This window comes from Chrysoperla carnea, chromosome 2 (assembly GCF_905475395.1).
Source record: "Chrysoperla carnea chromosome 2, inChrCarn1.1, whole genome shotgun sequence".
Classification (NCBI taxonomy): domain Eukaryota; kingdom Metazoa; phylum Arthropoda; class Insecta; order Neuroptera; family Chrysopidae; genus Chrysoperla; species Chrysoperla carnea.
In genome coordinates this window covers 13,637,319-13,709,407 of record NC_058338.1, presented here as the reverse complement: position 1 = coordinate 13,709,407, position 72,089 = coordinate 13,637,319, and the positions used below count along the sequence as shown (strand labels likewise).

General features: G+C 30.1%; 2 protein-coding genes across 6 annotated transcripts; one reads left to right on the top strand and one right to left on the bottom strand.

The window, feature by feature from the left end:
* Nucleotides 1-16,610: 16,610 nt before the first annotated feature.
* LOC123293611 (LIM/homeobox protein Lhx3-like) lies at nucleotides 16,611-22,854 on the top strand. Its single transcript, XM_044874488.1, has 5 exons — nucleotides 16,611-16,743; nucleotides 20,575-20,896; nucleotides 20,954-21,079; nucleotides 22,027-22,168; nucleotides 22,472-22,854. The coding sequence occupies exons 1-5, from the start codon at nucleotides 16,719-16,721 to the stop codon at nucleotides 22,712-22,714; spliced, it is 858 nt and encodes a 285-aa protein (XP_044730423.1). The 5' UTR covers nucleotides 16,611-16,718; the 3' UTR covers nucleotides 22,715-22,854.
* A 6,763-nt stretch (nucleotides 22,855-29,617) lies between these two features.
* On the bottom strand, nucleotides 29,618-70,010 carry LOC123293151 (proton channel OtopLc). 5 transcript variants are annotated; one of them, XM_044873867.1, is made up of 13 exons: nucleotides 69,960-70,010; nucleotides 53,281-53,457; nucleotides 52,108-52,232; nucleotides 38,206-38,632; nucleotides 35,136-35,487; nucleotides 34,193-34,353; nucleotides 33,965-34,127; nucleotides 33,557-33,904; nucleotides 33,103-33,288; nucleotides 32,771-33,023; nucleotides 32,418-32,699; nucleotides 30,713-30,926; nucleotides 29,618-29,980 (listed from the first exon to the last, which is right to left on the bottom strand). In XM_044873867.1, exons 2-13 carry the CDS (start codon nucleotides 53,437-53,439, stop codon nucleotides 29,672-29,674), a joined length of 2,979 nt encoding a protein of 992 aa, XP_044729802.1. In that variant the 5' UTR covers nucleotides 53,440-53,457; nucleotides 69,960-70,010; the 3' UTR covers nucleotides 29,618-29,671. The 5 variants fall into 5 exon arrangements, with proteins under 5 accessions (XP_044729802.1, XP_044729801.1, XP_044729803.1 ...); XM_044873866.1 differs by lacking the exon at nucleotides 69,960-70,010 and adding an exon at nucleotides 62,840-63,035; XM_044873868.1 differs by lacking the exon at nucleotides 69,960-70,010 and adding an exon at nucleotides 62,840-63,035 and having other exon boundaries at nucleotides 30,713-30,893.
* Between the last annotated feature and the right edge of the window lie 2,079 nt (nucleotides 70,011-72,089).

Sequence of the window (72,089 nt, the reverse complement as noted above, 5' to 3'; positions counted from 1 at the left end):
TAAATTCCAATTTTAAAGGTGACGACACCAGCCTAGCCTGTATACGACTACTAAATATTTTCAGAATACTTTGTTTAGGCGTTTGAATATTCTATGAAACAATTTTCTGAATTTATCCTTATGATAACTTTTGTTTAGAACCTAAAATTTAGGTTTGAATAAAAAATTTAAATGTATTTTCTATATCCCTATTGAATAGTAGCCAAAAAAACAAAATTCGTGTGGGAATTCAAAGTTTGATCAAGATTTTTATTACTTAGAAATAAAATATACCTTTTAGGATCATTACATTCTTAGAAGAAATGAGTTAATACATATTGAAAGTTTCTCAAATATTGAAAGAGGATTTATCATACTTATCAAGGACAATAATTTAATAAGTTTATTTAATTATCCTGATCAGGATTTTTAGGATTAATGATTTCCGTATCTAAAAATATATACATTTATTTGCGCTCCCACCATATTTCTACTGAATTTTTGATAAATAAATAATAGTCTGAAAAACTATCAACACAAAGTAAGTAATAGTTTAAAAAAACTAAAAAGACATAAGCTTTTATAACTAGCTGAACTAAAAGGTAGAAAATAATTTCTTTAAATAAAAAAAAATCATTTTATTGTAAAAAAGCGTGGGATACTTTTTAAGATATTTTATAATGACTTTACTTTTACCAATATCTGTCTATAAAATATTTACAATAATTGAAATTTAGTATCCCATGAATTTTTACAATAAAATGATTTTTTTTTAATTTAAAGAAATTATTTTCTACCTTTTTGTTCAGCAAGTTACAAAAGCATGATTTTTAAGTATGTTGTATACTCTTTTAGTGAAAAAAAAAGAATAAATTAAAATAAAAATTCCATTACCACGGGTGGGTTTTGAACTAATACCTTCCGCATGAGACGCAAGTGAGTGTGAAAGGTTGTTTTTAATTTGATATATATACAAAGTCGTTTCTGATTTCTAAGGTGACGCGAAACCTTAAGTTTTACCCCTATTAAAAAATCGATGAACATGACTAAAGAAGTTTTCACTTCAAAAATAAATGCTCATTAAAGCTCAAACTTTGCTCCAATTATTCATAAACTCCCTTTAGCTATGTACTAAAAACAATTTAGTAAATACTTTAATAATATAAAGTGCATTTGAGCTATGTTGTATATATACATATATACCAGACAATGTTTTTTAATGAAAAACAAGTCTGTCTGTTTTTCACAGTATATATATATATGTAGGTGTCGTATAGTTTCATCTCATTCTGACATAAGTTTTTCTTCTCACTATGAGTATGTATATATGGTATATATATTTTAATGGGAACAAACAATAATAATGTTTTCTTCATTCAACTTATATTTATTATATTCAATGATGATAAAGACAGATGGGCAGATGTAGAGTGAATAAGATATAGAATAATATATAGTGAAAAGATATATAGCAGTTTAACTGTCTACTTTTAAATTTTAATGCTACTTTACAATAATCTGAAATGTTACTTTTCAAAATTAAAACCAATAACTTATTACAATTATATATATGTAATATTTATACAGAGTGTTGTTTGAAACTTGAAAATCATCCAATCCAAAAAAACGTCGAATCTACTGTAGGGACAAAAAAAAAGATGATTATGTTTGCAATGTTTTGCAATAAATATACTCGCTTAAAAAAATTGTGACATTAAAACATTTCAAAATCGTGCGCCATGAATCATGACGTCATCTGTTATGACAAATTATAGTATACGAAAAAGTTTATACAACTACAGAACGTCAGGACCCAAACCTTGCGATATGATGAATGAGAGAGAAGACTGCCAGTGAGTTCCCCTGTGTCCTTACATTATTGCTATTAAGTAAATAGTTAAAAAACGATTTATGGAATATTATTTAATACATTAAAGACAAATTTCTTATCATTTAAGTGATAACATCTTAACTACCAGAGTTGTTATACCTTACAAGGTATACACCTTGTATTTATTGTAAAAATAAATATATGTAAGAATTAAAAAATTTCTGAGAATTTTTAACTTTGTAGTGGGCCTTTGGACTAATGGTCCGTTAGCTTAGTTGTAGATACGCTCCTTGAAATACAAGTAGGTAATCCAAGGTGTTATGTTCAAATTAATATTTGTTATTTTTATTGAAACATTCTGTATTCTGTAGCAATTACGAAAATTAAATTTTTTCCTAACAAATTTTTTTATATTTGCAAATGGATAGAACTCACTGACGACTACCACTGTTTTTAATATTTTTACATTTTATGGGTGGATTTGTTTGTGTTCCATATTTATTTAAATTATATTTGTCTGGCTACTAAATGTTAGACGCGCATTATATTCTAGTTTTAGTGAATATTATTCTAAAAAGAAATAATTAGCTGTATGCACCCACTACATCTTCTTAAATAGTTTTCATTGTAACGTTTGTTCAATAGGGAATAATCCTGATGTAGTTGGCCATATTATCCATAAAAATGAATGAGCAAATAAAAGATATTTTTTGTTTTAAATTTTAGGTTGCAATATCTCTGAAACATACAGACTGTTTGGGCAATACTATGAAGGATATTTTTTGCAACCCCCAAAAGACATGAGAAACCATTATATTTATCATGGGCAAAGCTTAGAGTAGATTATAAATTAAACTAAAATTTATCAAGCAGTTCCATAAGCATAAGGTATTTGATATTTGAATAGGGAATAATCCTGATATCGACCCGTATTACCTATATAAATGTAAAACTAGACTTGATACTATGACTAGTGATTGAATTAAAATTAATTAAAAAAAGAAGAAGTTATAAGCAATCAAAGATTGCATTCAAAGGTTGTCCTTCTTCGTTTAGCAAAACAAAGTTTTATATGTAATCTCTATGGCGATATCCACGTGTGACGTCATTAGCGGGTATCTTCCTCTGTGTTTAATTAGGAAGAAGAATTAAAGATTCTTAAAAACCAACTTCACTTTTCTATTCGTGAAGTGGGAATTCTTCATCTGAAGTGAATAAAAAAATTTAGTCCGATTTCCTATTATTTCATTGTCCTTAAAAGCAGAAAATAATGTTTTCCTTGTATCACTCGTCCAGAAATAGGGATTTCGACTAAAAAACTGAATTTTTCAGCTGTCTACTTGGTTTTTAATATTTTATATAGTCAAATTCGTATTCAGCGACCCCAAAAGCCCACAGAATGGTATTTTCATCTTCATTTTTTTTAAAAAACTTTTCGGGAACTCTGAGGCATATACAAGTCGAATTCCTGAAAAATGAAGTAGGGAAGGGTCATAAACTTAATTTAAGAAGCTTTTTCTAAATGAAATTATGAAAAAATGATCCGTTTAAATCAAAATTATTTATTATTCAAAAAAATTAGTAAATCGACACTGATTTTACATTCATTTCCTGCACTACCTCTACAACAAACTAATTTAACCTTAGGTGATAAGTTTATTAGAACATTCTTAAAACATCTGATGCTTTTAATAATTAACAACAATATGATTTTTGTGATATTAAAATATAGTTACTATGCACCCTTTTAAGTTTTACAAAACTTTTTACTCACTGTAAGTATATGTAAAATACTTGAGTAAGTGATTTTGTGTTGAAAATTATAAATAAAGCCCCCATAGATAAATGTCATTTCCTGATGTTAAAAGGTTAAAGTTTTTAATTTTCAAAAAAGTTCCTGTAGGTATGTCAGATAGGTACGTGCTACTACTTAATTTATTAAGATAGGTAGTAATTGTTTTCATACGGAAAATAGAAATAAAAATATTATGCGACGGTGGGAATCGAACCCACTACCCTTTGCTTACCGCGAACTGAATATGTCTTAACGAAACGCCTTAACCAACTAAGCTACTAGTACGACTATGATTTAATAATAATAATAACTCTAATAAACGGTCAGTTATTACAGGGTTAGTGTTTTTTTTTATAAAAACCTGAGAGTGAAATTGCTGTGTGTGGTCAATATTGTTATACGGGTGTGAAACATGGGTGCTAGGGAGCGATATAGTAAAAACGATTGAGGTGAATCATAGACCTATCAAAATTCCTCTTACTTGTGATGCCCAATTAAATTTACAAATACCTTCACACAGGTTTTTCAAATTCTAAGATATTTAGATAACTTTTCTTCGCAAGTCTGCCGTTTGGTAATGCTAGTAATTTTAACCACCAATCATATACCACTTTGAATTCCCGCGTACCTAAATGCTGTCTTCCGGTTTCTACACAAAAAAAAACTGTTTCAAATTGTCGCGGTGATTTAATTTTAATATGATTTTGTTTTATACTTAAAGAACGCAATTTTAATTTTCCAGTCAGAAATTCGGTTGCTTTATTAGCGCATATCCCGCGTTAGTTATAGCAACTATTCCCCTGTGCAAGGCGGTATTCATCTCTGTTTAATTTCCAAGAGGAAAGAAATATCCGAAATTCAGATATCTGAAAATTAACTCTCGAAAACTTGGAAATTATTTTATCAGTGAGTAATTGGTAAGGGGTTCTAAAAGTGATATCCACCATGACTTAAATGTTAAAATGTATGTTAGAGGTACATTAAAAGTTAATGTGAACTTTCTCTACTATAGCATCGTGTGCTTACTGCAGTCATATGCAAAGTATATCTGTAATTTTGACACTAAATTGAATTAAGATTTCATAATTTTCCGCAACATTTTAGAAAATTTTATAAATGAAATTTGATTTGTAAAATAATAATTGGATGAATTATTTATGTAATTCTTATAATACAAAAGACGGTATAAGATCGATCTTCACCCATCTCATAACCAGATGAGACATTTTTTATGAATTTTTAAACACTTCTATCATTGTTTTTCTATTGAAAAGTATTTATGGCTATTTTTAATTGCGAGCTTAGCTTTTCAAGTGCAAGCTTATGCTTCCGTTCTCGAAAAAACTAAAAAATTGCCGATGATCTTCAAAATCGATTCAGTTTGGAAAAGGCATGACATATAATTTTAATATATAAATAATTACTATGAAAATGAATGGTCAAATAAACCTGGCTCAATTCATTTTGAAAAGTGAAATGGTAAAATAATTAGATAATTCAAAATAATAATTCAAAAGAATAAACTCAATTCAAATATTTCAATTTCAATTAATATATTTCCAAAAATTTGTCCCAAAAAATGATAGCTCTCTAAATATCCTTTACATCTCATCTGATGTTCTTGACCATCACTTTGATAATGATTTAAGAAGGAGTGTTTAAAGTGTTTATCTGTGCGTCTGTGTGTTTCTCAGTGGCATCGTAGCCCCTAAACGGTCGAACCGCCTTGATTGAGAACATTTTATAGCTAAGTTTCCAAAAATTGGTTTACAAGGAATAAATCGCATTTGTCGGGGGTTTTTAAAATTTTTTAAATTTCACTTGTTTAATTATTTATTTTCTTTAAAACTGATTAGGACTGTTTTTACATATGTAAGTTATAACATCATATTCTTATGATGCATATTAATTACAATTTAATATTTAGCGAATTGAAGTTATCTCACGCGTATGAATAACACAACAAAATGGAAAAAAAAATCCAATTTTTATTTCATTAAGTGTATATAAAAGACAAAAATCTTATTCTATCACAAATAGAGACGACGTATCGGCACTAGGGGGTGATGAATTTGATAATATAAGAAAATTGTGGGTAGGAGACAGCATAGGTGGCGGTGTGGTGTAGGTATATGTATATATGCTATGTGTAAAGCTTTTCTTGATGAAAAAGAAATATATATAATAAACAGAATCAGAAAATGCACTCAACTGTGGGTCAAGCTCTAAGAGGCTGTTATATAACCTACTTACCAATCCCCTTACACGAAATAACAATTCACTTAATGTATTATACACGTGTGTTCATTAAAAATGATGCCACTCTTTTTAAAATGTTTAATTGTTTTTGTAAACTAAAGTTAATTCATTTACTGTATAAGAAACTTATACTAATGGAGTTTACTAATGGTTGGTTACTTTTTCATTCAAGTAGTAATAAAACTGAAAATTTTAATTATAGGGGGAAGCTTTTATTGTACTAAAAAGTAGAAAATAACTTTTCGTAGGAGCCCTTCATAAGACTGACAGGGTTATTCGTTCTGTATGGTAATTATTTTCTATTTTTTACTATAATAAAAGCTTGTCTCTGAAAAAGTTTTTTTAATATCAAGTATATATGAAATATATCAAGGTATACTAAGTTTAGTCCCAAGTTTGTAACACTTAAAAATATTGATGCTACCAAAAAAATTTTGGTATCCTTGTTTATAAAATCATCTAAAGAAACTATTTCCGGTTGTCCGTCTAACCGTCTGCCCGCCTGTCAACACGACAACTCAAAAATGAAAAGAGTTATCAATCAACAATTTTCATAAAGTGCTTAGGGCGTAAAAAGTGAGATTGAGTTCGTAAATGAGCAATATAGGTCAATTAGAATATGGGTCCTTGGGATGGTCTATCTTGTAAACCGTTAGTTATAGAACAAAAGTTTCACTGTAAAAATCTTATAAAAAAATAAACAACTTTTGTTTACCCGTGAGGGCGCAAATTAGGTTAGAACAAATAAAGTATGTATACATGTATTGTATTGTATCAAGTATACATGTTTTTTATGTATGTGTTTGTTTATTACTATGTACACTGAGGAAGTGAGAAAAATGATATTCTTATTAATTACTTTGCGTGGAAGGGTGACTAGCTTTCTTTAAGAGTGATTATCTTAACTCAGTCAATTATTTGTTTTCACTTGTTCATTATTAAAATTTTTAATAAAATACGTATATATGTCAAATATGGTGAAAGCGGTTAATCAAGCCAAAACGTTTACTGTATTGTTTTACATACGCATGCAAAATTTCAGCTCAATTGGAAACCGCGAAGTGAGGATAATTCTATTTCCTAGTGAACTATTTCCTATTGTCTATTTTTATTATAGAAATTATTTGCTACTTTTTAGTTCAGCTAGCTGCAAAAGCTTGATTTTTGGTTTTTTAAACTATTATTTATTACTATTATGTGGAATATTATCGTCGCTTTCTCTATCAAAGATTTTTTTAAATAAATCCGAAGATTAAAAAAAAAAATGATGAAGATATGTCCTTTATTTTCTCATTTGTAGAAAAATGTGAAAATCTATTTCTGTTGAATCAAATTTTTCAAGGTTATTCTAGTGTCTCTGTACAGATGGTAGAAATTGTATTGAACATTACAATACAAATATTGCTTGTGCTTCTCTAAAGTAACATCATCGCTAATGGACTTCCCCGTCTATATAAACTACTCTATAATACACCTTCTACATCGAACCAAAACATTCTCATTTTATCCATTGCTTCTTATTCGACTTGTTAAGGAAGAATAACTTAACAGCCATTTATGCCTGCTTTACAATGATTGTACTGCGTTTTTAAAAATGTAGGAGGAATAAGTTCTGTTCTTTACAAGTTGATTGTCATCAATATCTGCCTTTAATATTTATTTTCGAAATAACTTCTAAAACCATGAAGACAGAAATAAAAAAATTAACGTAAATGATTCCACAGCTTAATATCTTTTTTCGTTTTTGAGTTATCGTGATTACAGACGGACAGACAGACGTACAGACGGAAAACCGGAAATGATCCCTTTGGGTGATTTTATGAATACCTATAGCAAAATTTTATTTGTAGCACCAATATTTTTAAGCGTTACAAGCTTTGGAACTGAACTTAGTATACCTTGATATATTTCATATATACATGATCTCGCAAAATCAGTAATTTAGTGTCGCTCCCAGCTAGAGTCTTGTTCCTTCCCTCTTTCGCCAGATATCACGCGGGCTGCCGATTTCAGGTTGGCAGTTGTTTACAATATTGTATTGTCATCCGCAAATGCATTCATTTTCACCGATATTAAGCCCGTGCGATTATTATAAAAGTGGTTTCAGGGACGAAAAATCGGTCTAGCTATGTTTCATTTTTAGAAAACGTCGTTTTATCTCGGAAACTTTAATCTCGGAAACGGCTCCAACGATTTTCATGAAATTTAGTATGCAGGGGGTTTCAGGGGCGAAAAATCGGTTTAGCTTGATTTCATTTTTAGAAAAAGTTTGACAAAAAAAAAAAAATAATAACGAGCAAAGCCCAGCCATCCAGTCACCTAAAAATTAAAGGAAAAATTTCTGCGTGTAGTTAGCGAGGCCTGAAAAAGGATGATGTAGTTCCTGATCTTGGTACGTTTCACGTCATATGACTATCTTACGTTAACTCACATTGTAAACAATATTTAATTCAATTCCAGTTTTATTTCATTAAAATAAATATTTTTCAAAAGTTATCGTCAATTCAAGAATCCAAAATAGATTGTAACAGCTATCAATTATGTTATACATAACATAAATTGAAATATTTTATATATATTTTATTATTCAAATCGGGAATTATTTTTTATACCGGGAAGGAGTAGTAAGATGTAAAAATTAATTAAACGACCCGCGATGTGACGCGACACCATGATTTAAATATTTTAGAGACATATTAATTAAAATACGTTTTTCAAGTATAGCCTCATTAAAAATATATAGAAATTTATATTGTTTATTCCTATATATTCTCTGCGATGTAACTTTCCAAAGTTCTTTATCGTTACGAAAGTAAGAATAAAAAAAAAAAGAAAGCATATCCATTAACTTATCGGTAGATTTCTATTAACATGACTAAAATTCAAAAGATTTGAAAAAGAAAAGTTATTTTCTCCTCCTTCTAAGTAAAAAAATTTCTGTTGCACTTAATTTTATCCCAATGCTCTATATATGTTTAATATAAAGGCACTGCTATACTAGATGAATGTAATTTCTGATTTACGTTCAATGGTTAGTTTTTAAAACACTTTTATTAGCTTGATCTTGAAGTACTTAAAGTGCAGATTAGTAATTTATAATTTGGCGGAGGCATTGGTAAAGGTGGGAAGTGCTACTAATTTTTATATGAAGTTGGACTAAGTCTAAATCAATTCTGAAAATTTAAGGGAGAGTTGCCCGATTATTTAAATAAATAAATTAGTTCAAAAGTAGGCCTATTTAACATTGGTTTTAGGGTAAATCGGTAGAGATGGACGATATGTTTTCATTGATTTCTCCAAAATTAGTCGGTGGAAATAAAAAAAAATTAAAGTTAAAACCTTAATAAATTATTGAAAATGAAATTACAGCGTGCTCAAGGCGTAAAAATTGAGTTTAAGTTCGTAAATGAATAACATAGGTCAACTGGAACTTGTAAACCGTTCGAGATAGAACAAAATTTTAAACGGAAAAAAATGTTATATTTAAAAAAATCTACAAATTTTGGTTGAAACATTTTTTCGTAAACACCATTTATTCGTGAGGCGCAAATTAGGACAAAATATTGGTGTCCATTTGTCTCCAAAACTATATAAAAAATAAGGAGTTGAAAATTTGCAGGTAGCTTTAATTTGCAGGTCTTGTGAAAGATTCAAAAAAACGTTCTAAAAAAAAGAATTAACGTTCTAGAAAGCACTTTCTTGGAATTTTCGAAAACCAAAATAAATGGCGGTTTATAAAGTCCGCCAGAATTTTGTTGGCTTTCTAAACTTTTATAATTTATTAAAATTAATGCAAATACTGCAACACTTTTTATACATGGTATTTGAATAGTTAACTCAGTGAATTGTTTGTTTTCACGTGCTTAGAATGAAACAAATTGGAATTCAGCTAACATACGCAATGCTAGATTTTCTTCATCGTGTAACAGTACTTTAAGAATAAGAAAAAAAAAGAATATGTACTTATCTAATATAAATGTTACTAGTAACAAGTATTCCTTCTTCATCTACCCGAAGCCGATTATCCTTTTAACAGTTATATGTACTACTTAAAAGCCACTCAACAAGATGGCTTGTTTTGTTGTGCTTTTAAATGAAAGTAAAAGTCATATTATGTAATAAAAAAACATAAAATATACTTACCAAGTATATATATTATATGTATATATAAATGGTTTAAGACATTGCCCATACCCACCAATTTTTTAAAATATATTTCATTCGATTTATTCTGGAGAAAAAAATAAAAATAAAACGAAAGATATTTCATGTCAATCATGGATTAGAGTACATATTGCCAGGGATAAAGCCCTCTGGTCTTAATACATTGAGTCGACACACATGAAACAAAGAAAATGAAATACTATTGAAAATGAATTTTTGTCATATAGTTTTATTCGATTTCTACCATTCTTTCGATGTTCTCAAATTTTGAGCAAAAACACATTTTATCGTTGTTATCAAAACAGCTGAAAGCAACCGAACAGTTGGTTATGATAAAAAAAACTCAACCATTAAATAAAGTTAAGATGGTCAATGATGGATAACGTCATCGGGGTGAAAATTATAATATTTTATTTTAGAAACTTGGAGATAGGAGCAAAAGAAAAAACACGCCTTTGTAACTAGCAAAACTAGAAAGTAGAAAATTATTGCTATAACTGCAAAAAAAAAATTGAGAAAAAAATCATTTTACCTTAAAAAAATGTGGGGTGGTAGATTTCAATTATTGTAAATAGTTTATTGATGGATATTGGTAAAAGTAGCCATTTTTAGAAAAATATCTTTAAAAGCTAGGGGGGGGATCCCTATGCTTTTTTACTTTTAACGAAAAAATGATTTTTTTCTTAATCACTCTATCTTCGCGTTTTTTTAATATTTTTACTCATTTGTTAATATTATGGAATGTTATCTGCGCTTCCACCATCAAAATTTTTTTTAGTAAATCATGAATTCTAAAGATCCTGATCAGGATTATCGGACAAACTTAGTTAAATCAATGAATGAATGTAATCGATCCTTGATAAATATGTCAAGTTTAAATCCACTCCGATGTTTTGAAGTGGGTGAAAATCACGCTTAAAGATACCGTTACATAGATACATAGATACATGTCCAGCTAATAAAAGCATGTTAAATAGATAGTTAGTAATTTCCAAGGTATTTTATATCGATTTTCAATGATTTTTTCTTAAAAATTTGCATGGATATGCTGAAATTTTAACCAAATATTATTTGAGTAAAAGTGTACCTATTCGTACCGTGTGTGAGTTTTGTTGGAAGCATTTCCATGGTAACGATACACTACTTTAATTATAGAATCATATGGATTGCATTTATGACTTACATTGAAAATTCAATATTATTGTCTCACAAATTTAAATAAATAATTATGATAATTTACATTTGAAAAATAATATTTGTGTAATTTGATTTCTTTTTTTCACAATTTTTAATGCATTCAGTTTAATTAATTAGTGTTTTTCAATAATTTTAAATTGACAATTTCTATTACATTAACATGTTAAGAATTGCAAATTAGTCATAACAGCCTCCTTTAACGCCAAAATTTTTTACTGGAAGTGCTGGCATCGATTTTATTGTCCCTACCATGACCACGCACACAACGAATAAAAAAATTTTGAGTCCAGTTGCTTATCACTGTTAGAAGGAGAACAATATTGCATTCGAACAAGTTGACATATTATTATTTTTAACCAATCTATGTTTAATATGTCTATAATATTTTATCTATATATATGTACATATATCTACTATATATACGGTATATACATAAAAACATACATGATAAGTCGAATATTCGACACCAATTTCAAGAGTTATTGCTTTTCAGACAGTTATTTCATAAATTCAGAGAAATCTAATAATTCCCCAGTTGAGAAATGTCCGGAAAACTTATTACTGCTGCGTCATGAAAATGTTATTAAAAAATCAAGATATATCTTATATGTATGTATGTATTTATATATATCTCCATCTTTATTTATCATTATATTATTTGTCTTTGTTTATTTCATTTTCTTAAATATTTTTAATAATATCAAAAAATAATATATATATTTTATTAGAATTATTATTAAAATTGCAATTTAAACAAGTCGTGGTGGATTCGATCTACAGAAAGCGAATCATTCACTTTATGTGTATGTAAATTATTGTATTCGTTGATAAATTATAATAAAATTTATTTTCTACAACTTATGATAAATATTACGATTTCATTATAATAAACCGATAAAGTTCGTTTAGATAGGAAAGGTAACGTGAGAAAATAGTGGTGGGATTAAGCTAATCGAGTGATTGAATTTGAAATTATCCACAATCGATATTACTGGCTAGGTTAGGTTAGATTAGGTTAGGTTATATTAGCTGTCCACAAAGGACACACTTAAGCTATAGAGCCCATTGTGATATCATATTTTTTTTACCACCTTTCTGCTGATAATTTCATTTATTAGCTCCTCAATTTTAGAGGCTGAGTGCACTTCTTTCATGCATATACCGCGGACAGAATTGGTTACGCCTTAACCAACAGAGCAAATAGCGCGACGATATTACTGGTAAAAAACACAGATAATAATTCCAAAACGCATGCCTATGCTAGCGCAAACAGTAGAAGAATACCATAAAACTATTGGTTTTTGAATATTGGAAGGAAAACAAGAACTTTGTATCAGAAAGTTAAAATGAATTTACATTTTTGTACTTGTGTAATTTGAATTATTATTATTATTTATTGTGTGGTTCCATAAGGTTTTTATGTTTTATTAAAAATGTGTGACGTCATTTAATGTGTTTGCTTTACTGTATGACGTAAATTAAAATAATGGATTTTTATCTGTAGCATAACAGTTGATAGTATCTCTTATGAATACAGGATAATTTGGTTTTCAATTCATAAATATTATTAGGCTTAGGAAATTTTTGTTTGATGAGCTTCAACTATTCAAAAATTGAAGTGTGCGAATAATTCTTTTATTTCAAATGCAAAAATTTTTCAATCTTTGAGGGAATTCGCTTAGCTAACGCAGCTGCTGCGCTACGAATTTTTCATTATTATGGAATAGAACTATTGACATTGTTTAATTTCACTTTAATAAAAAGAGTAATCTTCTTCAGCTAAACTGGTATCCTTTTTTTGGAATAACGTTAAATCTTTTTATGCTTATCAGATTATTGATTCGAAGACAACCGATCCACAAAACTGACCTGTCTATTGACCCTTATAGCCAATTTATTATTCATTTACTCTATAATAATAATATTTTATGAGAGCCAAAAAATCCGTATAAGCCTGTCAACTCGACTCGTAGTAAGGCCGCCAACCCGTAGAACGCCTTGGTGACTTAATATCCATGACCTTACGCTAAGGCCAAATAACTCGCAGACTCTTGCTAGCTTGATCTCATCAGATTAATGAATAATCCATGTAATGCCTGAGGATTTCAATCATAGAGTTAATGCAAACTCAAAAAAGAACTCAGAAATCATGATAACTCGATTCCATAGAGACTTGACCACTTCATATCGTTTGTCTATGGATAAACTGTTGTTACGATTAATTGTAGTGTGGATTAGTTGTCGACACATCAATTATCAGCGGTTCAACTTTCGCGGATGAATTCCAGAGCTAATGTTAAGGACTTTGCCTGAGTTACATGGATATGTTGTCAAAATCAATAATTATTCGACTAATAATAATTATAATGGGGGTTTAACCTCCGTTTTTCTGACGCATGCCTAATCACAGAGGCCACCCACATCATTATTTGTTAATCTTTATTTATTCCATTACAAACATATTTACAATTACATTTTTTGATGTGGGTGGAGTCGGTTACTTAGTTCTTTTCCAAGCGACGACAATGTAATCAATTCTGCACTCCCATTAATTATAAATTGTTCACACTGCCGCTGCCTGGAGTCGAACCAACGCAACCTAAGTCTAAATAGTCCAACGTTCTAAAACTAGCGCCTTAGACCGTTATTCGACTAATAAATCCGTCATCCAAAAAAATATAGAATGTTTCATGATGTTACCGTCATGTCAGTGAGTTTCAATTGATTTGCAAGTACGTACCGAAGTTATTTGTAATTCCTCTAAGAACATATTATACAATAATGTTATATATAACTTATTATATATTGATGTACATATTTACAGATCGGTGTTGACCTCATGGGAGCAAACTGACTAGGAAGTTGATTCCAATAAAATATTACTTACATGGAGTCCATTCACACACAGACAACATGGCAATGGCATAAGACATACCATACATACTCATATCGCACCCATCTTCTCCATATCCATATCATCAGCAGAGAGTGTGTGTGTGTGTGGAGGAACAACAACTTTTCCTTCAAATGCATTACTATAATGGATTTTACGAGTGCCCCAAAACCACAAACACTATCATATATGTCGAATGTCACTCATTCTAACCAACTATTTTATCAATAACTGATGATGAGAGATGCCTTTAATGTCGTTAATGTACAAGATGTCTCATTGTCTCAAAACACAACTATGCTGAGATTTAGATTTGCCCACCAGTGTTTTGTTGTGTGAACAATTTATACTCTTTAAGTATCAAACAAGTTGTCATGTCGACCAATCAGCTTCGATCTGGTGATTAGTGTTTGGCCAAGGAGCGTGGATCTCGTAATCCTTTTAGGCTAATAATATTCGAGCATTTTTTCGCCATGAAAAACCACACCAGAGATAGAGCAATATATATTGGACAATCTTTGACCCTAACACTCACCTGAAATCTAGACTAACTAGTCTTGTGTTTTTATACCATGTATATATGAAATATACATAGTATATTAAGTTTAGTCCCAAGTTTGTAACGCTTAAAAATAATGATGCTAGGAAAAAAATTTTGTCATAGGTGTTCATAAAATCACCAAATTAGTCCATTTCCGATTGTCCGTCCGTCTGTGGACACGATAGCTCAAAAACGAAAAAAGATATCGAGCTGAACGCTTTTTACAGCGTACTCATGACGTAAAAAGGGAGGTCAAGTTCGTAAATGAGCATCATAGGTCAATTGGGTCTTGGGTTCGTAAGACCCATCTTGTAAACCGTTAGAGATAGAACAAAAGTTTAAATATAAAAAATGTTCCTTATCAAAAATTAAACAACTTTTGTTTGAAACATTTTTTCGTAAACATCACTGTTTACCCGTGAGGGCGACAATTAGGCTCAAATTTTATAATATGTAATATACTTGATTATCAGTTATGTATGTGTCACATGTTTGTATGTGTAATGTGATAAAGAAATCAACACTGACTATGCATGGTATTTCAACAATTAACTCAGTCAATTGTTTGTTTTCACTTGTATAGAATGTATTGTATGGGAATATCAGTTGAGTGTGTATGTATGTATGTTTGGCTATCTTTCTTTACTTGTATGACGTAAAAAAACAAACGATTGCGTGATCAACATGTCTTTACATGGTATTTCAAATATTAATCAGTCAATTGTTTGTTTTCACTTGTTGTCTTACATCTTTATCTGGGTATTATACACTTCCCAATGAACGATCAATTTTTATTAAACTTTTGAATATCAACCAAACATTCCTGCTATTAAATAGTTGGTAGCCATGACATTACAAAAACACTTCATTGCTATTGAAAAATCCAATAATATAATGATACAATCTTTTGTGACGCTCTGTACATCTATCGCATATCGTATATATTGGATATTTATACTTCAGTGTTCAATTTTTGAGAGTAATATCATTTTGTTGTTAGTGTAATTGATATTTGAAATATTTTGTACAGATTAAAGTTGGTTCAAGGGATATCATCGTAGATCAGAAGCGTATTTAAGATACATTTATCTACATTAACTTTTGGCTAAACTATTTGAGATGTAAAAAAACTTAGTAAGGGACAATTGAAGAAATTTTTTCAGGATTTCGGAACATGGCCTATCCATTTTTTTTCCTCTAATTAATCTCTACATAACTAATTATACCCTGTTGTGTATGAAATATATATTAAGGTATACTAATTTTAATAAGTTTGTAACGCTTAGAAATATTGATGATACGAACAAAATGTTGGTACAGATGGTCATAAAATCACTGAATTAGTTCATTTCCGTTTGTTCATTCGTCCGCCCATCCATCCACCAGCCAAGACGTAAAAATTGAGTTTGATTTCTTAAAAGAGCAACAAAGACCCAATAGGTTAATTGGGTCTTGAGTCTTTAGGATCCATTTTGTAAACCATAAGACATAGAACAAAAGTTTAGGCGAAATTTGGGTAAAATTTACTTCAAAACTATAAAAGATAGAGAGTTGAAAATTTGTTGATAAAACCCATAACATTTATCCCTACCAAAAAGTGCCCAACGTCGCTAAAGAAGTTTTTACTTCAAAAACCTCAAAAACCATCTTATTTCAAAATTTTTCTAAAAACCCGACAAAAAATATCGTTCCGTGGCCAATTTTTTGTGCAACTTATTGGATTTTTGTTTTTGATAACCTTACGAATCCATCCCCTTATGTTCACGAAGTGTGTACCTGAAAACAATTGGCCTCCAAATGGAGGGATAGAACTATATTAGTAAGCTACTACTTCTGAAAATAGCAAATTAGAGACGGATATAATTTTTACTATTTGAAACTTGACAAGTCAAAAATGATAGTTTTTAGTAAATTAACATCTCATATACTAATTTGTTACAGAAATATTACCATTTGCTTCAACAGTATAAAAGAGCTGTGGATATTATGTAAAAGTAGCATCATGGAGATAAATCCGGCATTTGATACGCCGGTGATATCAATAATTCTTTAAGAGGAAATGCACAGTACAGAAAATGTCCAGGGTGAGTATAATTTTAATTAATGTAAGCATTACTTCAATATTTTTTCATTCACGAAAGAAATGAAGATATTTTTATTAAAAAAAAAAAACTTTGTACAAAAACAACTCTTTTCATTTTAATCATTTTAAAAACTATTACAAAAATTTCTCTCACATAAAATAAGGGAAGAGTTTTGATGGAGGGAAATAAGTAAGTAAGCCTTTTTTAATACTTTGTACATGTAATTAATGTATATAATGGCTATAATAAGGTATTTATATAATATGATAAGATAGAAGCCAGCAGTAAAGTTGTTCATTCACCATAAGGTTGCGATATAATGAGGTGATTATATAAAAGTGTGTGTTGAGATATTGCACATCTCATATTTTCTATTGGTATTTTATAAATGGATAAAAAGATATTCATTCCATAACTAAAGTTGAGTTTACATAGAATCAATAAGAACGTACAAGTTTTTGTCAAAAATATCTAGATAATATTTAGATACAAAGTAGAAAAAATATCAGTGGCGGATCCATTCATATGGACATGATGGGTATGCCTGTCACATACAAAAGGAGCAAATATAAATGTAATAATTTGTGTAATACAGACAGATACACACAATCTGCATTTTTTGATTTCTATAAAGCAGTTCGCCTTATAATTTTATAGTGTCAGTGTCGAAGATACATTGCGTGTATATATAAATAAAGTCGCATCATTGTCCATTGATCGAATCGATTGCATTAATTTTTTAACGCCCGATAATAGTGATTGAAGTACAACTAGTGATTGACAACGTTAAAAAAAACTTTAAGATAGTAGGTACAGATCAATTTGGGAAACATGAACAAGTTTCATTTCATAAATTAGCATGAAAATTTCACTGCTAGAGGTGTAACACTCTGGCTTAGACTGCAGTAAGTAAGATTTCAACGCTACGCACACGTGCTATACTAATAGTTTTGGGACATTCTTTGGAAACTGGCGAATATGTTAGGTTAGGTTAGAGTGGTTGTCCTGGGGTGAGACACGCTTACACCATACAGTCCTTTGTGATACCAAAGAAAGGGTTGGCCGATCCCCAGCCACTACTGCGTGAACCATTTGGAGCTGTTTAGGAACAGCAGTAGCGCTTTGATGTCAACGGGCTTTAAGTTGGAGAGGTCGTCAATGGTTGATAAGCCTCAAGTAAGTCAATCTCCTCATGGCAAGAGCTGGGCAGTGACAGAGAAAATGAGACATCGTCTCTTCTGGCTCCCCATTGTGATAGCTCATGCAACAGTCATGATATACTGTCAGCCCCAGGCGTTCCTGCCTCTCAACCAGTGTCCTGAAATAGCTGCAACAACCTTGCTAATAGAGGCCCTTGGCAGCGATATAAAATCTTCAGACCGCCTACGATTTTACTCAGATTGGTTTTGTAATACCACAAGTACGTTCCTGCCTCCATCTAAAATTCGCCTTTTTTTAAGAAACCCTCTTTGAAGAGCAACTTGCAGTTCACAAACTCCCGGGTGTCTTTTGATGCTTGTAAACAGCAGCATTTAGCAAGATAGTCGGCTTCACAATTTCCTGGAATGCCCTTTTATCCCGGTATCCCATACCAGATTTACATTCATTTGTTCCGCTAATTCAATTAAAGACGTATGACAGTCCTCAGCTACCTTTGAAGTTAGATAGACTGAGCTGAAGGATTTAAGAGCTGCTTGGCTGTCTTGGACTAATGATACTTAAAATATATCAAATGACAAGGTACAAACGAAAATTAAAAAAAAGGATTTGTATAGATATCGTAAGTCTTCAAGCTACTGGCTTGCACTTTTAAACAAGCAGGTGAATAAGCGATAAGTATCCAATCTTTTCGCATTATGTTTACTCCTTGGTGATGAACAACTTAAAATATGTCATCGGTGAATTTACTTAAAATGTAAAGTGAATTATTACTATTTCTGCTTGCTACTGCTTCTTCAATTTATGTTTATGTGTGTTCATTTTCTACTAAAACTTTTTCACAATTCTATAGATATATAAGATTTTCATAAATTTTATGTCTCTAAAAAGGCATATTATATCTCTATATATAAGCATATAGTTATAGATATAATGAAACAATAGATATACATTTTTTTTTGCACAGCAATTAGCGTTTATAAAAAGACTCATATAATAATGATAATAATAATAATAATAATAACTAAAAGCATCGTTAATAATAACTCATTTTTAATTAAAAAAGACTGCAGTGAAAATACTATACTTTTTTTTTCTGTACCGTGTTGTTCGTCTTTGCTCTCTTCTGGAACAAAAAAGGATAAAGAAGATGTTCGTTCGTATTCGTTTTATATACAGAGCTATTCTTATTAAATCTCAGTTTCTATGTGTTATATATACGGTGTCGTCATTATTATTATTGAATATACAGGGTGAGACATAATGGGAATAGATTTTTAAATCAAAGGAATTGATCGTAATCCTTAATTTAAGTTTCTTCACGAAGTACTTTTTCATTTCATGAGATCAATTTTTATATAATCTGTAAATCTTTTTCTGAAGTCATAAGAAACCAAAAGAAGTGAGAAGAAAGAAGTAAAAAATATTAGGAAAGGATCGATCGATCGATCAAAAGGCCCTGTGTGGGCCTTGACCTCCTCAACAATAGACCTCCATTGCGTCCTATCTTTTGACTTGGAACCCCTATCCTACGACATTCATGATTTTGAGATCATTCGTGTCATAGTCCATCCATCTGATTTTGGGTCTCCCTACTCGCCTCGTGAAAATAACAATGTCTTGTTTTTGTAATATGTCGTCAATTTCTGAGTTGTATTGGACTCTCCATTCGTCCCCTACTTTGACGCCTCCATATATCTTTCTGATGACCTTTCTTTTGAAACTTCTCAATCTTTCTTTATCAGCTTCTGTCAGCGTCCATGTTTCACCGCCATACGTCATTACTGGTCGGATTAAAGTCTTGTAGGAAAGGATCAGTGTAGGAAATTTTTGTTCTGACTTTCAGAAATATGATCTCTTAAAGACCTCTTTGCGGAAGATCTTTCCTATCCAGTTCTTTTTAAAAGCCATCAAGATATCTTTAGTTATCAGGACTTTAAAGTAGAGGCTTTTTAATTCTTTTAGTTTTGTGAAAGTGATCAAAACTTTCGAAAATTCTGTAAAAATATTTATTGTTATTGATTGAACTTCAATTTAAAATTTAAAAGCTATTAAATATTGTAAAAACTATAAGTATTAAATTTAATTAGACGCTCTGTTGAGATTAATTTTCAGAAGAGGTCTAAATTTTTGTATACAATCCTCAAATTTTAAATTATTGGATCGTACCATCATGCAGTTTATCGTAAAGTCTACTTCAATCGCTAGATAAATGCTTTCTTAGCATTAAACTCCAACTTAGGGAAGTTAAAAATGAATGGCAAACATTTTTGGTACACACAGTGTAAATAAGAAGAGTTTCACTCAGTACTAGCGGGATATTTTTAATTAATAAAACGGTAAATGAGGAAGCGAGCGTACTTATCACACCCCTTCTCTCCTCTTCTTGAACCCCAACCACGTCATTTTGTCATATATACATATAGTATACTACACAGAACCACTTCTCTTTAGTTCGTTAAAAAAGTTTTTAATGTTGCATGTTATAATATACGTCCTATTTTCAACCCCCCAAACCCAACCCTTAATGTATGCACATCATACCACATATTTTTTAATACACACGATTCACTTTTTATAATAAGTTGCGTGAAAACAACAAGTAATATGAGAAAAAGCCGACGAATAATCAGAAGACAAAAGTAAAAAATTACATACTAAATTTGTTTTCAGAGACTGAGGGTGGGGAGAAAATTCTTAACAATATTAGTGGTATATGTAGCCGAACAACCGTAGGCGTAACGAATAATCATTCAACAACAACAACAACATCAGATATTACGGCGACAACAACATCCACAGTCGTATCAAATGGACGTAGAATATGCGCTGGTTGTGGTAAACACATACTGCAACGGTTTTTATTGAAAGCATTAGATTTATATTGGCATGAGGATTGTTTAAAATGTGGATGCTGTGATTGTCGACTTGGAGAAGTTGGCTCAACACTATATACAAAAGCAAATTTAATACTTTGTAAAAGGGATTATCTAAGGTGAGTTAATAACTGATTTCCTCAGAAACAAATATTTAACTTATTTATTTTTCGAAGGTTATTTGGTACGACTGGATATTGTGCCGCTTGTAATAAGGTAATACCAGCATTTGAAATGGTTATGCGAGCGAAAAATAATGTTTATCATTTGGAATGTTTTGCTTGTCATCAGTGTAATCATAGGTATTGTATTTATCAACATTTAGATTTAGATAATGCATCGTCAAACCTATGAGAAATAAGCTACGAAGAATTTAATTTAACTTGGTAAGGTAAACTTTTAAAGGCAAAGAAAACAAAGCAACTGTGATTCCCCGATTCATCACGATATAAACAGTATTAACGGGCTTGGGTACAGCGGAAAAATGGCCATTATAAAATAAAGTCTGCTCTAATTTGGCATCTGCAAACATGATCTATTTCTTATTAATTAACAGCAGAAAAGCTACTGCACAAACTTAATCACCCCAGAAATAATCGATGAAAATCGAGTACATATAAGATAGTTTTTATACCCTACGTATAAATATTAAACGTAGGAGAAAGGAAGATAAAACGGCTCCAGCAGGTTAAAACAGACCAATTTGTCTTCCTAACCTCTCGAAAGACAAAATGTAAGGGCAAAACGGGCTATGCGGTTTTCATTAAAGAAAAGAGATAATCTCATCTAACAAAAAAACTAAAATGTTGAATGATGACAAAATTTGCAATATTCAGAAGCAATAGTTCCAATTACCAAAAGTAAAAGGACAAGAAAACTAAAGATTTTCAAAAAAATGTTTTAAATAAAAATTGTTGGTTTTTTTATGAGGTTCTTCTTTACAATTTTAAGTGTTGATCTCTGATCAGAACATGATGCCCCCATCTAACTCTGCAACTTTTGTCTAATTTCTTTTGTGACTGGTTAACTACAAAACGAGCTTTAGCCATAGTTGATTGGGCACTCTGTATACCTTTCATTTTAGATATTTTTAAATTAGTTATCTACTTTCTCAATTTTTGGAAGACTCTTTAAGGATGTATTGTATCAATATTTGTGTTTTCTAAAAAATAGACAGAAAATTCAATTCTTCGTAGTTCTTTTCCGCCGTAGTGCTATAACCAGTAACCGACGTAAATATTTTTTCCAGGTTTTGTGTAGGTGATCGATTTTATTTATGTGAAAACAAAGTTCTTTGTGAGTACGATTATGGAGAACGACTTGTATTTGCGAATATGTCATATAATCCAACGAGTTTAGCACACATACGAAGGCAAGTCAGTAGTTTACAGGTATGACTTTATAGTTTTACCTTATTTTCCGGATATTATGCCATCTTATTACAAATCATAAACAGACATTCCCTTGTCAATTTAAAAGAAGTCGTTAAGACTACTCTTAACGCTCATTTGTTATACTTTTCACTAAATTTGGTGTTTCATTAACTAGCCAGAGACGGAAACTTGTCTATTGGCATAAATAGTCAAATGTCTTGTGTCTGGGTAGATAATCTGTTTTTAAAATGGTCTAAATAACATTCTTTTATTAAAGAGGTTACTATACGTTAATTAATTAATTTGATCAATATTTTACAGCCATCGACAATCGATGAAAACCTAAGCAATTACATACCAACAAATGATCAACTTCGATGTGATGAGAAAAATTTAACTATAATAAGTAATAAACCAACGAAGAATTGTTTTCCTGAAAAAAATTATCGCTTACCAAGTACCAAACAACGTGCTACACGTGATGATAATAATGGTAATGGATATGAAGGAAGTCCACCCGCTGATCCAGAGACATTTGAATTAATGGGTCCTCCAATTCGTTAACTAAAGGCATTTTACCCCTAAAGGGTTTTATGCTCTACTGTATATATTAACATAAACTTTTTTTTGTTTAAATGTAAGATATTTTGCCGCCAAAAATGTGATTCGTTAGATATTGTGCAATGGTCGAAAACAGTGAGGAAAGAAATTTATTCGTTTTATTAAATCAAATTTTTTAAAAAGACAATCAAAGAAATTAATTTGTTTGATTTAGGTATTTATATGTTAAGAATTATTGTATTTAATTAAAGATATTTGTTAATTGGGTTTTGTAAAATATTTATTTGAATAATAAACTCAAAATTCAAGCGAATATGTGCCACTATCTTTAAATTTTCTCACTTATATAGGATGTTTCATTTTAAATGAACCAGATATTTTTCTTCTCAGGGTATAATTTTTGCAAAAAATGTTTCAGCAATAGTTGATTCATTTGAAGTGCGAAATATATTACATGGATCTGTTAATACGTCAAGCCTAGTAGCCACTTTGTTAAAGCGATAAAAAATCCCTTATGCGATATGCCTAGGGTAGCGGGTTCGATTTCCGCCGTCACAATAAAAAATTAATTTAATTGGATGTGATGGACTGAATAGTGCATGGTATAATACTGTGGCCCAAAAAAAAGAAGACATTTGAATTTAAACTGCACGCGTTTGTTGTGCATTATGAATTCCTTCCGCCCGGGTAAACAGTCAACAAAGAATATTATTTGAACGTTATGCACCATTTACCATAACACTATCCGCCTAAAAAGGCCGGAATTGTGGAAAGACAATTGATGGTTTTTACACCACGATAATGCACCATCCCATACTGCACTCATAATTCACCTGGTCTGACGCCGTGCGACTTCTGGCTGTTCAGCAAACTCAAAAGACCGCTCCGGGGATACCGTTTTGATACGATATGGGGATACCATTTTGACACGAAAGTGACTACAATCAGTGTTTCGAAGATTGGAAAATCCGTTGGCATAAGTGCATTGCTTCGGGAGGAGATTACTTTGAAGGGGATGAAATTGATTTGGATGAATAAATAAACAATTTTCAAAATAAATACCATGTCACCTTATTTTTTGGGCACAGTAGTATATATATATATATACTAGCGGCCCCGACGGACGTTGTCCCGTAAAAACGTAACTCCAATTCATGAATACCTATACTACGTTTAGCCTGTCCGCTAAACCCATCCCGCTAAACCCCAATTTAACTCCTATTTATTGGAGTGGCCTGACCTTCGACCTTTGGCCTGACCTTTGATAGTAGAGCTCGCTGCGCTCGCATATGGCTCTAATAAATGCCTATTGACAATACCTGAATACTATTAAAAATACATAGTACACATAGTATACATAATGTGATATGATTTATATGCGCTCCCACCATTTAATGAAATTTCATTTTTTTGGTACGGAGCCCTCAAAAACAGTTGTACTGGACCAAATTGTAAATCTAAACCATTCTCGAATCTCCACGAACACACACAAAAAATTTCATCAAAATCGGTCCAGCCGTCTAGGAGGAGTTCAATTACATACACACGCACACAAGAAATATATATATTAAGATATACGAGAATTGCTCGCTTAAATAAATAAGATTTAACTCGACACACCTCGCTCGTTAGGACAGGACCACTGTAAACAAGAAGAAATGCAAGTAAAAAATAATTCTTCAATAAAACACGTCTTCAATAAAACATTTATTACAATCTCTTTTTCATTTTTTTTTTTTGGTGTATAATATTTATGTCAGTTATTACGATTTTTTTTCAATATTAATTAATTTTAATTTATTATTATTGTAAATAATGAAAGAACAGTATATTTTTTTATTTTATTTTTAATTTTTTTTTTCGAGCTTAATATATTTATAACATTAACTCACTATTTTATTCACACGACAGATAATATTTAATAAATTTTTTTTATATGTTTTTTTAGAATGGATGTAAAATTTTTATTTATTTTGATTTCCATAAAATGAGTTCTTATTGTTTTCCACAAATTATTAATTAAAAAAAAATGATGGTCAGTTAATTATTAATAATTTGGAATAACAAGAAGAGACAAACTTTAGAGAAATTAGAGTATATCGTAAATATATGTTTAAAAAATAAATTTAAAATTCTAATTAAATATATCCTACTATTGTATATGAATGTATAAGGAGCATTTTAAAGATATCGAAATAATTAGAAAAGTAATAATAATATGAATGCTTCGAGTAGCTGAATCACCTGACACTGAACACCACAAACAAACTGGGTACCGGGTCACTCTGGCGTTAAATGGATTGAAGCAGCAGACTCGTTGGCACGAGAGGGGGTCGTCTCAATCGCCGCTTTCACCTTAGTATGTCATTCCCAAAACAAGATGCTCCGTAATTTACCGAATCAAACAATGGCAGCAAGCCCGTCTTGATTATTGGGACTTAGCGCAGAGCATGCGAATGGCCAAACTGTGTAATAACCACAGCTAAGTCATCCGACTTTGCTCGTCTGAAATTTACTAGAGCACAGTTGAGAAGGATGGTAGGACTCTTGACAGGACACTGTCGATGTCGATTGAATTATCACCTTCGTATCATGGAGATCTCTAATGATCCCACTTGTAGAGCCTGTATGAAGGATGACGAAACCTCCCAATATATTATTTACACCTTCAGAAATCTGCAATCAGATTTAGAGTGTTCGGGTTCGAAACCTTGGATCCATAAATCCTGGGAGAGATCCCGACGGAGAAGCTGTGGGTTTTCAGCATGGCACCTGGCTTCGGCTGAATCCTATACCTTCATTCGATTTTAATAGCGCCTCTAACCCGAAGACGTCTAGTTTGGGTGACAGGTCCTTCTCAAGAAGGGCACAGAAAACTCTTGGTCTAGGTGCTTGTTACCCACTTGTGGTGCCTCTCTTTTTGTTATTATTATTATTATTATTATTATTATTATTATTATTATTATTATTATTATTATTATTAGGTACTTTATCGAAAGTAGTTTTTGCTGAAAACATGAGATTGTAAAGTTGCTTTAAAACAAGCGAATGTCAACATTATTTTAACAAAAGACATTTACTTCGTAACGAAGAATTCTCCTGATCTTTTAGGGACAAAACCTCTAGATTTACGCACCTCCAGGTAGGTTTAATGGAAAATTTCTATTAAAATATGAATGACACGGAACACAGATCGCCATTACCATCGACTACTAAACTTCTTTCCGAGTTATTGCAAGACTTTTCAAAATGATCCAAGTAAGCACTCTTCGAATTATTTCCATATCTTTAAATTATACTCAGTGTAAAAAATCCATTCTAAATTATAAATATTTTTGTTTGTTTCTGTTTAAATTATGAAATCACATTTTTATAAATATAAGTACGAATTCAATCTTGTATGTTTAAACTTTGTTTTCATTAAAATTTAATAATTATTTAAGTATATATAAACTCAGAAACATACACTAATTTTTAATTATTTTTTTTGTATAATTTTTTTTGTTTAATTTTTTTCGGTATTGAAGTTTATTCATTTTGGAATTTTTATAAAAAAATCCAATATTTTTCACCTTTAAAAAAGGGGGATTAAATGATGATGTTTTTTTTTCGGGTCTTTATTTATATATGTAGTGGCATCGAGTTTTTGATGAAAATGGGAGGAAAATTCGAGTTGGCAGTGGTGTATGCTAATTTATACAATATCTGACTTAGCATAAATAAGTAAAGGGTAAGCAAAATTTTTGTTTTGCAGCTCTTCAATAATGAGCAAAATTGTTTGAGCGTATTTTATATTTTTGACACCTTTCGTTTATAAAAAATAAATTCGAAATAATTTTTTTTGTATTATTTCCTCTGAATGAGATGAGATGATGGGATGCCTCGTTCAATTGAATAATTTTTGTCTTTGTGTTAGTACGTAAATTTTGTTTTAGTTTCAATTTTGTTTCAAGGATTAATTAATAGCAAAACATCGAGTTTTTTTTTTTGTATAGAGGTAGTTACGTTTTTAAAATGTTTCTTGATTTTAAATTTTCATAAAAATGATTCTTTTAAAATTACGTACCAACATTTTAATATTATACCAGTTTTTCTCTTTAAAAGTACATTAATATTTAAAAAATGCTGTTCAGACAAGAAACCTTTACTTAACTCTGAGATTCGCAGTGCTATATTTTTATTATATTTTTAATTTTGAATAATTATGTCTCCAATGATTGTCTTTAAATTTTAATTATGCAATTTTTTAGAGTTCTTGTTTAAATTTTAACTTATGTTATTTGATTGAAAAGCATTTTTTAAAAGCAGTTTTATGCAAGGTAAAATTTTTTTACAATACTCGTATGGTGTAGTGAACTATTTCTTTCGATCTTTTGAAAAATTCATTTTTATTTTAATATTATTTCATATTACTTCGAAAACAATGAAGTGTGTCATGGCGTCTAGAATGACATCACGACTTGACATACAAGTGTTTTTGTGTGTTGCAAGTTTAAGCAATTGTAATCAAATAAATTGCTTCGGTCTATTAAAATGTAATGTTGTTTTTCTAGCGTTTGTCATGGTGTGACGTAATACTTTCACTACTTACTGATTGGTGTTTGCTGTCACGTGACTGAATAATTTGAGTCGATTCAAGTTTCTTATTTCATTCATCAAGTTTTCAAGAAATAATTCATTAACACCATTATTTCAAAAAGTTAAAGGTTGTAAAACATGTATATTTTGGATGCAAAAAACTGTTTAAGAAAAATATCTAAAAATATTTGTTAAAAATTTTTTGTTTGCTTGAAGTATGCTGGTCCACTTACAGTAAAATAAATAAGTATAATTAATACAGTCCATATGTTTTGCATTAAAGTTAAATTTTTTTTTTACAAATTTTGATTTTTGGAATTTTTTAATTAACATTTTCTCATTAAAATTTTTTTTTATATTCATTTTGTGAAAACGTATAAAAGTAGATAAGTACAAAAATTGGAATGAAATGTTTTTTCTCTTTTTTTTTTAAATGTGTTATCTATGTGTTAATCTCTCTCTATTGAAATGATTTTTTTTTAAATGGTGTGAGTTGATACTTTTAAAATGAGCTATTAATTAATACTTAACAAGGAAAATTTTTTGCGATATATTATGGCAAATAAAAAACTTGCCAATTCTCAAATGCTTACGATCCAAATTTCATGTTTTTGTTTAAAGCATTATAAAATTGTTATTGAATGTTCGAAAGAAAATCATTCAAGATATTCGGTAATGTTCGCATCGAACAACAGAAACAAGGTTGGTATTTTTTATTTATTTCTTAATTCAAATAAGCAGCCTTTATAAATGAACAGGGCCGAATCAAAATGTTTCTGAGCTTTAGGTGAGATTCAAATAGTTTACCTTGAATTCGGTAATATTCGCATCGAGAAGCGATCCATCACCTTCACAAATTTTGGAACACCTGAAACAAGGTTGGTATTTTTATTTATTTCTCAATTCAAATAATCAGCCTTTACAAATGAACAGGACCGAATCAAGATGTTTCTGAGCTTTAGATGAGATTCAAATAGTTTACCTTGATTGCATTCTCCTGTGATGGTTCGAAGTTTCTACCAACTTCAAATCCCTGATAACATATAAATAATCTTACGAAATATAAATAACAATTTTCCAATGCTAATTTCATTTCTAAATTCATTCTCCTCAACTATTTTTGAGTATTTTGTTTAAATCAGCCACAAGATAAATCGATTTTATAGAGAATTGAACCGTTCATGACTAGATGCTGTAATATTTTCGACCCTGAAACCTTTATTATTATTTTCGACTTACCTTGCAACGTTTTATGTTTATTATATGTAATTGATAAATTTTTTAAATCTAACATGTACGCGAGTTAATTCGAATAGCATGCTTTATATAAATATTTTTTTTTAACATACGGCTATTAATTTTTTAGAGCTTTTTGGTTTTTTTTTTCTAACGACAAACTTCAAAAACCTTAGCAAGACATCATATAGCATTAGTACATAATTTTTTTTTCATACGCAAAATAAATATGCCTTCTTTTTCTTTTAAAATATAATTTTCAAAATGTACATATTTTTTTTTTTTTATTAATTAAATATATCAGTCAATAATTTCTGTCACAAATAGAGTTATTTGTATCAGAAAAAGGACTGACTTCCCTACTTAATTTGAAGTAAAATAAATAACATACTTTTTATTCTTTAAATATATTAATTTTTTTTCTTGAATATGGTACCTAATCTACATATTTATAATTTTTTTATTTATTTATTTAAAAACCTACAATGACAATTTTTGCGATTTTTTTTAGATAGTTATTATAAATATTCATTTCATTTTTTTTTTTTAAACTCTAACTTTGGCATTTGTTATTTTATTTATTTATAAAAACACAAACGCTTAGATTGCAAGTACGTTTGGTTTTCTTTTTTTTATGTTTGGACAAAATATTAATCGAAAATTTATTGTTACAACCTCGTGACGTCCAACTAACTTTGATTGGTACTCCCGCTATACAGAAACCGAAAACTTAAATAATTTCGCTGTTTAATTCTCAGTCAATTAGCACGCGAGAATGGATTTTGGTTAAACTAAACGAAGCTAAAAATATTTAAAAGAATTTTTTATAAATCACAGGTGGTTAAATGGACATAATTATGCTGATTTAAAATCTTTTTTGAGCATTTTTAATTTTTTTTTGATTATGTGTGTTTTGTAAATACCATGTTTGAGCACATCCAAATATTTTTTCGAAATAAAATCACATTCTTACATTACCAGATATTTTAAAAGGGCAACAATTCTTTATTGCCAATTATGTGGAATATTTGGTAAGAAATACGATTAATTCCTCAGAGAAATATGATGAAAATAAATCGAATTTAGTTCCAAAAAATTTTTGTCTTTGAATTTGCAAATATTTATTGCAAAAATTCTCTATGAAATTTACTCCAAACGTGCTTTGTAGCTGGTTTTCCAAATTTCTGCAAGCGTTACTGCTGAGTGGAATCGATGGAATATACATAATGGAAGGGTAATACGTTGTATTATGGCCCAAGTTGCAAATCCATAAAAGTCCAATTGTACTGGATTTGCTTCAACTTTTTGCATTTCAAATGTATAAATAATCCACATAGTAACGTTGCATATCAGCAAAAAGGTGACAATTTGTCGTCCAGGTTTAGAACGGTCATGTTCAGGTAAGTGTACCCGTCTACGGGCGACATCAGCCACAAATAAGAGTTGTAGTATCACCTACGAAAAATAATATAGAAATAGTAGCATAAGTAGCAAAAATAGTAATAAAGCTGAAGAAATAGCTAGTAAAAGGCTATGATTATTGCTAAATGGGGAGGAAGTTACGGTATAAAGTAGCAGTAACGTATAAAAACGATAGTCCCAGACTTCCCGCTAATGCTATAATTTATTTTGACAACAAAGTTGCACTAAAATTCTTAGAGTCAAAGCTTATAAGACCTAAAGAGGCAGTAAGGTACATAATTTTAGTTCCAGACCATCGGAGATATCGTCATTTATCATCAAAATACATTAAAATGCATAATGCCAACGGTCATAAGATAAAAGATCGCCTTACTTTATCGTCAAGTAATACAGGACATGAAAACGGTCTAGCTGGCAAATTGCAAAATGACAGGAGATCTGGCAGAATTGAGACAATACCCGAATGAGTAATTGATCACTGAATCATAAGAAGGTCTCGATTTGCATTTTCATAATAGTATGAAACGACAAGTATTATTGAAAATACAAAGAGTTCTGAACGGTGTCGAAAAGACTTTAGTGAAAACAAACATTGAAAAAAGAATTCACTTTGCTAAGAAGATTAATGAGATGAAAGTGTCTTGCACATTTAATCGAGCCTTTCAACTTCTGACTTAAGGTCGTTTTTAGCAAAGACTTTTAATTAGGAAGAAGTAATTCTTCACCCCGAAAGTTTCTAAAAGCAAAAAAATTGTATTTTCTTACCTGAACAATTGACAATACTCCCGTAACCATCACCAACAAATTTGGTTCACTTGTAAGTGCATTTAATGAGCCAGCAATGACACTAAACACAGCATACGTAAATAATCCAAATGCTGATACACGTAGCAATATGTCATTTAAATCACTTTGTTCCTCCGAACGGAATTTCAAATGTTGCACCCTGTAAGCGTAGACGGACCTCAACTTGGTAGCCCTGTATGATGTGAGATGAAACAATGTGTTTTGGTTTTTGAATGTGCAAATAAAGAAATTAAAAATAAGCCAAAAATTCTAAATTCAAAAATTACAGTACTTTTTACTTAGTGCATAAATAAAAATCAACTAAAAATATTAGAGCAAGTACTTAAAAAAAATTATAAAAAATAATTTCGTATAAATTAATAAAAATATAAAGAAATACATTTTTGTTAAAATAATAAAATTAAAAAAATAATAATAATTTGTATTTTTGGTAATGAATTTTGTGTAATGATTTTGATGAAATTTGATGATTACTTTTTATCAGCGATTCGTAAAGTAATTTTGAGTGATTATTTAAAAAAAAGTTATTACGTTACGATTCCTTGATTTAAAACATCAGTTTCCAATTTTATTCAAATTTTTTTAGCCAATTTAATTAATTTTGATCATTTAGGAATACTTGATTCCAATATAATTTTCTGTAACATAATGTCTAGGTTTTGACTTGAATTGAATATTAAAACTCATGAAGTCTCAGAAGGCTAAAAAGAAAGAAAAGAGTTCTGTCCTGCTGGAAAAGTCTTAAGAATTCTGAAAAAGTCTTAGGAACTCTGAATAACTCTGAATTTCTCAACGTTTTTTTACTCTAATTCAGAGTTACCCAGACGTATTAAGTCAGAATTAGACAGTCCAAAACCGTTGAGAAATTCAGAGTTCCTAAGACTTTTTTAGAGTTTCTAAGACTTATTCTTTCTTCAAATATTTTTTCCACCAAGGTGGCAGTGATTTTCATGTTTCTGGCAAAAATGAATTTATCATTATAAAATGATAACAAAACATAAACTGTAGGACAAAAATATAGGATACTGATTCTTAAGGCCATATAAGTTATTTGCTGAATTTTTCTTGTAGGTGTGTTTACAGAAAAATATTTCGTACAAGAGTTTCATCTTTTGGACTGGTTGGGCGGCAGGCATGCTGAACGCCCGGGTCTGACAGTGTATCTCGACTACTGCAGGAGCTGTCACAGTGGTGAAGACAATGTCTCATCTTCTCTGTCATTGCCTAGCTCTTGCCGTGAGGAGATGGACTTATTTGTGCCAGCCTCTTTTTGACGACCTCTCCGACCTAAAGCCTGTCGACGTCAAAGCTCTCCTGCTGTTCTTAAACAGCTCCAAATGATTCATGGGTTAGTGGCCGGGGATGGGCCAACCCTTTTTCGGTATCACCATGGACCCTATGGTCTAAGTGTGTCGCACCCCTGGACAGCCACTCTAACATAACCTGCATCTTTTATTAGCTAATTCGTTTTCTTTGATTAAAAATATGATTTTTTTTTGTCGTGCGTCACATGCTTTTCAGTCATTGTTCACTCTATGTAACATGACAATCAATATTTTAAGAATTAAAATATGATGTTACAGAAAATTTTTTTGTAAAAATAAAATATTGAATCCAAAAAAAATTGTTCTGAAATGCATGATAGTAGATACGTGTTTCATACCTTATAAAACCAATAATTATGGCAATTATACTCAAACCCATCAACGCGCAATGTGAAACATCTGCTAAATAGATTGCCAACAGTCCAAGTTCCGGATGATGTATTAATACAAAGAATAATATCAAACATATAAGTGATCCAACTAATAATAAAAGTCCAAAGAATAATCCTTTGGATGCACCGACACAGTCTACACGACCATGTTGAGCATGTGCCATGGCTACTGCACGTCGTGAAAGCATTACTTCTAAACGGTGTTCCAAATCTTCTTCACTCACATATCTATGATAAAAAAATTTAATGATTAATAAAGATATTTGAGCCTTTAAAAAAAAATGAATATTTCAACAAACCGTGGATTTCGTCCAATATTTTTCCACATTACGTAGATAACCGCTGCTCCAATCAATGAATATTCAATAATAAATGGATATAAATAAGGTGTCGAATCTTGTACAAAATTTCCCATAATGTTTGTTCGGTTACAATTCTGAACAATTGGTGTCATTACTGACACTACACTGGTTTCATTTGAATTACTTATCAAAGCAGCTGGTATCAAATCATTAAAGTAATTTGTCGATTCATTTTGTGGCTTCCAAACTTCTTCAAAACACAATTAATAGAATTGTAGTATTAAACTCTAATTCAAAAATAAATAAATAAATAATTTTTAAATACCAACCAGGTATTTTTGATTGAAAACTGTTGTAAACACTATCGAAATAATTTCCAATTGTTGTTTCGACAGCCGGTGCCCATTCAGTTGTCGTTGGAGCCAATGTAGTTGTGGGTGTTGTAAACGGAAATCTTGTCGATGGAGTTGTAGGTAAAATTGTACTTGGTGTTGTTGGAATTGCTGTAGAAGGGGCTAAAAATTTATTTAGTTTCAATTTGCATTAAAAATACATTCTTACCAAAAAACCAATTTATTTTTTTAGCCTTGTCACAATAATATTGACACTCCGTGTGGTTCATTTTGAGTAAATTGGAAGAAAACCCAAGCTTAAATAATTTAAAGGACTTGGAAATATTAAAAAGGATTAATTTGAAGTAATTCTCAGTTTGGAAAAATTTTCGATGACATAAGAGCTCCTTAAAAAATTGTTTTTTTATTAACAGAGAATTAATTGTCTTACTTGTTATTGATGGTGTGAAAGTTGTGCTACTAAACAACGAACGTAAGTTGAATGGTGTAGCCGTCGATCGAAATTCGGTTGTTGAAGGTGTTGAAGGAGTTGTTGGAGGTGCAAGTGTAGTGGTTGTCGTAGTTGTTGTAGAAGTGGTGTATGATCGAGCAGCGTATGATGCAATAGACCTTGCTGTTGAACGTAAAGTACGTGCTAACGACGTAGTTGACGAAACCGTTGATGTTGGTAATGATGAAGATGATAAAAGTGGATGGGCAGCTTCATATGTTGCATATCCACCTCGCTCTATTCCCAAAATTTTACCAGCATTTAACAAGGTATGCTGGCGTATGCTTTCTGGAATTGTCGAAATTAATTTTTATTTAAGAAGAAAATCTATAAAAAAAGGTATATTACCTGCAAATAATCCATCATTTGGATTTGGTGGATGTTTTTGATGATACGTAGTGATTTCCTTTAAGTATTCCAAAACTAGGGTACGAATCCATACACATAAATTTGTTGCACATATATGCATCAATCCAAATCTTGCTATTACTTTGAACCGCAAAATATTTACCTATAAAATTTATCTATTAATTTTCTAAGAACACTAGAAAAAAAAAGTAACGGATTAAAACATACCCGTGAATTTAAAAATATAAAATACATTTGCATAAATGTAAACAGCATCTGTAAGATTGGATTGACTACACGTAAAATTTCATAGCACGGTGATGTCATTGGCACTTCAAATTCAGTTCCTAATTCCAAACCATTGTAGATCATCGTACCCAAACCGAATGCTATTTACAAAAATATTATTTAATTTGATTTGTAAACAAATGTTTATTGGGAAATCTTAACGTAATTCGAGATCCAATATGCGTGTCAAATTGAAAATGATACAAAGGGCACCTAGCCAGTGCCCTGTTAGTAGCCGCACAATTTTGCTAGTAGAGGCCCTTCTTGGAAGTGATATAAGATCTTCCTCTGTCTTTCCTAGATTGTACCCTCTTTGAAGAGCAACTTGCAGTTCGTAAATGGAACTCTCGGATGTCTATTGATGCTTGTACTCGACAGCATTGTGCCATTTCTGCCTAGCTCGTCGTCTTCATAATTTCCCGGAATACCTCTGTGTCCACGTACCCATACCAGGTTTACGCTTATTTGTTCCACCAGCTCGTTCAGATATTCGGCACATTCGGCAGTCCTGTTCTACCTTTGAGTATGAGACACAAGTGAGACTACCTAGAGTTCTATCTTTGAGTATGAGACACAATTAGAAATATGCGAGTCTTTTAAAACAGATTTTGCAGGTCAAAGTTAATTTATGAGACACTAGCAACTCGATAAAAATTATCTATATATGATGGTGAAAATCGTTTCAAAATTCTTTGCGTGGTTTAGAAGGAATTACATGCATAATAAAACAAAGAATAGAACAAGTAGAAGGTTTGTTTTTTGTGAGTTTCTCTTGATTGTCGGGAAGAAGTACTTCTATGTCTCGAAGAGACGAGAGTTCTCTAGTTATTTGCTAAAACAATTGGATTGATTTGGTTTTTGTATAAAATTATCATCTACTTACCAATTGCACCAATTCTAAGGAAGAAACTGCCATGTGAGTTGTCATGTTGCGTTGGTTTTCGTTTTCGCATTGGACGACTTGTAACAACGGCCGCTTCCAAATCAACATTATCCTGTGAGCGTATAATAACACGAATAGCTGAATCATGTTCATCATCACCATGATCATTGTCATTATCAATATGAACAATATCATTATCATTACTATTGTTACTAACAACAGCAATTGTACTATGATCAACAATTGAACTACTAACTATTTCATTGCTGCCAACCGCGGTGGTTGTTGATGCGGTATTTAAATTAGAATCAACAATAAATTCAGTATTAGGACGATACGTGTTTTTTTGTTTCTAAACCAATTCACAACAAAACCAACCAAAAAAAATAGGAAAATAATAAATAAAAAAATATTGTTCTTTTGATCAATTTTTAAAAACAAAAACAAAACAAATTATTAAAATTACACAAAAAATTGTTATCAAAAAGTTTTTTTTTGTTTAAATGTGCTTTTTCTAGTGCATGACAACAATATACGGAAGGAAACATTCCTGTTTAGGTATACATTTTTGGATTATGGTTCAAATGAAGTTTAAGACCATATACGTTTATGACCAGAAATAATTATACCGAAGACAAATGCCTGATTAAAACTATCTATTAAATTATTGCGGCTGTTACGCCGGTAAACAGGGTGTTAAAATATAGTAGACTCAGCCCATATGCTAGTAAAAAGTATCTTTGCCTCCGTCTAGAAAAATTTGATAAAGTAAAATCTAGTAGTAAAAAAAATTGGTATCGTGACTATAGCCTGCGTATTACTTCTGGTGAAAGAATTTTTAAAATCGGTTAAGTAGTGAACTCAAAAATAACGGTTTCACTTTTTAATGCATTTTTACTTTTGGTACGGAACCCTAATTTTTTTGAAAATAAAATACAATCCATCTTACTTGCTGATAATGTAGCATTCTATAGAGAACTCAAAATTTCCAAAAATCCTTTCTTAAATGACACCTACTAGTAGAACGTCAATATCCCCTCGAAATTTGAAACTTCTATTATTAGCGATTTAGGATGGGTGTCGATATATCAGTCGTGACATTGCCTATTCCCTCTCCAGATTATTTCTCCCCTATGAAATATGCCTGATTTTAAATAATATACAAAAAGAATCATGTTGAAAAAAAAATCAAAAACTCGGAGCTGTTATTGAGGACTCCCTAAGAATGGCTATTTAATGAATTCCTTTACCCGACTATATCTCAAGAGCGATCAAATAATTTATGTAAGGGAGCTATCAAAGAGATAAACCCGAGTTACCAGACATTATCTACGTATTTTTGAATATCGTTTAAATATTCTTGATTAAAATCTGGAAATGTTGGGAATAATTAATTGTTCAGTTTACCTGAAAACGATAGTGTAAAGAAAGGTTTTTGCTGAACAAGCACAATAAACAATGTTTTGTTTCTGGTAAAACAGTGGTCAAAAATGTATACAGTTTTAATAGCATAATTCAGCATACCATACATGCGCATGCTCTACAAAAATTATTTTTATGGTTTTGAAATTAGCAAAATATTTCAAATATTGAAGAGTTCTTCAATTATTTCTAGCTTTAGGTATATTATTTTTTTTGGGAACACGAGCAACGCAAATATATTTGGGCAAAGCAATCAGCAATCACAACGCAATGAACAACGCAACATCTCTTACCTGATCTCGTTTTTGCCGATGCAGAATGTTGTTGTAAATATTTGGATCGGTTTGCCATCGATATGTGCAGTTATTTTGAATTTCATTGTTGTGATTGCTGTTGATTGCCGACATCATGCATTGTGCTTCGGCTAACATTGCTTGCATTTCTTGTATTTGTTCTTCTTGTAACTTTAATCGGACAATATCACGCATCTTACGTGGGTATGCTTCCAACTAGTTTGGATGTGTTTATAAACATGCATCGATATTTATAGAATTGAGTGCACCAAAATAAATAAAAATAATAAATCAAATAAATAAATAAATAAAAAAAATAAAAATAAAAATTAACTAAATCATAAATACTATTGATCTAGAAATGTTGCTGATTACTCGAGAAAAATTGAATGTTATGCATTTCCAAGATTTTAGACGTTATTTCGTTCAGCCTTATTATCACAATCACCAGAAACAGGTTGAAATAATCGCTTGGTTTTATGATGGTTAAAGGTAAATGGCCAAAATTATGACTAGAAGATTTAGAAAAATTATTTAATATTTAATTTTATTGTTTTAAATGCTAAACTAAACATTTTATTATCCCAAATTCAGTTTGGGCCCTTTTCGTTTACTTAACACATATGTTAAGTTTTCTTGTGAAATTTTCAAAAAAAAAATTTTTTTTTTGTGTAAATTAATGTTGGATACTTTTGCAAACTCGACAAATTTTAAGGATTATTTTGAACTGCGATGTTACATTAAATAAATAAGAAAAAATCGCATTGTTAAAAAAGCTCGTTGAGTCAACTCTCGAGAACTCGCAGACATTTTTAAAATAACCAGAAAATCATTACATTATGTCGAAATTTGGATTCCATTATCTCGAGAGGATTATTAGTGAATTCCATTACTTTTAAACTTTCTAAGCCCTTTCAAATTCCCTTTTCATGACTCGAATTGTTGTATTTTCTTCTGAGATCGAGTAATCAAGAGTTAAGAAAAACGATATCCCTACACCGTTGTAAGTAAAATTTCAATAATCAAAGTCACTATGTTAAATTTTTCTCTGTAAAAGCTGATTAAAGATATTCAGATAAATAAAAATAAAATCTAAAAAATAAATAAATAATCAAAAATAAAATTGAAAAAACTCATTTTGCTCATTCCATTTTTAAGAATAATAAAAGCATTCCTATTAAAATTTTCTAAAATTACTTGGATTAATCATAAAAATTAAATTTTCTTAAGCGCACTACTAATTCGCCATTTTTTATTTTCTAAAATCATGCATTCGCCTCAAAATGAGTAGTACCCGGGACAAATTTCACAACAATCCAGAAAAATGAAAAAAACATTGTCAACATTTAACTAACCTGAAATTGATGTTTCTTCTTTTTCTCATTTTCTTTATCCTTATTTTTTTCCTTCTCTTTTTGATCTTTCTGATCTTTTTCACCTTTACTTTTACCATCTTTTTTATCTTTGGCTTCTTTGGCCTCTTTCTTTTTATTTTCCTTTTCCTCTTTCTCTTTTTTCTTCTTTTCTTCTTTTGTTGGTTTTATTTTTTTCTCTTTGGGTGGTTTTTTCTCGGTATCAACATAACAACATCCAAAGTCCGGTAATAAGAAACAGAATACGTAGAGTAAAAAAAATATACTCATACCATATAAATATGTAAAGAATCCTTCATAGTAATATAATGGTAAATTATGTGTTATACCATCTGATATGACGTATGCTATACAAATAACGACTAGTAATTTTGCATATATAAAACTCATGACTATGAATAAAGAAGTCCTGAAACAATCCAGAAAAAATAATAATTAATTTCAAAATTTAATCATATTGACATGGGAGTGAATACAAGATGGTGCACTGTACCTCCCTGCCAGGAAAGAAAATACACAGAAAAAAATTGCAAATTGTTTTAGTCACCGTTTGAATAAAAATAAATGAGTTAAGTTTCCCTACGGTATTGTAAAAAAGTTTTGGTTTATTGCACGGTACATACATATAAATCAAACACATGCTTTGTAGTCAAATAATGTGTAATTTTTAGCTTTACAATACCACGCAACTACAAAAATATATAATATATTTTGTGCAAGTGCTGCTTATAGATTTGATAATATAGATATCTCTCTTCAATCATCAATACTCTAACTATAGTCGTCTCTGTTCATTAAATGATGGATCTTCGATGAACTCATAATAAAATTAAAATTTTGTTTTTATATCATCGACAATCTTATATTTTGATGGTATTATTATAAACTACAAGATTGTCTAAATATTTTAGATAGTTTTTTATCACACTCTCTAGATTTTTTGGTATAGAAATATCCAATTGAAAAGGATAACCTATATGATTCATCACTTTTTAAGCCAACTTTGAACGATAAAATAATGATAAAAAGGCCGATGACCTAGGAGTTTCTTATGATTTTTGGAAATTTTGTATTTCCAGCATGAATTAAAGCACTTGTCGACAGATTTGGCCTATTTTTTTTCTTCACAAATTCACAATAATGTTAACTGTTTAGATCGTAAGATAATCAGCAGAATTGAAAAAAAAAAAGTCGAGTTGAGCCTAATGTTTTTAAAGTCTCTAAAACTTTGTGATTTAATAGTAAGCCTTATTCTTAGCCAGTGAAAAAAATGCGTTAAATTCTGTCGAAAAGTGAATTTTACCATAGTTAAAGCATAAGAACTGCAAATACCCATTTAAATGATGCCCGAAATAAACAAATGAGCAAATCTAAGAAATTTTGTTGGTAGAGAAACTTAAATTGTTTGATAAACTTTTAAATAAGCATAAATTATCATAAGTTTTTCTCAAGAAGAACATATTTATAAAATCTATTTAAAATTCATAAGTATCCTTGTTTTTTGCAACAACAAAAAAATTAATAAGCTTAAAGATGTTTGTATTTACAGCAAAAAAACTCCTATCTCGAATTATATGTAAATTGTGAATTATAATTTATTCTTTGTACGTATTGCTGGTCCAAATGTGAACAACCTCCGAATATGCGCACCATACAAATACGAGAAATGGATCTCTCGTAGACAAAAATATTAGTGAAAATTTTCTATATACTTGTTCGGTTGCAAGTACGATGAACTAACTAGATATACATACATATACATTCTTATATTTGAAGGGCGTACTGGCTTGGTGCCAAATAGACTATGTAAATTGTATATTGCTATGATAAACACACGATAAATCCTTAATTGGCTTATCGATTCAATTGATATCTGATTTTTGTGAAAAATGCTCACAAAAGAGTAACAATTGACTGTAGTTATCGTAATTTTTTTCTAGTTTTAAATCACAAAAGCTTTTTTATATAATTTAAAAACTCTTAACCTATCAAAACGTAAAACGTTCGGTAATCTTTAGTCGCGTGATGAGAGATTTGATCACGCTTTTTTCATATACGCCAAATTTTCTTTAACTTTGTAAATCGTAACCTCTACATAAATTTATATAAATTTACTAAGTACGACTTATATTAAACTCATAGGGCTCAGTTATTACGAAAGTCGCGTTTTTAAGTACATGGCCCGCAAATATTATTAGGGCGATTGGCTCAAAATTGATGAATACCAGTAAGAATAGAGTAAGAAAATAGTAAATAAAAATCAAATGCGATCATATTTTGTACGGTATTCAACAAAATGACGTGAGTACCAATCTGAAAATTTTATTGTGTGGGGTGCCGAACTACAAAAGTTGTATATAAGACCTATATGGAACTAGACCTATTTAAAGCTACAGTGGAGCAATTGAAAATTTGGCGAGTTTATTTTACTTTAAAATAATGAATTTTGAAGTAGAGCGAGTTTCACAATGCTGCCTTGCTCACTAGATGTTATTTTTCACAAATTTTTTACTTTTAGCTAATAATTCCAAAAAAGGTACAATTTACAGCTAGACTAGCTTTATACCTACGATGAAATTTGGCAAATGGAGCAAGTAGTTAGAACTGTTTGATGATTGTCAGCGACGTTCTTGGTTAATTCGAAAATGAACCCTTAATTGTGTTGGACTAAAATCACTTATCATAAATAGCGCCTAAAGAATATTTCCTCAAAGTTAATTTTACAAACATCAGTTTTCTAAGTTTTACAGAATATTTTTTGTTTTTCCCTAAAACATTTAATATCTTCTTAAAGAATATAATATAATATCTTCTTCTCATCAAACCACTAAGTCAGTGGTTTGTTGAGAACCGATAATATGGTGGTTTTATGAGAACGGATAACACTAATTCTTTGTCTCTGTCCTGTGAGCATGCAGCTTGAAATGAGAGTAAAACTATTGCGAAGAGAAGAAAGGCATGAAGCGAATAAATAGCTTACACTCTTCGGGAAATGACTGTTCTTTTGTCATATTAAATAGACCTCAAAAGGATAACTGAATAATTACAAAAAGCTTATTAGTTTTTAGGAAATATGCCTAAAAACACTCGCAGACAAGTTATCATTTTATGTATGCAAAAATATAGTTTTAGTTTTTTTGTGTGCTGTTTTCATAACGAAAATGCAAATTTTTCACCTTTTTCTTACTCTTTTAAACTTATCTAACCTAACTAATTGTGTTTCAGCCGCTACACAAAGAAAGTATGAAGAGCTTTTGTTTCTTTTTTGGTCCCAAAGTGCTTTGCTCAAAATTTGGAATCCTCAACCGATATATTTTAAACTATCCATATAATATCCTTTTATAATATTTTAAATTTGTTTAATAAATTTTGTTTTTCGCAATTTTTACAAAACACATTTATATATAGGCTGTCTACTTAAGTATTCTTTATAAAAATCTCTGCTTTCGTAAAATATTAACATTCAGCTACTCACTTTTCACATCGAATGTACAAGGTGTCACAAATTGAAAAAGTTCGATAGGCATGTTAATCGTCGTTTAGAAGTGTAGACCATTTTCGAACAGATTATGAGAGAAACGGTTCAAGAAATCACCTTCGTGAAATGTAGGAGTGTATTTAAACAATTTTGTAAAATTACAATTACATGAATTTAATGCGAAGTTGGAAAATTGGAGGCAAAAACGAACTGAATTTTAAATTAAAGTTTGCAAATCCTACTTATAAAACACGTTATTTGTTATACAAATTAACCAGCTATCATAATTAAAATGCTTATTTGTTAATTTGAAACATTTATTACAAAACGTAAATAAAAACAGTTATCGTCAGTTCGTTTTTGTCCAAAGCAGAGATTTTTATAAAGAATAATGTTTTTTTCATGCACCTTATAATAAAGAAGTTTTCCATGTGTAGCCAACTTAAGTGAACAGTCTGTATATCTTGAAATACAAAATAACAATTGAGAAACTTTTGTGCTTTGTGACTCTGCAAAATGAAGCTTTAGTAAGTATTCTTTTAGCAGTTTGTCAGCATGGAAATTGCCATTCAAAACAACTTTGATTTGAAAAATTTTGCATTTGAAAAACTTTCCATTTTTCTGTATTCATTCCTTCTACTAATAATGAGCTCCATTAATGAAGATTAATGAATTTTTAAAAACAAAAAGATAAGTAAATAGTTCTCTAAAGAATGTCTTCTATGTATCTTGGAAAACATTTTAATACTCTTTATATTGACTAAGGTCTCCTAAAGCTATACTATAAAATTCCCCTAGATTCCTGTTAAATAATATGCAAGTACATATTAAAATAGTGAATATATACTCTTTTTAGAGAAGTATATAAATACGCCCTTTAAATCACGTACATACAAAAGAAGAACAATTCAAAAGCTTTTCTAACCAGTGCAAACATTTCTAAGTTAGAACTTTCGAGTTTTATAATTAATATATATACCTTTTAGATGGTTTTGGTTGTACATTTTTTAATTCCATTTCTTTGTTTGCAACATTATTCCGCTCAATTGTTGAAGAATCGTTATGAGCGCGCGAAACAGGAAGTGTCGCCATATTGTCAACGGACTCCACCTCAACAGTAGCGACCTTGAGATCACCTCCACCAACCATATTTAAGGTGGTTTATTTTTATTTTCTTTGGATATTCACTTAAAACTTCTTTTTTTTTTGGAATACACGGTAGGTAATTAGTTTTTAAAAAATTTAAAACACATAAACACCAATGATTTAAAAAAGATCACTTTGATTTTAGATAATTTTTTATTGATTTAATTTCGTTGTATGGTAGTTTTTGCGTCTTTTTTTAAATATAAATTTTTTTTATTTACATACTTGATAGGCCGGAATCAAAATTTTGGATTGGACATTTACGTAGTTTTCAATAATTTGAAGGTATACTCGGAATTTGACGGTTTATTATTTACATTCTTAGTAAAAAAAATGAAATAAAACTTAAATAATTTTTAATTGCTTGTTAAAACTACACAAAATATTTAAAAAAACAATCATTATCTGATGTGGTATCGTTTTTTTTCTTGTATTTTTGAAGGATACAAATTTTTTCTTTATTTTTTTAGGGTGAGACAATGAACATATATAAATACAACAAACACTAAACTTTCAGAAGCTATACTCGAAAAAGCTTTTCTCGTTAGTTTAGGGATGCTGTGATATGGAGCTTGTATATGTAACGCGCGCGGCAAGATGAGATGATTTCGCGGGGTTTCAGGAGAAGAAAAACAAGAATGCGCGCGTTCATGTCATATAATAAATGTCTTTCAATGGCGCGCGCTTTAGTTTATTAGAAGAGGGGATTTTCTCTGAACGCATATATACAGATACACACATGTATGTGCTCGTACATTTGTATTGTGTTTTCATTGGTCGATATGATTTTGAGTGGTTATATTGAAAAGCTCACAAAGCCCGGGATACATCGACCTAGTAACCTCACATTGAAAAGCATCATACATACATAGTAAACAGAATATTTTGTTTATGTGTATTTTAAAGAGAGTTTTCCCGTATCCTGTAAACTTTCGTGTGATTGACCTATCCCTCCAAATTATTGAAGAGTATATATATATATATTTACTATTATTCAATTTTTCTTTTTTCGATGATTAAATTTTTGTTAATTAGCTTATTAATTATACCACCCAATATTTTTATTAAAATTGGAATTGCATTTTTGTTTGGATTGAAAACAACTTTTAATTAATACATCGAAACTTGGTTAAGTGGGAGCTTGATAAGTGAAAAACTTACTTAACTAGAACTCATGCTGAAATCCTAACACATTGGCCTAAAATTACCTCCATTAGTGAGGCGAAGCAAACCTCTTTATCTATCATTATCTTCCGACTCCTATGACTTTTTGTAATGCTTAACCAATTTGCCAGTGAAGTAATGTTTAATCTCTTATTTTAAAGTCTTCCAATTTCTGTGGCATCAGGTGGAAATTCAAAGTCTCATTTTGACAGAGTTAACAAAATATCAGCTATTAAATTTTCATAACTCAGCAGAAAAATCTCACTTTCTACACTAGTTATACAAACTACTATTTGTTTTTAAACTGTTCGTCAATCTGCCATCATTTGTGACAATCAGTGATGACAGACAGCTATTCTTGACGTGATATATTCATGTCAAATTATATATATATATATATATATATAAAAAGAAGCATCATAAAATTTTTTAAGTTTGACATTAAAAATTATATTTTGTAAAAAATGAATTTCTTTGTGACATTATATCTATTTGCATATATGAATTTTTATTTAATTTGTAAGAGTAGTTAGTTATATATACAGTAATCCATGTAAAAAATTTCAAAACTTATTTCCCCACCCGCTTCTTTCTTGTCCACATATATTTTTAAAAATAAAATTATTCCAATTAGTTTATTTTCATTCCCTTAAATTTTAGCTGATTTTTGGGTTAAACAATTTGACAATTGACACATTGTGTTTGTCCAACTAATTTATCGTACTCACTTTAAAAAAAAAGAAAAATGTACTTTCATCAAAAACCTAAGAAAATTAAATTTTCCTGAAGAATTTTACCTAAATATTTTATCATTTCTCCTTTCAAATATAAAATTAGAAAAAAAATTTCTAAACTTTGAGACTTCTATAACTTTTAACAGAATATAATCTCGAAATGAAAAATATAATAAATTATCAAGATTTTTGTTTGAAAAGGTATCTAACTTTTTTCTAATAGTTTTAAAAAACAAAACTTGATTTTTGTGGCGAAGAATAAGAATTTACAAAAAAATGTAGTTCGATCAAAAGAACTAAAATTTGACCTCCTTTTAAGAAGTTCCCGAACTAAATTCTGTTTTTCATTCCTCCCTAAGATGACTCATTTTTAAAATATAAAGCAGAAAAAAATCACTTTCTATATGTTTTCTAAAATAAAACTATAGCCTTTAATATTTCCGTAACTAAAAATAAATAAATTTATCTTTAGACTAAACATTGTTTATAATTTTATATCTAGGGTAGTATATTAATACCATGTTATCTTTCAGGAGCGTATAATTTGATAAAACTTATGTCATTGTATCGATTGGTGATTTTTATTTCATTTTGATCTTATGCAAGATCAACGAGATCTATCGTTACCGTCTCAGAAATATTACTTTGGCTACGCTAACAAACAATTACCCTCAGAAAGTGGACAAGACATCAATCAAGATGTTTTCATTTCTCTCCATTTTTTCAGCATCAAATAAGAACCTCTACGAAATATTATATTCATCAAAAATTTTAAATGATAAAGTAAACCACAGACAAAAAATAGGATGCCCATGCCCCATATATATCTATAGCTTACAACAACATCTTAAAGATATTGAAAATTGAGAATTTTCTTCAAGAGTTTTTCCATTTTTTCTCAAAAGTGGATTCAAGGGTTTTTTTCACAGTAACTCATTTGATGTATTCTCTATTAAGGAATTGAGATATGAAATATGACCGTTTAAGTCTCTTTCAGATCGTGCTTGTTACGCTAACAACCAATTACCCTTAGAATATCAATCACGTTGTTCTCATTTCTATCCACAATTCAGCTTTCAAATTTAAGAGGTACCTCTTACATCCTCAAAAATGCCAAATGATAAAGTAAATCACAGACTAAAAACATGATGCACATGCCCTGTATATATCCAGCTCACAAGAACACACCTTGAAGATATTGAAAATTGAGAATTTTCATCGAAAGTCAAGCCAAGAATTTTTTGTTATTGTAACTCATTTGATGTATTCTTCATTAAGGGACTGAGATACAAAATATGACCGTTCTAATAGGTCCTATTCAGAGCTTGTTTTCTTGGGCGTAGGTCTTGGAAACGGATGAACTGATTTTAATGCATTTATTATTTTCGGGGGCTGAACTAAAAAAAAAGTTATAAGTTTGACCGCTATTTGTGTGTACCCGTCCGTCAGTTTAAGAACCGATTTCAATTGTTTTGGTGTCGTTTGAAAGGTTCAAGTGCAAATTTAGGATTCCGTACCCCAAAAATTTGTCTAGGATTTTTGAAAGTTTGTTAAACTTGTTATTTTAATGTTGGTTTTGTTCGGAAGTTTCTTTTTGTGTTGTGTTATTTGCTATAATTTTAAATTTCTCCAATAAATATCTTCCAATCTCTACACAACTGGTATACTATTTCAATACGATTATTATTTAAAAATATAACAACACTTGATACCTAATAGATCTCTGATGACTGAATACAATACACCTTATACTAACTATACATCATAATATAGTAACTTCCAGTTGTGGGAAACTATGTTACAAAATAAAAGTAAAAAAAAAAAAATGTATTTATTTTTGAAAACCAGGTTCATTTTCTATTGGTATGTTGAATTATTAATGCTCTATTTATTTTTAAATATACAAATATATTATACTTGTGCTTCACACACCTTCTACAACGTATGGGTAGTAACCAGAAGTGCTACAAATTGATAGTAACATTTTACCTATTGTTATATAGATTGTTTATGCAAATGTTTAAGGATGTATGAGCATGACAATAATGTTTGATTTAAAGGCTCAAAATTTTTGTGTAAACCAACTTTTACTTAAAGAATATGTGGTTAAAATTTCAGCATAGGTATCCATGCAAATTTTTAAGAAAAAAGTCATTGAAAATCGATATAAAATACATTGACTCTTATGAAGGAATCTCAAAAAACGACATATTTTGAAACTATTTGATAATTTTCACTTGGAATGAATGAAAACCAATTACCAATTACCAAAAACTTTTAATAGAAGCAATGGCATAGAAAAGATAAAAAAACCAAGTCTGTCCGTTCATATAAAGGATGTAAGAGTAGGGTAGATTTAGGGTTGACATTATTTTTATCTTATTTTCAACTTTGATGATGAATTTTGTTACAACTTCATGAATGTAGACGAAAAATAAGAATACAATTTTTCGATATGTGCCTTGGTTTTCGAAATATCGAAAGCTGAATAACTAAACAAAATTTTCAATTTTCGATATTTTGGACAGTTACGCCAGATATCGAAAAGTTTTATTCTTACTTTTCGTCTTATATCGTCAAGTTATGATATAATATATCATCAAAATTGAAAAAATATATTTTTTCAATTTGTGCCCCCACTGTCGTGCTCATACATCCTTAATGTCTGTATAAAAATTATATCAGTAAAAAGTTCAACCTAGTGTGAGGAAGGTTTCGATTTCTGGTAAATCGAAGACTATATCTAAATGACTTTTTATTTATAAATTCATTTATTATATGCCTGTAAACAAACTAACTTAAGGCAAGCGCGGATCCAGCCCTCAATAGAGGTGATGGACACGGCACAGCTTCCGAAAATCGGTCAAATTCGAATCGAAGTATGAACTCGCTCATGATCGATATAGTGCATTCCTATAAAGGAGATGTTTACAAAATATATGACACCCTGGCCAAGATTTTGTACAGGGGTCCAATCTGATGACATGTTCCCATTCAAACTCTGGGACTTTTGTTGGAGTTAATATTTGATTGGTTAGTTACAAAACGAGCTTTTAGCCATATTATATTAAAACGGCTCACCCTGAGCCGTGTATAATAAAAATTTAGAATTTTCTGCCCATAGGTGTACAACATTCTTAAGGGAACGAAAAAAGTCTATCCATTCCTAGATCCTTGAAAACTCAACTACGGATAAGGCGAGTTATAATTTTTGAATAAATAAGTCAAGCAGACCATTACTGCGCATTTGATTTATAGTGTCCAGACATCTTTTATGTTCCTTTCAGTCCAGTATTAATGAGTTTTTAATTCTTAGCTGATGAACAATAAAAACGGGAATATTTAAACAAACAGAAGGTAAAAGTCATTTAAAAGCGATGGAGAAATTTGTTTTTTAACTTCTATACTCTGGTGATATTTGTATGGAAGAATTTTAAACTTTATAAATGGATTGTAGATATTTTACATTAAAAAGTAGAAACTTTAAGAATCAAGTTTCCAAATTTATTAAATTATAGGGTGGATTTACTACGTGCTCAGAATAATCGAAACAAGAGTAAGCGATTTTTCTAATTTAAAATGGACAATACTGTAGTTAATATTATTTCAATTGGAAGAAAGTTATTGCTTAAATTATATTTTTAAAGTAAACGAATCGTTATATAAGTACAGTCAAACCTAGGTAAGTTAGAACTGGATAAGTGAGAAAACTCTATAAGTAGTAATAGCCAGGACCCGTCATTTTAAGCTCCCAAAACCTCTATTAGCGAGAAACAGAAACCTGTGTAAGAGAGAGTCGTTTTTCTCTCATGGACCTCCGTAAGTGAGACTGCTACTTATCTATACCTCTTTAAGCGACAGTCGAGCTTTATTTATTTATATTATTTAGGAAGAACTATTTTTTATCATATTACATATTTACTACATTCGTACTTGCTATGACTTCGTACTTGTTATTGCTGCGTACCTCTAGAAGAGACAAACGCTACCCATTTACCTGCATTAGCGAGAAACTCGGGTCAGTGAGAAATCTCTATAAGCGAGAATGAGATTGTGCTCCCTTTAACTGTTATGTTATTTAGATATATTATGATCTCAGTTTTACAATATTTTTGATCAAAAGAAATCATCGGAGATATCCTGTTATATAATCCAGTTTTCCCCGGGACGCATAGCTGTTTATTTTGGTGAGTGAATAACAATGTTTGCCTGGACTATGAGTTCGATTGGTTTATTAAACCATAATAATATTAATAGAAAAACCTTTTGACCAATCAGAAAAGGGTAACAACCGACATTTCTACTAATCATTCACTTCTAATCTTAATCTCATGATAACTTTTTCCCCATATATGGGACAATATATATTATAGTCGATGAGCACAATTGATAGGTGGGAAAAAATTTTGTTTTCTTACTAAACTTTGAAAGTTTAAAAATAAAGTTAACCTAATAGTTTTTCAAAAGGTCCCGTGCATGTCACATAAAATATCATAGTTTGTGATCTTTCGTCATTTAAAATTTTGAGACCATATTTGGGACAAAAGTTATCTAAGTGGCTGATTATGGGAGGCAAAGCTCAACTTATCGACTTGAAATTGAGGTTTGATATTACTAACAGTCGGACTATTATGGTCAATATTTAAAATTTTGGGACCATATTTGGGACAAAAGTTACCTAAGTGGCTGGTTATCATGAGGTTAAAATATAAGCCGCTGTTGCGGCGAACAAAATTTATCTAAGTGGCTGGTTATCATGAGGTTAAAATATAAGCCGGTGTTGCGGTACTAATCGCTTAGATTTTTCGTTATGGGAGGCAAAGCTCAACTTATCGACTTGAAATTGTGGTTTTTTTTACAAACAGACTGGCTAGTAATGTCAGTTCGCCTCTTCAGTGATATATGAAAGTCAACGTGAGGCTTTTAAATTGAAATAGGTTTTTTTTTTCATGAACCAACTATATATACACATATATTTCTTGATATATGTTATATGAACATTATTATAGTCCTTGTAATTCTCGATGCTGGGTACAGTAACCTCAGTCCTATTGATCCATTCGTATATATATATATATAGTATTTTATGATATAAACATGTATTATAGCATTTACGAGCGTTATGAGAGGGGTTCAACTTTCTGTTGAATATACCTATCCCTACTACTTTCATTTATGCTGCGCATGTGTAATAGACGCGCATAATATAGGACTTTTTTTGTGCTTTTTGTATTTGAATAGAGGATGTTTGATTATTTGGAACAAAGTAATTTTTTTGTTCGTGGCTTTGATAATAAGGGGTTTAATTTTTGTATGTTGTAGTTTATATCTAGTTTTTAGTGCGTGATAAATAAAATATCAACTCTTTTTGTATAAAATTTGCATTCAAATTGAATAATGTAAACTTGACCTAATTAATTTTAATAGATCATTAAAGATTTATCGTTTATGTTTGAAGTTACTTAAAACTTTAATTTTACTTACCAATAATGTTTTACGTTTGCATATTGACGAACTCTTGTTCGTGCAATTCGTAAAATTCGGAAAACTAAATTCAAAAGGCAAGAGTTGCTCATGCTTGGCAAATTTTATAAAGCAAAATGTTAAGGCTGAATTTGTTTTTGAGTACATTTTTAGAAATTTAAAAAAATGCGTAGCACCGAAGCTGCGTTTGCTAAGCGAATTTCCTCAAAGATTGAAAAAATAATACATTTTTCTTAAAATCGAATATTGCATTTTTAATTTTCCAAGAAGTTTTATATCGAAAACTAAGCGTTTATTGAAAAAATCACAAAAGAACTTTTATTGCTTAAAAATGATTAAAAAATACAAAAATATTTTTTATTTTGAAAAAATGCAAATGCTGTTCTTTGCACACCCCCCACCCCTTGTTTATTTGTCGATTTTTCTCATAAATGAACTTGACCTTTCAAATACCAAAACCCTTCTTAATATCAATTATATTTTATTCTATTCGGCCTTAAATTGCGATCGCTAGAGAAGGTTTTTCAATATTCCATCATCAGTACAAAAGCAATGGCTCCATTTCCTTCGGAAAATCTCTACAAAAAAGGTTTATTTTCAAATCTGTCGCCTATCTCTTCAATGTCTGTTTCCTGCCTGTCGAATATCAGAATTCTTATTATAAGAGACATGACCAAGACAACACGAGACTAATTTTTTGAAAATGAGACGATACGATAATCCTTTCAACTTTGTATCACCTCGTAGGAAAACCATAACTGCTTATAATATGCTATTATTATTTCTTAAAAATAACTAGTTGTATTTGTAAAAAACTTTGTAAATTAAAAACATCTTGATACTTAAATAATTCCAGTTTTTTAATTTATGTAGCATGTATATACAAATAAATAACGTTAAGGCGCCACTAGAACCATAAAATCAATCCATATTTTTAATTTTTTTGATTTATTCCAATAAAGTTTACAATAAATAATTGTTTGTCTTAATCAAAACTAGTAAATCAACTTCTACCTATTTTCATTGGTTACTTTATAGGGGAAAGTGTAGAATCTAGAAAAAAAAAAATTCATTTATGTGCTTTGAAAACCCTTGTTCGTCCCTAGGATAATTGTCACCGATAAGACCTGGAGGTGCTTTTTCAACATATAATTGAAACTGTTTCAGTTCTTTTTAGGGAATAGCATCATAGAATGTATTTGATTGAATCATTGAAAACCTTACACGTATCTTTTACAGGCATAAACTACATTGAGCATCCAGCATCAGCTTCAAGTGGTATATTTAGGCACTTGCGGTGAAAGATCCTCCTTTCCTCATTTATATTTCGTTTACCCTATACTTGCTTCAAGAAAAAGATGTTTTCAGTGGTGATAAGGAAGCGAGCAAGCAATTGCTGCTAAATGTCCTGGGTTTCACATTACCACACGTATAATATCATTGTACTCCTATACGTTTTGCAACGCGATCTTACCAGCAAGGACTGCACGTATGGTTACCACTTCCTGCCTGAATTAGCGGTTCTGGATGAATTTAGCCAAATTATTAAGATCACTAACCTATTCTATTGAAGAGATCTGCAATTACTTTAGAGATGGCTTGGCAGCAGAGTACAAACCACCTACTACCGTTGGTTTAGCAAGAGCTTGGTTGAAACAGAACAACTGGGTCTTGAGGTCACTTAACAAAAGCGCAAAATATACGCGAACCCTTTTTTAGGACTTAAATCAATGAAATACAAGAAATATTTAGTTGATGGTAATAAACTTTAGTTGAATCTTTTACATTCTCTTTTGGGGGTATCTTAAGGTTCATAAAAAGAACCTCACCTTTATAATTCATTATCAAGATTATAAATAAACAATTCAATGTACTTACTTTGCGTTTTTTGGTCCTGTGCGTGTATAATCAGTATAATAAAAGTCATCTTCAGATTCATGAGGCACCAGTGGTGTACATTGATGTGTTGGCGAAGTGTGCGACCCATATCCATCTGCATTTAACTAGAACAAATATAGATCTTTATTTTATATTTTTAATGATGATGAATAAAACATTAAAATATTGGTAAGTAGTAGTGTATACACATATCGATGTTCGATTTGTGTTTGTGTGCAGTAAAAATATTATAAATATAGTTGTCAGTAGTTCTTTCGTTTACATTCTCATCTACTTAAATATTGATTACTTGACCGACATTTTCACTTCGGCTGCCCAAGTTATGATATATATTTTAAAATACAATACTGTGTGTAACAGGTATTTTGCCAACTCTTAGTTGCCCATAGAGAAACTGAGAAGCCTGACGGTGGTAACGGAGTGAGCGAGCAGTTATCGTTTTACCAAAACTTCGTCTGCCATTCCTTGCAAATGCTTCAGCGAAATAATCGTAGAAACGAAACAATAAAGTTCAAAAATTTGAACAGTAAGGCGGATTTGAATGCGGTTTTCACATTCGATTCGTTAGAGGAAACTTTGACTGTTTTTAATTGTTCGTTTCCACAAAAGCCAATATATCAAGCTTTGGTATACTAGTGCTTGTATAATCCTTGCCCATGCATTGGCCAAGCTAGTAAATCAGGACTTTTCCAGCCTCTGCCTAAGCTTTGGCTTCTAATCTAATAAATCAAATATTGGTGTGTCAACTGTTTTCGAAGTCTTGGCTACGAGAAAATAAATCAAGTCTTGGGTTGCAAGCACTTGCCCAAGTTTCAGCCAAATCTAATTTACCAAGCCTTCATTTACTCAAACCAAGCCAAGCCTAACAAATCAATTCTTTACCGTGTTTCATCCTTTTTTTAAATTATATAATCCCAAAGTGACCCAACTCGTATATAAATTTAAAATAATTTAGATATGTTAGAAAGATTTTGCATTCGACGAGGAATAACTTAAAACCTACACAATTCAAAGAGTCTTCATAGAAGATTCATCAATACGTGAAGATTCAGTTTTTGGCTTTCGACATCTTATGTTGTTTTGTACCCATTTTTGGTGGAATCGAAATTAAGCCAGTATTTTTTTGAATTTAAAATAACTAAAAAATCTTACCCTCACAACAGTACCGATCGGTGGATCTCGATGTACTGGCGATCTCGTAGGTGGTGTATCCTGGATATGTTTCGTTAATGGTTCCATGACCATTTGTTGTTCTGTTGGTTGTCCAAGCAAGCGCTCCTTCATTTCGTGTATGTAAGGACACCGTTGCATTCTATATCACACTTCCGTCTGTAATAAAGAAACCATCATTATTATTAATACTATTTTTGGTCATACCCGAACCGGATAATTTCAATAACAAACAAAAAATAATATTTAAATAATTGAATTAAATATTTTGTAATAAATATAATAAATTATTAAATTATGAGTATGTCCCTCTAAGCAGCATATAAATTTATATATAAATAAGCCTTATATGGGAGTCAGTAAACTCCAGGAAATGCTGTCGTCAAATAACAATACGTACGCTAAAGAAGTTATTATGAATTGATTGGTACATGACAATAAAAAGAATTATTTTATGTGGTTAGTTTTATCTTATCTTCAAAAGGTATGTCACGTTTCGAATCGTGAATGCTATAAAATTTGTGCTAGGAAGCCAGTTTAGATATTCCAGAATAGAGCTATTAGAAATGTTAAACAAATTGTGGAGAAATATTATAGCCCAGTCATTTTTTGGCTGAAACTTTATGTCACAAATTTGCAACAAAGGACTATAAGTATTTCATAACTGTAAGTATAACATAAAAATTGCGAGATGACTTCTCCCTTTAAAAGGGTGGTTTACCCCAACATGCATATTTTTGTACACATCTCAAATACCTTTTTATATTTTTTTCGTACTTGTCAGTGAGGTAATCATTTCTTAAATTTATCTGAATATAAAGTTTTTTGTTTAATAATCTACTCTCAGAAATATAAAATAATAAAAAACAGAAACCTGCACTCAAAAATATAAAAAAATTACCCATAAAAATCAATTTTTTATTTATGGAGGGTAGAGGTAAGGAAGACATTCTTAAATAGGGGTCAAAGTGACCAGCAGAACAAAGCAAATAATAATTCTAAAATTAGCCAGAATAGCGCTTGTATAGCAAAAGGTGTTTGGTGCGAGTTTCTCTACCCTTCTCTAATAACAATTGTTTAGACCTTTATCTTAATCTTATTACCATCTTTTAAAACTCATTTTCTACAGCAGCACCACCAATTTTCTGTTTTTTAGGGACCCTTTTTATATACAGAGAAAATCTTCTTATCTCTACCCTCCATATTTTTATTAAACATTCTTTCTTTGTTTAATTTTTTGTCGCCACGAGCCTGCCTGTATAGTTTCTGCTCGATTGGATTACGGGAAAAGGATTAAAAATCAACCCAAAGTTTTTTCGGTAGACAATAATAGATACGCAGGCTTAAAAAAGGGGAGTTAAAATTCTAGGTAAATTAACCCCCCCCCCAAACTTTATTCCATCGTTCTTCGTATACTTTTTTTACAAATCCAACCAACACAGATGCGCATTTCCGGCTTACATTTTCTACAAAAGATGTTATAAAAATTCATATGCAAATTGAAATAAGAAACGGTACGTTTTCCGTCAAATACTGTAAAACGTGTAAAGTTTAATAAACAATTTACTTTTTGTATAAATTAAAACAGACTCAATAATCGTCTTTGTATATTAATTCTTTTCTAAGTAATAAGAATAAAACTGTCTGAAAGCGAAACACAACATCATTTACGCATATTGAATATAAAGCCTCCTTCACATGACATAATTCAATGGAACTACCCGCTCTAATTCTGGTGTTCACTTATAAACGCGAAAATCGAAAATAAAATTGTTCGATATCTGGAGTCAATTTCAAAATAGTGAAAATTTTGTTTAATTATTTATCTTTCGATATTTCGGAAACCAAGGCAGATATCGAAAAATTGTATTCTTATTTTTCGTCTACGCATTCATGAAGTAATACCAAAACTCAACATCAAAGTTAAAAACAAGGTACAAATAATTGCCATCGTCCTCGTACTACCTTAAATACTTCATAAAAATCTATTGACGTTGGTGGGTTTCGAACTAATGACCTTTCGCATAAGGAGCTTACATCGTAACTACAAGACCTCATTGCGAATGCTATTTCAAGACAATAAACTGTAAAAAAGTAGAAAGATAATAAACTAGTCCTCAATCGCCGAACGCGCATAAAGGACCTGTATTCCAATAGTAAAAAATAAAATGGGATCGACGATTTGTTCCCTTATAAATGTGCCGTGTGTAACAGGTTTAAGAACTTGAACATATGATGAATGCAGTAAGCATATTGAATTTAGTAAACGTGATTAAAATTAATAAATAAATATTATATCATATTTAATATATACACACACATTCTGTAATGGTTTTTTTTTTATAATAAAAAAAAGGTTCTTTTAATAAACACGAACAAAAAAATAAAAACTTTAAAAGTGTTATTATTTATGTTAGTCTTCCGTTTTGATAATGCCCTAAAAATGGTTTTAATAACATGAAATAGAGTCATGTTTGAATGACACTTATATTTTGTAAGCTATGAGATTTTGATTGCATCGTTATTTGAATAAAAGATTTTTAACAATGATGATTGAAATATCTTGTATTTACTCCAGAAATAGTGACCAATGATATCTGCAGCAACAATTTTGGTAACACACTGGCAAATATAGCAGAGCCAGGCTAATTAGTTTTCTAGTTAAATTACAACGTGGAAAAATCTGACTCTGTGATAAATGAAAACTAAGTATTCTGACTGAGTAATTTAAAAATTACATAATGAACAAAATTAAATTTTAACGTCACTTCTCTAGGATGTTTTTTCGTAAGCGGTACATTTTTATACCGTTTGTCTATTTTTCGTGATTAACCAACACGATAAGCTTGAAAATTAGAGACAAATCATGGAATTTGATAACGAAATAAGGAAGAATTCAATTAAATTTTGTTTTCTCTTTTCGGCATGTCTCATATTTACAGAGAAATCTAATATTTAGAAACAATAGGGAATGATCCTGATGTCGAATTGGCTATATTAATAATAATATGGCCATAAAAATATCAAACTAGACAATACCATGACAAAAATTTAAAAGTGAAAATAAATTTGATTAAAAAACGAAGTTATAAGAAATCAAAGATTGTATTCAAAGGTTGCCCATTTTCTTTTAGCAAAAAAAAGTTTAAAACGTAATCTCTAGGGCGACACACATGAAAGCCGTCACTAGTGGGTATCTTTCTCTTTCTTTAATTAAGAATTTTAAACGTTCATATCTTGCATAGTAGCAAAGATTCTTAAAACCCAACTTCACTTTTCTATTCGTAAAGTGAGAATTCTTCATCTCAAAAGATCAAAAAAATTTAATTCGATCCCCTTTATTAAAATGATAACACTCTAAAATACGCAATTAGAAACTTATGTAAATACTTATTTATCCAAAGCGAATTTGAATACAATAATTTACTCAAATTATTGATCGGCCATTTAAATGTAATATGCATCACAGCTTGTTTGAATAAAAGATTTTATATTATTGTATAAAATCCGGGTTATGACAATCCCAAAGATTACAATCAATGAATTTGATACAATTTTTTAAAAATAAATACCAACGTTATCGAACCATAGAACAATGTAGTAAATATGTATATTTGTATAAGTTAAAACTTATATAACTTTTAAGTTAAAAACAATCATGTAGCCGAAATTTCGCATTGATCAAATTTTATGCCCATGATACAGAATTTTCTTTTGGTTTGTTAAATCATAGGCGTGTCGATTTGGTTTGCTAAATTCTAATCAACTCCTGAAATAAGTTTCGAATAAAAGGTTATTCATTTAGTAACAAAATTAGTCCATCAAATGTACTAAATATTTATTGTAAACCTAGACCATTCTCAAACTTCAAACTATTTCTTTAGCTAAAAATGGATCCAAGTGGATTCAAAGCTCGCAAGAAAGAAATTATTGATTGAAGTCAGTACTTTAAAATTATTGTTTACTTTTTCGTCTGTTCTATTTTTTGCGAAAATTTTTTTTTACTATAAACATTTACGAAATGTAAACACTATGAATAATAAATATTCAATATCTTATAAATTAAATTTTATAGAAAATTATTTACAAATTTATTAAAATCGATTAGAAAAAAAATTACTTATATGGCCTCTGATTTATTTATTTATTATTTACAATTTTCATATGTATAAATATCTGAGACATTTTCCAATATTCATTCTTTAAATTGTTTATTGGTTAAAAGCTTTTAAAATTTTATTAAAATGTTTATCTTAACGCATAAGTTTGTTAATTTTTTCCATATGTTTGAAAAAAGATAAGTTTTAAAAATGAATCATTCTCTGCCTGTTTATCTTGCTTCGACAAATGGATAGACTATATTATAGCGTTTTTGAAGGCTGGGGTAACTGCGGCGTTTCTAAGTTTACGTTGAGCTTAGCATTAAATCTCTGGTTAGTCTAGAGGTCTGACTAGTTTAGGTTAGTCTATTAATAATAAACGTCCGTGTTTATGACATACACCGTATTACAGAGGCCACCCACATCATTATGTGTTAATCTTTATTTATTTAATTACATTAATTTTTACAATTACATTTATGATGTGGGTGGAATCGGTTACTTCGTTCTTATCCAAGCGACGACAATGTGAACAATTTTGCACCTCCATTAATTATAATTGTTCACACTGCCGCTGATTGAATTCGAACCCGCAACCTAAGTCTAAGTAGTCAAACGATCTAAGACTGACGCCTTAGACCGCTCGGCCATTGAGATTAGTCTATTGAAAATACACGGTAAGATATTCATGGCGTTTACTACATTGGGATGGTATACAAAGAGATACTATAGTAACTAGTTAGAGTTAGTAATATTGCAGTGTTGAATAGAGCTATCCCCCAGAAGTATTATACGTAGCGCCAACCAGTGAGGACCTGACGCATGACTCGTCCGCCATAACTATTGCTAATATTACTGTTATCTCAATGATCAAATCATTATGGCGTTCACTCGGATACTCACATAGTAATATCCACAAAAAATTTCTTAACGTGATATGCCAAATTTCGTTTGAAACAATGATCAATACGTCCCTTTTCCCTAGGCCTTTAAAACAATATACTTGAATTTCCAAAATTTTCCTTGAATAGATCTATATTATAAACAAAAGTGCAAAATAAAGCCAATCCAGACAAGATGTGCGCGTAATATGTATATTTAAACTATTTCAGGCAATATATTTTCCATACAGAATTTTTCGTGCGGGTTTTCTAATTTCCCTCGATTGTAGTACAATTTTACTTTGTAGTACCTATACCTACACAATAAAATTGAGTATATATTGATTGAGTGCTTTCAATTTAATTATTTTGCTTTACAATTGAAAACTTAAAACAATTTAGCTCTCTCGATTCATTTAGACTTGAATGTATGCATATATTATTATTATTATTATTATTGATGATGATGAATAGAAATGGCAAAGCCAAGTCTAGACAAAAACAAGTTGAATAAGAATTAAAAAAAATGTTTAATGAGAAAGTTATTAAATGTATATAAATTTCTTAATATGACAACTTGATATACATACAAATAGATCCGATCCATAAAATTCTTTTAGGTATATCATGTACATTTTATTAGCTCTTATTAATAAATCTTCTATATTATAAATGCGAAAGTAAGCATGTTTGTTTGTTTGTTTGTTTGTTACGCTTTCACGCTAAAATAGCGAATGGTTTTTAATGAAACTGTACAGCAATATAGTTGATATATCAGAATAACACATGAGATTTAATTTTAAAGATATCTTAATAAAAAAATTACAGATTTCTGTAAAAATAGTCAATAAGAAATATTTCACGGCCATCTTCTCTGATATACTCAATGAATAATTACGACTATTATACATTTAAAAAAATAGAAAACCATATATATATATATATATATATATATATTTTACCTGTGTAAAACAATCCTTGCCATTATTTCGAGTGTTTTAGAAAGGGGATAAGCAAGAGCAATCTTTATCAATCTTTACTTTTAAACCCAGCGAAGCGGGTGGGTATCACTCTAGTTAATTTAATATTTGTTTACATCTCTTGTGTACATCGGGTTCTTTTACGCTTATGTAGAATTATATATAATAACTCGACTCTTGCGGAATTATGGTGGAAGCGCAAGGAACATTATGTTTTGTTAACTAAAGGATATATTTAATTCAATGAATTGCGCTTCCACCAAAATACAAAACAGTGTGCAAAAAAAAAACACTAAATCTATAAATAAGTCAAGAAATTTTATTTTCTGAAATAGATGTCTTACACCTATCCTGATTATGAAAACTTTCAAATTAAACTTTGAAATTGGACAGCTAAAATGTCACAAGAAGACATATTAATAGAAATAGTTAGTAGACATTTTTGTGGCGTCTGCTGAATCAAAAAACACCGTTAGACCCAGTTTTAACCATGAGAGACCGAAGAAAACTTTTTTTATGATAAATTTGGAAAACTTTATTAGTTAAAAGCATATTCATTAGCTAAAAGAATTTAAAGTGATGAAATGGATGACATTTGTGTTAATTTCTTCTTTAAGTGATTTTCGCTAAATCTTTAGGCATTTGAATTTCAAAAGCTATAGTATAAATCGAAAAATTTCACTCTTCTAAAACTCTCCCTTAACTTTCGTCTAATTCTAAGTACTACCAGAATAGACCTTCAAAATTTGAAACGCGCTCTTTTTTTTTTTTGGGAACGTCTTTAAATAAAGATCTGAATTTTAGATTTTTTTCTTCTGTAGTTCAGTGTATTGATACAATTAAAATTGCTTGTTGTTATCTTCACTTGTTTGTAATTGATTTGGGAAAATAACTAATAATAAATATAGTTGATATTTATCGGAAATTAACTACAAATTTATCTAGAATAAACCAACGAATAAAATTAAATTTTAAATTATAATCGTTTCTGAGGATGGTTTATTCATGTTGAATAATAGCACAAACTATTTATCGTTTATAAATGAATTATTAGAGCAACCTATAACAATTCTATAGCAGTGTATCTATAACCAAAGTTATTGAATATTATTTATTTATTCATTATGGAAATTTCATCTCCTTTTAAAGGTTATATTCGCTGTGAAAGTTAAATTAATTATACTTTTTTAGATTGATAATGATATATATATAAACAAAGTTTATTTTTATTACTTTAATTGGTAATATAAAAAACAACTTAAACTAAACCAATACCTGAAATATTAAGGGGTGGACTATGGTACCTTGGTGATAATGTATATTGAATTATACTTTTCATGACAGATATTACTAATTATAAGATAGCAATTTACTGTATGAAGACAAAATTTAGTTACCTGATGGCAAGCAACCGAGAGAGTGGTTGTTCATATGGTTTTGTTTTAAATAAAAGCAGAAATATTTCAGTTTTATTGATAACGGATAACTTTGAGGAGATAAAATTTGAAAATATGTAACGTCATATAAATTGGATCATATCTTTTTCCTGTATCAACGATCAACGAACGTAGATACTTAATGATACAATTACTATTTTGTTCTTTGTCATACGTCAACATACTCAGTTAAAGCTGTAACTAGATGCTAATAGAAGCTAATAGATGCTAAGAGAAGATGCTAGATGCTAATAGAAGCATAGATGCCAAGAGAAGAGCAAGCATACAAAAGAATTACTGTTTCCTACAGTGGACTGTAAAGATTACTTGTTAAAATGATTTGGAAATGATCAAAGGTACACTAAGATATGGTGTATGATTCTTTATGGTCTTCGATCATGGATCACTTATAAGTAAAGCATGTAATATATTGTTTCTATCGAGATCTCTTTAAAATTTCAATTTATAATGTTTTGAAATAATACTGTTATTAGAAGAATGTGACAAAAATACATAGTATGTAGGAATAATGATGATGAAAGGAGGGACTTCTAATATTGCTATATTTTAAAATAGGTATAAAAACATTTAAATGTAAATTATGATCAAAGGTATAACAGTTTACCAAACTATTTGAAAAATTTTAATTCAAGGCTAAAATTCTTTTATAAAATTATATCGGTTAAATTTCGTTCATTCATTTAATATATCGAATTTTTTCAAAATAGCTTTTTGAAATGACATTAGCTTATTCATAAACTAACTAAAATAAAGTGAAGAATTCTAGCTTAACATGAAAGCATTTCGTCAGATTACAGACTGAGAATAATGTGAGTTCCCGAAATTGTAGAAAAGTAGAAATGGTCGTTTAGATCGCGAGATAATCAACTGCAAAGTTTGCCTTTAGGAAAAAACGAAAAGCTTTTAGGAAAAAAATACCACGTCGTTTTGTTTTCGAGATATTAATTTTGACACAAATTGTCAAAATTGGGAACTAAGACATTAATTATATCGTTTTTTAAAATGTCAAATTTTCTTAAACTTTGAGTTTTAATAGTAAGTTTTATTCTTAGCCTATGAAAAAAATTCGTTAAATTCTGTCGAAAGGTGGTTTTGCCATTGTTTTAGCATAGGAATAACAAAAACCATACTGGAAATACCTTAAAATTTAATTGGCAACAATCTAATGTTGCATACAAGGATGCATACATCTACTTAGAGCTTTTAATTCTTCAGATTAATAGAGACACTTCATCTTGAAGAACAAAAGCTTTTTTATAAAAGAAAACTTATACAATATTCGTTGGTTCGCCGTAAAAGTCAAGAACAATACTAATAAAATAACAAAAAAAAAAAAAAAACATAAATTACTTTTTCTTAGAAGCATAATTAATGTCATTTTAAATTATTTATGACACTACCGTATAAAATGTATTTGACAACTGTTGATTTAAAACACAGTAAAAAAAAAGTCACCGTTATGATTAGTCTCAGTAGCAACACTACCTATAAATTAATTCTTAAAAATCAGTATAGCTAACGTTTAATTTCAAGTTAAACTTGAAATCTAGTGACTTCATCAATCAATCAAGACAGATCAGTTCAAATTAATCTTGATTTACTTAATTATAAAATCATTGAGTAATTGTCATTAACGCGCTTTTTATCAATATCTACGATAAAGTATGCGGATTCAAAACATAAGCATATTGGGTATTATTTTCAAAATACTTCAGTTTAAATCATTAGGGAACATCTTTACTTAAATCAGACAAAAAAAACTATCTACAAAAAATACTGTTTAGTACATTTGGACTAATTTTAAAAATTCTCTATAACAAAGCCATAAAAAACATTTATTTGAGCAGTACTCGAAAAACTTTTTGATTTCCCAACAGTGTGCATGGATTATTTGTATCATCTGTTGACCGAATTCTATCATCAACAATTGCATCTAACAATTCCCTTGTTTAATCAAGTTAATAACATAAAACACTTTTGCACATAAAATATTTCTTGTGAGCTAAATCCCAAAAGGCTAGTTACAAAATGTATTTTTTTACGTACCATACATATAAATCACATCGAAAACTTTCCCGCCATTTTCAACACAATAAAACAAAAAAATATATATATTCACTTACCAAAAATATCAAGATTTTAATTCATCGAGATATATAATCAAAAATTCTGATAATTTTTTTTATTGTCGAGAGAAAGAATTATTTTTTTTAAAAAATTAATACACAGAAATTTTTTGTGAGAACACTTTAAGGGTTTTTAAACATATTTTTTGGATGATATGATTAGTTTAGGTATCACAACAATGTTCAAATTTCTAATTCTAATAAACATGATAATTTATTTTTTTTAATATTAATAATTAACAATTAATCATCGTAGTAAATATCGTATATAGTGTTGTATCGGTTGTATATATCGATGTCGAACACACGTATCGAAAACGCATATTACAAATAAAATTCTTACTTTGCTATTTAATAATATATATGTCTAAAAATATACAAAAAAAAACACGGCATAAAAACACGGAACGCGGAGCAAAACATACCATACAGATGTATATGTATAATGTGTATGTATTTTCATATCGATATTAGCAACGATTCAACACGAGTTCATACGATATTATTATATACCTACATGTATCTCGGGTAATATCTCATATCATTTATATGTATTAAATTTTATATTTCAGTATATCTGATTAAAAATGTCAAAACAGATATATTTTTGATGGTTTTTCCTCAATATTTTCCACTAAAATTTGTTAGATACTATCCAAAACCCTCTCATACTGTTTATTTTTATCACCATCAATCATTTCATATTTCGTGGGAATGTGAAAATACTATCATAAACAAAAAGGGAATCCCACCTATACATAAATACGACGTCATTTTAACGTTGTATTTTAGTTTTTCAGACAGAACAAAGTGAGTGCATATTTTATAACTTGTGAATGCGAAATAATTAACAGATAAGTAGCTAAAATAGCTTAAATTATTTTATTAAAGTCATTTTCCTTAGTGTATCATCAAATTTTGCATTTGGCAGTTATAAATTGAAATAAAACAGATTGTCAAAGTCTTGATCTGAATGACAACGTTTTTTTATAAAAGTAACTGCTTTCGTGACCTTCTGGTTTGTGTAATCAGACAACTTTCCACGCTTTAAGCTAAGCATAAAAAAATCAAACTAAGACATTTTAGATTAAATTTTTGTAGCTCATATGACACAGTATCTTATTATTATTCGATTTAGTTTCAGATTAAAAGATAATTAGTTCAAGATTTTAGTTTCAGGGGATTCTATATATATATATATATATATATATATATATATATATATATATATATATATATATATATATATATATATATATATATATATATATATATGGTGGTGGCGCCGTGAAATATTATAAAAGCTTATTATGTTGTGTAGAAAAAACTTTTAACTCTGAGACGAATAGACGTTATGGTCTCATACAAAATATTTTTGAGAATCACCAGCGCAAAATATTGTATTTATGTAATTTTATTGACAATTCTAAATTTGTTTTTCCCAATCGAAAACGAATGCATCTTGGCGGTGAAACTTGTTACATTTAAATACACATTTCAACTTCTCCTAGATATTTGATACTAGCCTTCAATAATTCAAACATTAAGAATCTTAGACCCTATCAAAGTTGGTCCAGGCTAATGTTAATTTTTGTAACTTGTTTTGATAAGGCAAGAAAATTGCGGGACTGTTTCAAGTTGGAATATTCCATGAATATTCCATGAGTTCTAATTTATTATTTATTATCTTTGATGATACTTATATTAAAAGATTTATTTACAACACACTTGTGTTAGAACTCCCAAGATCAAATAGATAAATTTTCAGAAAAATTGCAAACATGATCAAAACGATATATTGTAATTCATATGCCATTAGCACGAAAAACATAAAAGCATTGTTGCACAATTGTTGGAAAAGTGAGATAGACCAATTTTACAATGCATTCATTCTTATAAATTATAAAATAACAAAGACAGCAATATCTAAAATTAAATTATATTAGAATGAGATAAAAATATCGCTAGAGCATTATGTTTTGATGGAATAATATCTCTGAACATAACAAAGTAGAGATTTGTTACATGCGGATGGCAGCAGAAGCAAAGCAAGGCTAGGCTACACAAAACAGAGCAAACAGTGAACAACAGGCAACATACAGCACAGTAGGTATATATAGGCGGATTGGTATATTCAGTTCAGTTCAGTTCGTAGGCATCGTAGTCTTCATCCAACTACATAGAACATGATGGGACACAGGCTGTGGCAGGGTGTGGACTCAATACCTATATGGTTATGCTATTTTTAGAGGCTTTTGTTGTAAACATTCAATAATATTTTATTATAAAATGTGGGTGCAATCTTATCGTAATTAAATATATGAATAGAAAATAAATACAGACTGAGTTGTACTGTGCCGTCCGTGCTTTTATATAGTCAATATTTATATTATATTCTAAACGGCTGGGAAAATTGTTTGAGAAGTTTCGCTCATAAAACGCAGTTACTGTACCGATCGCAAAAATTTCGGAAAAAATTTCTTTAAATATTCATCGATCCGACCTGTTTTTATTCCATATATATATATGTAATATATAAGGTATACTAAGTTCAGTCCCAAGTTTGTAACGCTTAAAAATATTGGTGCTACCAACAAAATTTTGGTATAGGTGTTCATAAAATCACCTAATTAGTACATTTTCGGATGTCCGGCCGTCCGTCTTCAAGCTGAAATTTATACAGCGTACTCAGGACGTAAAAAGTGAGGTCGGGTTCGTAAATGGGCAACATAGGTCAATTGGGTCTTGGGTTTGTAGGACCAAATTCTGGCGTCAGAACGCTTCTTGAAAGTCGTTATTGTTTAACAATTTCAGAAAAAAGCGTATGCATCTCGTTGGAAAGCTACATTCTCAAATTTGCTGACCTCGAAGGTTGCTGGCCTCGGCTGGCGCCTTGATCATCCATAGTTGCCCGAATACATATATCTCTTTTCCTTATTAATACACAAACTACGTTTACACATAAGTAGTAGAATGAAATGTAATAAACTAATGTCGCTGTATATTTTGTTTTAAAAATTCACTTAGTCTGCGTAGCTCCAGCATGACGAGTTAAATGAAGGGAGAGAAGAAAATAAACTTTAAAGTGCTTTTCCTTTCATATTTTCTGTTACAATACTTTTAGTTAATAATACAATAATAATATACCTACGATAACCAGCATCATGAGTCATCAAAGTAAACCTCACCATTTAAAATCAGAGCAACAAACAAGGGATATTTAATTTGAAAAAGTAATTCTATCGAATCTGTAAATGGTTCGGAAGTAATATAATTCCAAATACGGTTAAAGACACGTCCTAGGCAACACCCTATTATATTTCTATTCTTGATAAAAAGTTTTACCGAAAGTACATTGTCCCAAGGATTACTTATATTTACATATATTTGTTCACATATTCTTAAGATGTTATTAATAAGGGTATATAAAAAAAAAAGAGGTTTTGTATAGCTTTGACAGATATTGTTTACAGATTTTTTCCTTACAAAGGATAATACAAAGGATTCCGCACATTTTACATTGGATTAATTTTTTTTGTTCAAATTTTTTGAAACTCATCCTGATTGAATTCCAAATGGGTGATGATTACAACTGACTACATGCAATTTAAGTTAATTTAATGTTCTCAAAGCATTCATTTAAGGGTTAACGGTTACCGTAAAAAGGGCAGCAAAATTTTTTACGTATTTTCACATAAGTGGAGATAATTTTTTATTAAAGAAGAATTTATCAGATAAAATTACACAAATTTAGGCCAATCTTAATGAAAAACAAGTTAAATTTCATGAATCTCATCCACGAGAAAACCCATATAATGCAGCCAAAATATCATGTAAAAATCTTCCTAATTTGCTTCCGGAAATAAGAAAAGAAGAAGAGAGGAATTGAAGTTTCTTTTGACATTTTTAATAACTTTTAATGTATTAAATAATATTCCATAAATCGTTTTTTAACTATGTACTTAATAGCAATAATGTAAACAATATGTAGCCAATGGCATATAGATTAGACAAGGACACAGGGAAACTCACTGGCAATCTTCTCTCTCATTCATCATATCGCAAGTTTTGGGTTCTGGCGTTCTCTAGTTGTATAAACACTGTGGTATACTATGAATTATCATAAAAGATGATGTCATGATTCATAGCGCATGATTCTGCAGTGTTTTAATGTCACAATTTTTTTTAAGCTAGTATATTTATTGCAAAAAAACTTTTAAATGTACTTATTTTATTATAGGAATCATTTTTTTTGTACCTATAATCGATTCGACGTGTTTTTGGTACACAGAGAGTTAACTTTATCGAACGGTTTTTTAATAACATAATATGACATGAATTCATTACGTACAAGAGTAATAATGAAACCATAAAAATGTGAGCTTTTCCTTTTCATGTAATGTAATTATAATTTAAAGTTTACTTATTTGCTAACACACTTTTCTTAAAAGGTTCTACCATGTATGTTGTTGCTGTATACTTTCACAATTAAAATATAAATAAGAAATAATTATTCAAAGTTTGAAAGTTCTATATAAATGGGTATTTATAGTTTTGCAAGTTGTTTGAAGAAAAAAAGTCAGCTTTCTTATTTATGTGTATGCAAATTTTCCCTTTTATAGATAATAAAAATTATCAATTTTCATATTGCTGGCGATTACCTGTATACAGTTACACTCAACTATGGATAATAGGATAAGTAATTGTATTGAAAATCGTGATAATTCTGATAATCCTTAATTTTTATTTGGGATTTTTAAAAGTGGCTGATAAAAAGTTATATACTACATGTACAGGGTGTCTCGTGACTCGATGGCAGAGCTTAAGAGCGTATAGCTTTAGACAAGTTAAAGTCGAAAATGCGTTTATAGACTTTTGCCTACAATCCAATAGTTAAGCAGTTATATGCACTATTAAATTCAACTAATAAAGCAAAGACATTGTTGAATAAAGTAGTTTTCGGATTGCTTACACAAAGGTAATTAAAATTTTGGACACTATACCCATCCCACCCTCAACTGCTTCACAACATATAATTGCTTTTCTAGTAATTGAAGGAGTAGCTCTCTAAAGAGTATCTGAATCGTGTCGTATGGATACAACTACAGCCATAATATCTCTGATGTATTCTGGGTATGGCAGCATTTGCTTCCATACTAGAGAACCAAAATACTCTTCAGAGAGCTAGATCTTCGCAGGAGCTGTCAGAGTGGTCAGGAGGAGGAAACTATGTCTCATATTCTCTGTCACTGTCCAGCTCTTGCCATGAGGAGATGAACTTATTTGAGCAAGCCTCTCTTTGACGACCTCTCCGACGTAAAGTCCGTCGATGTCAAAGCACTCCTGCTGTTCTTAAACAGCTTCAAATGGTTCATGAAGTAGTGGCCGGGGATAGGCCAACCCTTTTTCGGTATCACAATGGACCCTATGGTCTACGTGTATCCCATTCCAGGACAGCCACTCTAACCTAACCTAACCTAGATCTTCAATTACTAGAAGAGCAATAATGTGTTGTGAAGGAACGAGAGGACATTTTTGCCGCCCCCAGAATTTACCCTCTAGGACCATGGCCCATGTGGCCCAGTAGATAAATCCAGGCCTGTACATTTGAGTTAGCAATATAATCATTAATATTTTAATTAATAAATCATTAAAACACTTTAATTATTGAATAAAAATCGCCTGTATAACAATCTTGGCGTTTTTCTATCCAGGAACAGAAATAAAATAGCCCAAAGAATATATTTAGTAAACCGGATGTTTTTAAGTAATAAAATAACAATAATATATATACTCATAAAGTATCAGGTGTCAAATAAAAACCGCAGGGATTCAGTACCTAATCTAGATATTTTTTGAAATCTTTAAATTTACGGTTAAACGTTAACTATTAACAATTGTATACAATAGATTTCATTAATAATTTCAATAAATCTTGCAAAAGCATTTAATCGTAATTTTTCGAAATAATTCATCAGGTCAACAACCTACAAAATATAATTATGACCGGATGTTGAGTAAATCTGAATAGCATACATATTACATTCAAAGATGTACAAACGCATATTCATACATATAAAATCGTTTCGTTTAATTTCGATCGAACAAAATAATATGAGCCGAACAAAATTATTAAGACGAAATAATTGCATATCAAATAAATTGTATTCAAATATATGTAAGTTGAACAGAGAAAGACGAGTGGATTGTAATGCTCTATATTATACATATTATACTCTTAAGACCATAATATAGATATTTTAATGGCGCCAAGCTGTCTAGAACATTACTAGAACGAATACATATAAAGTGCGCTCCATGGCGTCATGCAATCTGTTATGCAATACAGTATGATATACTACAGGAATGCAACTAAAAATTTTACTGCCAACTCTATGACAATATTTGCCAAATATTACTTAATAATTGATGATTTATTAATTTTATTGTGTAGGTATTTATCGAAAAGAGGTCGTTAAAAATTAGAAAGTGATTTTTTTTTGACGCCTTCAATAACTTTTGATCGTGGGATGTTTCCAAATTTGTTATTATTTATTTTTTTTTACGATAATCATACTCGTTGAAAATCTAATGGTAATTAATGTTTGAATGTAAAAAATATATTTGAAACTTCGTATGGTTCGCTTCTCATCAAAATTAAACTCGGGTCTTTCGTTTTGAAAATCAACGGTCCATTGTACCGCATTTTTTCAAAAATATACTATTTCAAAAATACTTCAAATTTCTTCCAGCATTCAGCCTTCCAAATGTCCATAACTTGAGGGATACTTTTATTTTCTTATAATCCAAATACTAACAAATTTTATTGCTCTTAAAATTTCATAAGCATCGCTTAAATGAAAAATTTATAACGAATTCAAATCCTAATAGTCTTTTTAGACACTCTTTAGTTGCGATGTTTTGGACAATGAATATTCAACAATTGTTTAACATTGCTGGGGTTCTATTCAACAATAGTGTTTCCACAAAAACTAAATTTTATTTTAATAAAAAAATAAATAAAGAATTTTATTCTTACTAGAAATTTCAAGGAACGATAAAGAGAGCATTCCTAGTTTATCAATAAATATATTTAAAAAAATTAAAATTTACTTACAAATTCATATTTTTCTTTTAATAAAACATTTTTACCAAAAAAATATCATTATTTCAAAAAAACACTTCACAAATTTTTGAAAAATTTAATTGCAATTATTTAAAATAAATGCAACAACGATATTTTTTAAATTATTTTACACTTTGCGGTTAAACAAAAGAAATTAACGCGCACTTCAATAATTTTATTTTATTATTGAAATCACTTCAAGTTTATTTATTTATTAATCCCATAAAATACCAACTAAACCAGTTTTGTTTTTAAAAATATTTATTCATTTAGAATCGAATTAATTAATTTATTATAAGCTTTGTATTTCTATTTATTTAATTTTAATATTTGTATTTTTTTGATATGGTCTGCCGCCGTTTACACTTGCATGTATATGTTTTTGTAAACAAAGACATATCAGTCAACCAACACTGTATATATTTTCATTTATGAATTGTTTCAAATGTACGCAAACTCCATAATATTATGGTAGTGATGAAGTTTTAACTTCCTGGTGTAAAGTTGTTAGTTTCATCATAAAAATTGAAATCAAAAGCTTTATATGATGTCTTTATAGTTGATATGGTAAGAGGTTTTATTTTTTTGGGGTTCAAGCCATTAAACTTGATATATGTGTTCATTAGATCTTATTTTTATATTTAAGATGTGTTCCCATGGGGGAAGTGTCTTTCGAGGGTTTTCTATCTTCAGAAGCATTTAGTTCTAACTAGTTACAAAATTTAGTATAAATATGGTGGGAGCGCAAGTAAATGTATATAATTTCGGGTATGGAAATCGTTAATCCTAAAAAATGATGAGGACAATCAAATAAACTTGTTAAATTATTGTATTGTCATCGGTGCTTGATAAGTATACCAAATTTCGAGTTAATCCGACGTTTTGCAGGGGGTAAAAATCATGTTCAAAGTTTCCGTTACATACAAACATACTAACATACGTTATGAAGCTAATAATAAAAGCGGTTTAAAAATTACATTTAACTTTAAGTTATCAATAAGTAGAATTTTTATTTTATCAGAATTGATTTGTCTGATCTCTAAAGGCTATATTCACAACGTTTTGTTTTCTGTTAGTGTCGTTAAAATTGAAGGTATATATACTATACGGTCGCTAGCACTAACTGTATACACTTTGCTGTTTATTATTGGAGAGGTTTACTATCGTAAATGGAAGCAGAAAAAAAAATTGATATTGACTACAAGTATATATACAATATGGGTATCATATGGTAGAGAGAACTTGATGTTACGTAGTTGTAGAGAATGCATTCTTAAAACGGAGGGTTAAAGTTCGTTTTACATTAAAAGGAGTGTTCGATTCATAAAATATTCGTAAAGTGTGTAGTAAATAAAATGGATTTGCTACCGTTGAATCAGTAAGGATGGATCAAATCATCCAGGCCTACAACAACATTAAAAGCTTTTATGAAACTTCTTGTTTGTATGTTTACCTGTTACATATTCATTAATGGTCAAAATGAAACTTTACCAGTCATTTCTACCAATAATATGCGATTTCCTTCATGAAAATTGTGTTTCAATAAATTAGGAAGTAACTCTGGGAAAATCAAAGAGTGGCTAGGACAAGCCCATCTTGATTATTGCGACTTGACGCAAGCATGTGACAGGCCAAACTGTGATTAACCACAGCTAGGCTATTCGACTCTGCTCGCCTGAAACTTGCTAGAGTACTGTTGAGAAGGACGGTGGGACTCTTGACAGGACACTATCACCTTCATAATATGGGGATCTCTAATGACCCCCCCCCTTGTAAAGCCTGTATGGAGGATGACGAAACTTCTATACATGTTATTTGCACCCCCAGGCATAAGCAGGGCGTTAGATTCAGAATGTTCGGGTTCGAAACCTTGGATTCATCTATCCTCGGAGAGATCTCGACGGAGAAGCTGTGGGCTTTCTGTGTGGCGCCTGGCCTCGGCAGAATCCTTTAGCTTCATTTTAATAGCACCTCCTATTCGAAGACGCCTCGTCTTCGGTGCTAGGTGACAGGCTAGGTGCTAGGGACCCACTTGCAGTACCCCTCTTTTTGTTTTATTATTTTAAACTCTGGGGAAAGCTATAATTAGAAGAAGAGCTCATCCAAATTGATAAAGGTCCA

Excerpts from the sequence above, each read along its gene's own strand:
- LOC123293151 (XM_044873867.1), bottom strand. The coding sequence starts at position 53,439 with ATGCAACGGTGTCCTTACATACACGAAATGAAGGAGCGCTTGCTTGGA. Across the intron at positions 33,905-33,964 it reads AAATGATGGATTATTTGCAG|AAAGCATACGCCAGCATACC; the intron begins GTAATATACCTT and ends CGACAATTCCAG. Across the intron at positions 33,024-33,102 it reads TTTTCAATCAAAAATACCTG|AAGTTTGGAAGCCACAAAAT; the intron begins GTTGGTATTTAA and ends TGTGTTTTGAAG.
- LOC123293611 (XM_044874488.1), top strand. The coding sequence starts at position 16,719 with ATGCACAGTACAGAAAATGTCCAGG. Across the intron at positions 16,744-20,574 it reads CAGTACAGAAAATGTCCAGG|AGACTGAGGGTGGGGAGAAA; the intron begins GTGAGTATAATT and ends ATTTGTTTTCAG. Across the intron at positions 22,169-22,471 it reads GGCAAGTCAGTAGTTTACAG|CCATCGACAATCGATGAAAA; the intron begins GTATGACTTTAT and ends AATATTTTACAG.